Genomic DNA, 72,089 nt, shown 5'->3' on the forward strand with positions numbered 1-72,089 from the left:
ATCTTAATACTTTTGTTCTGTTCTAGTATGATACTGACCCTTGTATGAATAGATGTATATATATATATACTTAGTTAAATATCTTCTTATTTAAAAGTATATATTCTTGGTCAGAGTGTTTTAATCCCGATGTGTTTATAGTTCGTATATCTTTTATGGGTTGATATACTTGATTCACTATAAACAGTGCTCTGATACCAATCTGTCACACCCCAAAACCGAGAAAGGCGGAAACGTTCTGGGGCGGAGGACGTCATGTACAGTATCATAACAATGCATAATAGTAAAGACAAGCAACAACATCCATTGCATTAATATAATAATTGTAATACAAGCGTGTTCTGTACAGTTTGTAAGACACCAAATGTATAATCAAAATAAAAGATGAGTCTTGTATGTGCTCCATCTTCTCAAAAGCTTCATCTGTACCTGTCTACTGATGACCTGAGAATACAAGTTATTTTGAAAGCGAGTATCAGCATAAAGCTGGTGAGTTCATAAGTATTTAGTGTCATTGCTTGTATAAAAATGTTAGTAACAATGTAGTGTAGTAATTTGTTTCAAACGTTTTTGGAAATAGTATACTTCCTAGAAAACCCTATGTTTTCCAGTAAAAAGGTAGTCCTCTACGAAGACCCGATTGTTTGTATAATTGTTCTTTTGTAAATGAAAGGGTTTTTCCCCAGTGAAAACTAATAGTATAAAAATATAGTTTACTGAAACGATTATGTGACAAAGTCACAAAGAAATTAAAATACAGACTCCAGATGGTACTGAATGAACAGTACGCCTCGAAAAGTCTAAAGTAGAAATATGTAGACTCCAGGCGATACGCCTCGAAAAGTCCAAAGTAGAAAATATGTAGACTCCAGGCGATACACCTCGAAAAGTCCGAAGTAGAAAATATGTAGACCCCAGGCGATACGCCTTGCAAAGTCCATTTTTGCCTTAAATCCTTATTTAGTTAATTTAAGGTTTGAATGTGAACTCATATGTAACCATGCTGATCGACGGCTGAATAACTGATGACCCTCCAGGTCACACGTAGTATGGTGACATTTTGTCACCCCTGGGCCTATCGGCTCGGACTGTAGCTAGCAGTCGGGATGTGGGAGTGTCTGTCCCGTATAGATCTATACACATAATGCCCGCTCTCCCTCCAGGAGACTCTGGTTACACGGTGATAGCACAATGAAGTGTCATATCGAGAAGTAGTATGTCACATTCTGTTTTAGTAGTCTAATGTTTATGTAGTATATAGTATGTTCTCTTGTATAGTGTATAGTATGTTCTCTTGTATAGTGTATAGTATGTATTGACTCACAAATGCACTGGCTCTTGTATAGGTCGTTGTAATAGTAGTAATGAGTAGTAATCCCTTAACTATACCTATAAAATAGTTAAATAGTAAGGTTGTTTGGATGCCTTTGTTACTCAAAGGTACTGAACTGAAGTGAAAGCCTTTATATCTAACACATATATATGATATATAACTAAGAATTCAACGACATTCGGACAGATAACAGGATACCCTAAGTCCACAACCAAACAAGGAACAGGAAGTAAGGTGAGCTATCAGTCCTAAGTCCTTCAAGTCTTACTTATATAAATATACTGGTGTAGATATTGATTTGAAAGTATTACAAATATAAATGAGTTTGAAAGCAGTTTTAGCATCAAAAGAGTTTAGTAAAAAGGTTTGAAAGCTTGAAAATCCATAAATTTGATAGCAATTTGAAAGTAGTAGTAAATCTTTCTGTTTGTTCTAGTTATTAATCACATGCGATTAAAACTATAACTAGAAATGTTCAACTTGTATCCCCCCCCCCCATAAAAGCATTTAAAAAAACATTTAAAAGGTTAATTAAGGGGTATGAACTCACCTGCAGTGAGTGGATTGGATGGAAGTGCCGGGTAGGATGCTAGGTGTCAAGTGAGGACTTGAACACACACACGGATCCTATGTAACATGTAGTGATACATAAATGTATCTAATTAGTCATTTAACAACTAATTAATCAAGTAAAGACCTCCTAATACATGGAAACACTTTGTTTTAAGTGCTAGGAGTGCTAAAGGGTTGCATCTAAGGAGAGTATGGCCTCACATTGGAGTTTACTCCTCATTTGGTAACCCTAGATGTGTTTACGGTTTTTGGACCATTTCCCCCATGAGTTTATGGCCGTAAAACTCATGGTACTTAGTGCATTTGTGTGTTTTAAGGTCTTATACTTCACAAGGAAGTGTACTAAGTTTGAATCAAAGGCTTAGGAAGTGGTTAGGGCTCGAAATGGACCTTATTTGGAGTTTACTGTCCTTGGACCACCATTGAGAGTTTACGGTCGTAAACCCTTGAGTTTACGGCCGTAAACTCATGATTCCTCAACCATTTCGTGTTTTGGTGTTTCTAGTTCATGCATGCAAGGTTCTAGTCTTTTATCCAAGCTATAGAAGGTGTTAGGGGCACATAAACACCACTTGGTGGTGTTTACGGTTCAAGGATTTCCCTTGACAGTAAACACATATGTTCTTGGGGATTTTGATGTCCTTCCAATGGATTAACAAGTATACTAAGCAAATAACTAGCTAGGAGAAGTATACTTACTTATATAAAGCTTGTAAGAGTGTTTAGGACCCAAAAACACTAGTGTGTGTTCTTGGTGTTCTTGGTGTTTTGAAGAACACTTGAAGATCTAAGTAAAAATGAAGAATCCATGGATGAAATGATGTATAAACACTAGATTAAGTGTTGTATAAACGAATCTAGGAAGGAAATACTTACATTTTGGCGGATTTGAAGAAAGTGTGTGATGATACTTGAGAGAAAAGTGGTGGGTGTTCTTGAGGTGGAAAGTGTAAAGTGAGGGAATAGTGGGTAAACTCATGCTATATGCATGAGTTCTTGGAAAAATGGTGTTTACGGCCCAAACTCCTCTTGTTTGGCCGTAAACACCTAGCTAAGGTGTTGTTTGTTTTGTTTGCTACACATCACTCATAACGACACTTCCTTTTATTTATTCGTTTGATGAATTTAAAATAAAAACACCCAACGGACTTAAATCTGGCCAAAAATGTACTGAAATGTATTTGACTATTATTTGAAGTGTTTGACTGTAGAGATTATACAAATGAAAATTTCGGGTTGTCACATAGATGGACCGAGTATGAATCCTATCATGAACAGTAGGGCAAAGTGCCAAGTCTACGAGTGATTCTGCTAATCAGATGAGCACAACCCCAGTAGTACTGCAAAGAAAGCTAATTTCGGGACGAAATTCCATCTAACGGGGGGATGATGTGACAACCCGAAATTTTTTGCCTTGTAAGTTAAGCCAGTACAATCAACCTCAAGTCAGACTCGCTCCTGCTATCTTTTAGCATTGTTTAGAGTCTGTTTGAGTGTTCTAAGCCCAATACATTCAAGGAATGAGTGTTAGGAAGTATCTGCTAGAGCCACTATACAAAGATCAAGCCATAAACTCTTCATTCCTTTCCTTTCTTTGGCCGAAATCTCCTCAAACTTCTCAAGTATCATCGAGTTCTTCATCCTAGATCTTCAAAACGTAAGTGATTCCTCACATCTTTGTGTTAATACTTCTCTTATCCATGAATCACCATTGATTTCATCCATGGAGTTCATCTTTGAGTCTATATCTTCAAAGATTCTCAAGAACATAAAGAACACTTAGGTATTTTGGGCCGAAAACACCCACCTTTGCCTTAATATCGTAAGTATTACTTCCCTATACTTGATATCTAGTAGAAACTCATGCTTAGCACCTTGAAATCAAGCTTCTCCCAAGAACATGAGGTGTTTACGGCCAAGAGCATCTCCCTTGGCCGTAAACCCTAGTTTGTAGTGCATTTGGACCTTAAACACTTCCTAAGGCATGGGCAAGAACCTAGAACCCTTCCTCAATGCTTGAAAGCCCTTGAAAACACCCATATGCACAAAGTAGCATGAGTTTACGGCCGTAAACTCAAGGTGGCCGTAAACTCATTGGTCGAAATCACATACGGCCGTGAACACCCTTGGTCATGCCATTTTGGCCGTAAACTCCTCTTTGTGGCCGTACACTCCCCTTTGATGAATCACATGTGATTCTAACACTTGGTCCAAGTGTTTCCTAGTCCCTAAAGGTGTTTCCTTTCATATAGTTGCTTATAAAAACTATATACATGCCATATATGTCATTTAGGACTCGTTTGTGTCTCAGGACTTCATTCGTGGAACTTCTCATCCTTACACGCATATTCGTTTGAATCACCCACATAAGGTGAGTTCATACCCCATAATCAATCTTTTAAACTGTTTTAAATGCTTTTAAGAGGGGGGGGGGAATACAAGTTGAACACAATGATAATTGTGTAATTGTTTGTTATAAACATTTTCAAAAGATTACTTATGTCATTTATAAGTAGTCAAATCATTTCAAAAACTCTTTTAAAGTTATGTTACTTTATAGTTTAACAAAACTCCATTTTTAAAGTACAAGCATAACTTAGTAGTAAAATAAGTCTTTTCAATAACAGTTCAAGTAAAATACTAGTAAACTATAAGGGGTATAGTTTAGAGGTTCAGTTCATACTAGATGCTAGAACATACTATAAAGAGAAACAGGGAGGTAGATACAATACACGATAACATAAAGAGAAACAAGGAGGTAGATACAATACTTCAAAGAGAACATACTAAGATACTATAACAGAATGAACATACTAAGATGCTATAGCATGAGAACAACTACAAGATCTAATTATACCAATGAATCACTAACTCATTGTTCTTAACAAAAGGTGATAGTTAAATTGGGTATACATGATCATATAACTTTAATGTGAATTACACGGCTAGCAATTGTTTGTTGCACTCGCGTTTGGTTCCCAAAATCCCTTGACAGGGAGAGCGTATAGTATGGGTACTAGCCTTCACATTATGACCTTACTAAAACAAACATGTTTTAAGGTAATTAGTACTACAGGATGTCAATTCAAATGACAACTGTGTACTTATAAATTCCCATTACTTTCAGTAAGTGACAGTTCCACTTGAAAGCTAATACAAACTATTTTCGAGTCAAGATAGTTATAAACTAGGGAAAACTTACATTTTACAAACGACACACAGAACAGTCAAGTCTAGTATATTCAGTAGAAAGGGATCTATAATGCTAACTTTATGATTCCTTAGTGTATGCATTCAGGGATATATATTAATCGGGTCCGACAGGTAGTAGGATGTGTGCTTTCCGCTTCATTTCCTGTTCCTTGTTTGGTTGTGGGCTTAGAGAAGATACACCCAGCCTACTATCTATCAGAGCTTAGCTATACATATGTTCCGTATACACCAATTAATCATAAGGGGTACCATGTATGGGGCAGGTCATAGGACACTAATTCAATGCACCGTTTGCTATTACAAAACATACTTTTCAAATGAAGAACTTTTGGAATACAAAACTAGAAACTTAACCAGTAAAGGGTTTAATCCATTTTATTAAACCAGTAAAACTTAGAGGACCTTAGGTGGTTAATTCCATAATACCTTAGTTTATACACCAGGGTTATATATAATTAATATCCGATAGGTAGTTGGATGTGTGCCTTCCGCCTCATTCCCTGTTCCTTGTTTGGTTGTGGGTTTAGGGCAGATTCACACAATTAACTTTCTGTTCGATATTAGATTATATATAACTAGTATAAACTAAGTGATTATAGAAGGAACTACTGTGGCTATCATTTTATTATAAGAAATAAGGGTTTTCTTAAAGGATATTTCCATCAAATATAAAGGAACTATTACAGTTAACTCCGTGAGTACCGAGTGAATACGCAGGGTTTATATACAACGATGATCTAACAAACAATGGGATGTGTGTCTTCCGCCTCATTTCCTGTTCCTTGTTTGTTTGTGGGTTTAGGGCAGATACACACAACCGATTGTTTGTTTACTCTGGGTTTTATATAACTTGTATTCATTTAATACTCATAGAAAGGACTGTAGAGTCATTTTTACTTATCTTTCATCAAAGAAGGAAATATAGGATTTTCTGGAGGAACATGCAAACTTTTCTAATCAAGAACTTACTACAACTTACTACAACTTTCTACAAACTTTCTTACTAGTTACTACATCACTAAAATCTTATGAACTCACTAGCTTAAATGCTGATCTACGCTTTCAAAATAACTTGTATTCTCAGGAGACCAGTAGACAGGTTCGCGCACTGGGATTCAGAAGATGGAGCAGTATAGCTTCATGTCTTTTTGTTATTTGCTATGTATTCTATATTATGTGAATCACATACCTTGGAAACACTTTCTTTCTAATTAAATGGTTGTTTATTACTTTGCTTACTATGATGCATGTCTTGTGATACTAAACATGACGTCCTCCGCCCCAGAACGTTTCCGCCGTTCCGGTTTTGGGGTGTGACATGAACTCTCTTGGACATAAGGGGGATGAAATTAGGAGTGTAAGCCCACTCTAATTCCGTCCAAGGAGGCCTTATTCCAGAAGGTTCTCAAGCTGCTTAGGGCCTAAGTCATCCAGTTAGGGTTTTGACTGAAACCCTAGCAGCTCAGCTATTTAAGGGACCCTAGGGCTTCAGTTTCGGCTATACTAAGAAACCCTAAGGTTACTATAGATGAAATTCAACCCCTCTCCTTCTCTCTTCTAGATCATCCTCTTGCTTGTCGTGTTTGTGAGTCATTAGAGATGTTACACTTGTGACACTAAGCTTCTTGAAGATTGAAGATTCTTGCAACTATTGAAAGGTATCATCTAAACTTATTTTGTTATAGATCTCGATTTCAATGTATGCTAGATTAGGGTATTCAAGTCTTGGATGAATTGCATGTACACTAGAGAAACCTAGATCCAAGATTTAGGGTTTTGCATGAGCACATAGGATTGTTCTTTTGTATAAAACCCATCAACATTATCCTTCTATAATGTTATACTAGGTAGACCACGGATCCACGATATGAAGGTTGTTCCCTCAACATACCATCAATGTGTTAAGATGCCCACTCCATGGGGGACAGTAAAAATCACAGGCGATCAGCAAGAATCCAAGGAGTGCTAAAAGACCTCCCACGAAAAGAATAGCAATTAAAGAAGATGAGACAGTGTGTGCTAGCAACTAGAGAGCAAGATGTGAAAGAAGTGTCCCTGAACCTCGAGGATCCTGAAGCAAAAGTCCTCATAGGATCCTCAATACCATAACATATCGAGCAAGAACTAAGAAAGTTATAAAAAAATAGAAGCAAAATGTTTGCGTGGAGGCATGAGGACATGACATGTATAGACAAAAATATTATAACTAATAAACTTAACATTGATCATTCTTTCAGAATAATACACCAAAAAGAAGGAAGTTTGCACCCGAAAGAAATCAGATCATCACAGAAGAAGTAGAAAAACTTCTTAAAATAGGGATGATCAAGGAATTTAAGTTCCCTAGGTAGCTAGCCAACGTGGTTGTCGTACAGAAGAAGAATGGAATATGAAGAGTATGTGTGGATTATACAGATCTTAACAAGGCTTGCCCTAAGGATCCTTTCCCCCTGCTACACATCGATTCCATGATAGATGCTACGGCTAGCCATGAACTGCTAACGTTCATGGATGCATCAACAGGATTCAAGCAAATTCAAATGGAACGATCTAACCAGGAGGATAACACATTCATAACCGCAATATATATATATATATATATATATATATATATATATATATATATATATATATATATATATATATATATTGCTATACTACTAAGCCTTTTGGTGTCAAAAACGCAGGTGCAACGTACCAAAGACTAGTTAACCGGATGTTCAAGGACAAACTTAGGGGATGCCATTGGAGTCTACATAGATGAAATGTGGTAAAATAAATGAAAGTTGAAGGTCACCTCAAGGATCTTAAAGACGCCTTCAACATACTAGACGAATACAACATGAAGTTGAATCCTTCCAAATGCCATTTTGGAATGAGATCAAGCAAGTTCCTTGGATACATGATAACCAAAAGAGGAATAGAAGGAAGTCTAAAGAAAATAAAGGTCATCATCGATTTAAGATCCCCATCTACGAAAAAGGATATTTAGAGACTAATAGGAAGAGTAGCAACACTAAACAAGTTCATTTCAAGATACTCGGAAAGGTGCAAACCTTTCTATGAAATCTTGAATAAGAACAAAAAGTTTGAGTAGACCTAAGAGCATGAAGACGCTTTTAAGGAACTTAAAAATTATCTAAGTTCATCACTCTTGTTGGTGAAACCACTAGATGGGGAACCACTCCTCGTATACCTCTCGGTATCCTCTAAAGTTGTAAGTTTTGTTTTTGCCAAGGATCTTAACGGAGACCACCATACTATCTACTATGTAAGTAAAAGTCTCTTGGATCCTGAGACTAGGTATTCCCATCTTCAAAAACTAATACATTCATTAGTGACTGCTTCCACATGTAAAAACTATTTACCCCATTAAGAATGTTATGTGAAAACTAGAAATGTCAGGTAGGATGGGAAAATGGTCCGTGAAGCTAAGCACATATGACATCAAATATGAACCGAGATCAACAATAAAATAACAAGCACTAGCATACTTTATGGCTGATTTTAATGAAGATCTACAACACGAAGCAGAGATGGAAAGCAAGGAACTCCAAAAAGAAGAAAGCATGGGAAGAAGGTCACTCTTCACTGATGGATCGTGAAACATTAGGGGAACATGCCTTAGGATCATGTTAGAATAATAAATAGTAGATCGATAGAATCTAAACAGGTAAATAAATCAAAGAAAAGAACACAATGATCGAAAATGTGCTGAATGATTAAAAACCACTGCCTTAGAAGAGATCGATAAAGAACTTCTACTGTAAAGGCAGTTTAGGGTAAGTACAATCGATACTAATCACGGTGCATGCATGCACTATAAATAGTCTAAACCTAGCACATTAAAAATGGGTGGATAGACCCAACCCGTTACAAAAGATGGACTATAAGAATACAATACAATATGACACAACACAAATATCCCAACCATCTCCCCCTTTGTGTCAATAAGGAAGGTAGATCTTCATTGCAGTTGACGCTTCTGAACTGTAAAATGTTTTGGCATTATGCACATCAAGGTCTTGCGAAGTTGGATGTACCAGTTAAGGATATCAGAGAAACATTTATTGTCCCATGTACTGTTCGCTTTGTTCTGACCCATGAACTCCATAATGTATTGCATGAAAGGGGTGGAATAGAGATGTTTGTCAGAAAGGTAGAAGCGGACTCTTTGAATATTAGCATATGCCCTTTCTTTTATTTGGAAAGCCATACACCAGCCATCTTTTCGTATTCTCCCCAGATTCATCTTTTCATAATCTTCCGGAGCTTCCTTGGGCAACACTATTGGCTTCTTTCGGAAGAACTGCTGCAATCTTCATATCCATCTTACCATCTTCCTGGATGTACGAGAGCAACATCCTTTTGAGATGCACCACGATTGGTTGAAAATTCTTTTCATCCTTTAGCAGGAGATGAAGCAGAGAAATCCAATCATACGAGTTAAGCATGGCAAATCAGCAAGAGTAAACTCAAACACTTGACTTTTAGATCTACGTGCCACCTTGAAGCCAGCTATCACAAAGCTTTCGGTTTTAATGGGGCCAAAAACCTTCACATTTGATATTTTTTTTGAGCTGTAGGACTCGTATTGTGGTTTCATGTGCTTTAGATAAAACGAGAAGAGCATCTGATCAACACCATTATCAGAAAGAGGAATGTTTACAACTTTATCAAAACACCAAAACTGAAAAGCCTTCGACGTAATCGGTAGATCAAGCTGCAATTTCGGACTGCTCTCTAATCCGAAAGACACAACCGGTTCTAGCCACTACTTTCTCGGATTATCAATTGCTTCATTCATTATACTCTCCAACGTACACAAAGGAAATAAAAGCTTCTGATTTTCCAAAGTGGCTTGAGATTCTCGAGCAGCCTTCTCTCGTTCTTCAGCTTCCGAAGCGATTCGCAAATTATTATCGAGTTTAGCATCACGATTCTTGCACTTAAGTTTCACATTTTCATCTTCTCCCTCATCATCATCTTCATCTATCACCTTTTCTTTTCCACTTGAACCCGAAGCTACATTATCCTTCGGTTCATTTGACATTGGCTTTGCTTCATGTTCATCACCACCACCAGTTGTTTTCACAACACCAGAACTTCTTGCGGGTTCTTCTCCTTGTTTTGGAATAGAAGATTCTGAAACACCTTCAATCCTATCTAGCATGGAGAAGATTGGCTTCATTTTATCAGCCAGATGCTGACGAATAGACACGGTGAGAAGGGAATCGCATGTCTCGATAAGACTATACAATTGAAAGTTCACATCAGCCACACAACACTTAATCACTGCTTTCTCAGACTTGAGCTTAGTGTTTGGTTGATTCGCATGAGACAATTTCACAGACAAAACCTTCATCTTTTTTTCTTTGAGGGCAAGTTGATCCATGAGTTTGTTCTTTTTTTCCAGATCCACTTGAAGTTTTTCAATTTGGGAGGAGATGGAGGTTTGAAACTCGGTACTATCAGCTTGGATTTTTGTACGAACTTTTATAAGTGATGCTTTCTCTGTTTGAAGAGTATTCCCTAGGCTGGAGATCACTTGTTTGGCATTGGCAGTGTTGGATTCAAAGGAGGCTTTAAATTCACCAATGGAGGCTTGCACATTAGACATTAGTTTTTCGACTTTTTCGGTCGTATTCTTGCAAGTGTTCGCTAAATCCTCAACAGCTTTATTAGATTTTTCAAGGTTCGCCGCATACTCTATCGTCAATGTTTCCATGAAAGCCTTATTAATTGCAAAAGAATACTCAGAGCTGGAAGAGGACTTGGATGACTCAATCAAAGTGTCCAAATTTTCTCGAAGAAGCTTGAACTGACGATGAGTCATTGGAGCTTCATCATCACTAGATTGATGTACATGGAAGGAATTATAGTGAAAGTCTGCAAAATCGTCCTGATCATCACCAAAAACTTTATCCGGATCATTTTGATGAGGTGGTGAGATAGGAAAAGAATCAGCACCAGAAGTGAAACCAGAAGCCCCTGCCCCCGTATCAGATATGTTGACAGTGATCGGTGGAGTACTAGTGGTCGTTGTTGTTGGTGCAGTGGATTCCGTGAACACAGGAGTAGTTTGAGCAGTGGAGATCTGTGGCTGCGAAACTCCCACAGATACAGGTAGACATGGAGCGATTGTGATAGGAGTTGTAGTAGTAGGAGGAGAAGGTGGAGTAAAATCCTGGAAAAATTCATATGTTAATGGAACAGAAGTGAGCAGTGAAACCATAGGTTGTGAAGTCTCAGCTATGGCAACGGTTTCATGCTGGACTTGCTCATGTGTGTGAATGTTAGAGATGGTGTTTGATTATGAATCCTCCTCATCGTTTGGTGTAGGAGTCCTTGGCTTGCGAGCGGCTCGCTTAACTTTTTTCTTCTTTGGAGAATGTGTAGGTTCCGAGGGTCTAACCTTCGCTTTTCGCTTACCCTTTTCTTACGCTTGTCGGCCACTTCTAAAACAGTTTGCATCGCAGCTTTTAATGGGCGAGCACCCGAAGCCGGTTGTCTGCGATAGGCGATGATGATTTCACTTTCAGCTGGAACGTTGCGAAGCATCACCTCTGGAATGGATCCGATGAAAATAAACCGCAAACTATCAGACAAAATAACATTTGAAGTGTGGAAAATGGGAATGGAAAAAATAATCGAACCCTCTACTACAAGAATATTGAGGAGATCGATAACTCTCTAAACAATAATTGCCCAAAAACAAGCACAAGAAATCTCGTTGTGCCTTGTAACAGAAAGAGTGCTCTGAACAAGTTGAGCTGAAAGTACTAACCCGTAATCCAAATTTACCCCAGAATAGACACCGTACATAATCGTAAGAAAGAGCTTACTTGCACAATCATATCCATTCACCCTCTCTGAGAAGCTCTTGAAAATTAGAGTAAATAGCCCATTCCACATAGGAGGAAGGTTGGGCTTCTTGAACTGGGACACGACATCCAGATACTCACGATATCCCATCCGGTAGAACATCTCCAGAATAGCGGAATTAGGGACAGATTCTGGTTCATCCCTAGATAATTAAAATCCCTAGATAATTAAAATCCCAGTAAACGACTGAGTCGTGATTTGATGATAGAGGTTTGCTTATTACCAAGCTCATAATAGATGTCAGAATCATTCTCTTCATAACATGCAGTTGAGTAAGCCTTGGATAGAAGAGATAAAGGAACGTGCTCTGTTTTTGAAAGAGGAGTAGCCAATGGAGAATGTATGAGGCACTCGATCAGCGGTTGTAGAAATATATCATACTTGGACGGATCGAGGTCCAAGATGAGATTCTGGTTAGCCTTGATGCCTAGTAACGTTGAGTGAGATATTTTTTCATCAACTGAAGAAGAAGCAGCCATTGATGCAGTGGAGAAGATGATGAACAGTGCTTGAGAGAGAAAAGTGTTTTCTTGCGCCGGAAGGATAATTTTTTTGAAAGCAGTGAATAAAAGTGAAGCGTCGAATTTCCTTATATACGATACGACTGGTGAGAGAAAATTGGTGTTTGGGGCTTCATAATCCCGATAAAGTAGCCTTGAGAGGCGTGACAGGCTGGCGTGTGACAGGCGTGATGTCAGCAACAGTTTGAAATTTCCACGCGCCAAAAGGAGCAATCTTATCCCTTAAGTTTAGCCGTTTCAGTTGTTCACTTTCGCAATTGATCACTAGTTCCTGTACTCCGAATCTGAAAATAACCATTAGGACTACGAACCAGACTTTTTGAAAGTCACAAGGATCTTCGTGGAATAGTGTGCCAAAGATAAAGAAATAAATCAATATAATTATATGGGATTTTAGTGATGTCTCAATTGACATAAAGTAGATGAATCCCAGGAAACGATCTCTTCATTCAGAGTCAAGAGAGACTCTAAAGTGTCTGTGTGGTATCCCGTTGAATTACGATCGTTTATTTGTTGAGAAGCAATGAAAGGCTTCTTTTTAAGAAGGCGAAAGGGTGGCTTCATCTTCAACCAAACTCCAAAACTTAATATAAGTCTGAACGTTCGTAAGATGTACTTGTCTGACCAGTGTAGCCATAAGAACAAATATGCTTTGGAAAAATTTGAGTGGCTGGATAATATAGAAATCTCAAGAAAAATAAAAAACTTGATCTTATGGGAAGAAATGTCTTAGTTCTTGACCATTTCATTAAGATCTCACAAAAATAAAAGGAGATTTCAAGGTACTAACCACAAAAGTGGGCATTCGTTAATTCCATGGTGAAAAGCTAGAACATATTAATTGTTCACCGTCAATTCTGAGATGTGTGTTGGATTGTCGGTTTCAGTCAATTTGTGGTGATAACAAATTTAAGATCATAAACACAGAAATTTTGTAACCATAACCCTCAGTGGTAATATCTTAGAGTCTCAAGGGTTACGTTTGTGGAAACGAAAATGATGGAGAAGTAGTGAGAGGTGGTTCCGAAGAGAAATGTACCTCTGCTATACAAAGGTGACCAAGCAGTTAACTCTTAACTTAATATGAGAAGAGTAAGGTAGCTCAATGACTTATGTGAATATTAGCCTGATTGGGAAGAAACGATTGGTATTATCGATTCATTAAGGCTTCAAACATAGAGTCTCAGAGGCTTTAGACTACATGCAACAACATGCTTTTAGGGACACTAAACTAGTGCAAAGATTTGGAATTCAATACCTACCCCATCATTTGTAATTTGAGAGAATCATGATATGTTTTGTCAATCTTGCTCAATTATTTTTTGTTGAGAAGCAAAAATAGAAAATGTTTTTGGAATTTTTGATTTTTCTGAAAAGGAAATAAAAACAGAAAAAAATAAAATATTTTTGGATTTTTGTTTTTAATGAAAAAAAAAGAAAAACAGAAAAGTTAAATAAGTGGAAACAAACAAAATATACAAAAGTATACAAGAAGTTCCGAACCTCCGAATGAACAGTGGGTGCGAGTTGCTACGAGCGTTTGCGGATGAATAGTAGACTATGAATGATCAGTGGACTGCGAATAACTACAAGCGTTCGTGGATGAACAGTAGACTATGACTTACTACGAGGGTTCACACCCATTCACAATGTGAACAATACTTTCCTAGTGCAAAGGTGGTTTCGGAACCGATTCAGTTTCTATCATTCCTAAGCCTTGAAGAATGCGATTAAAGGTTTGTTCAGGTAAGGCTTTCGTAAGGATGTCGGCCAATTGATCAGCGGATTTAAGAAAGTGGATTTCAACATTTCCATCTTCCACGTGATCTTTTATGAAGTGATACCTATGTGCGATGTGTTTGGTCTTAAAGTGTTGCACTGGGTTGTGACAGATGCGAATGGCGTTTTAGGAGTCGCAATATAAAGGATTCGTTTCATATTAATCCGATAGTGACGAATCTGACTTTGTATCCAGATTACTTGCAAGGTACAAGAGGCTGCTGTAATGTACTCAACTTCAGCGGTAGAGAGGGAGACGCAAGTTTGCTTTTTCGATTGCCAACTTACGAGTTTGCCATAAAAAATTGACATCCTCCCGTTATACTTTTTCGATCTAGACCACAACCTCTGAGATCAGCGTCAGGGAACACTTTCACAAAGAATCTTGAGCTTGAAGGGTACCAAATTTTGAGCTAGGTTGTTCGTTTAAGGTGTCTAAAGATGTTCTTCACAGCGGTCATGTGGGGTTCGTGAGGATTTGCTTGAAACCTAACACAATAGCAAACAAAAAACATGATGTCTGGACGACTAGCAGTGAAATACATCAATGAACCTATCATTTGACGATAGAGTGTCATATCAGCAGCTGGTTTGTCCAATGACGGTGTTAGTTTTGTTCTGAATGCCATTGGAACCTTCACGTTCGAACCACCCACCATTCCAAACTTCGCAAGTAAGGTCTTCGTATAAGCCTCCCGGTTGATAAGATTCCCTCCTGACTCTGTCTTATATTCAAACCAAGGAAAACGTTAATCGAACCCATTGAGCTCATCTCAAACTTAGTTTCCATCAATTTTTGGAACTCAACAGTTAATCTAGAATTAGTAGATCCGAAAATGTTATCATCAACATAAATTTGGACGATCATCAAATGGTCACCATCTTTCTTACGAAAGAAGGTTGGGTCAACCGAGCCTTGTTTAAACTTAGATTGTTTTAAGAATCTAGTAAGAGTTTCATACCATGCTCGTGGAGCTTGCTTCAAACCATGGACTGCTTTATCCATAATATTAAAGTGATTGGGATACTTTTCGTTTATGAATCCTGGTGGTTGTTCCACATCCACTGTTTCTTCTAGTTCCCCGTTCAGAAAAGCACATTTGACATCCATTTGATATACTTCAAAGTTCTTGTGAGCTGCATATGCCAGGAAGATGCGAACAGGCTCCAATCTTGCAACTGGTGCGAAAGTTTCCTCCTAGTCAATACCTTCCTCTTGGCAATACCCTTTAACTACTAACTGGCCCTTGTTTCGTATCACATTCCCCTCTTTGTCAAGCTTATTATGAAACACCCATTTTAAACCTACAACAGATACATCCTTCGGAGTTGGAATTAGCCTCCTAACCTTGTTATGTTCAAACTCATTGAGCTCCTCCTGCATAGCTTGCACCCAATCAGAATGATCAAGAGTAATTTTGACATTTTTGGGCTCAATTTTGGAGATAAACGAATTGAACATGCAAAATTACACTTTGGAAAATAATGCAGTCTGTTTTGCTTTTTGCTGAGCTCTCGTAAGAACTCTAGTAGATGTTTCTACGATTACTTGTGATTTGGGATGATCTCTGGTCCATTTGGTCAAAGGAGGATAATTTGGATCATAAGTTGGATACAGTTCAACATTCACGTCTTCAAATTCCGATTGAGCATCCAAATCATCATTTGCATTCTCATTCTCCCCCTCGATTGATATATTGGGCTCTTCGTTTGGAATTGGATTCTCCCCCTGGATTGGACGTTCGTGGTTTACTGGATGAGTTGGATTCTCCCCTGAGGTGTAGCATTCATAGCTTGTGGTTGAGATGGAATATCAGTGTCTTTTGGACTTGGGGGCTCTTTTTCAAGATCCTTCACAACATCATCAATGATCTTTTTGAGCTCGTCTTCCTTGTTATCTGCTGCTTTGGATTCAAAAGAAATCGCATTGTGTGGTTCGTCAAAGAGGTTCATGAACTCCTCATAAAGGTTTGAGAGAGGAATAGTCATTGGATTTGTTGCTAGAAAAATCTCCTCAGATTGACGATCTGATTGCTGATACTTCTTTACATATGAATCATCGAACGTGACATATTACGTTTCTTCAATCCTCTTAGATTTCTTGTTTAGAATCCTATATGCTTTTGAGGTGAGAGAGTACCCTAAGAAGATTCCTTCGTCAGCTTTCACATCAAACTTGTTCCTTTGCTCCTTTGAATTGAAAATGAAACACCTGGAACCAAAGACATGAAAGAACTTTACATTAGGTTTTTGTTTATTAAGAACTTCATAAGGGGTAATGGAGAATATTTTATTAAGGAGAGATCGATTCTGAGTAAAACAGGTTGTGCCAATAGCTTCTGCCCAGAAATAAAGTGGCAAGTTCGCAAACAAAAGCATAGTTCTCGCAGCTTCGCATAGGGAGCGGTTTTGTCTTTCAACAACTCTGTTATGCTGAGGAGTGTAAGGTGCTGAGAAGTTGTGAGCCACTCCCTTTTCAGTTAGAAATTCTTCAAACACATGGTTTTTGAACTCCGAACCATTGGCACTGCGAATGTTACGAACCAGCTTTCGGATTTGAATCTCGATATGCTTGATAAAGTCCTTAAGCTTAGGAGTGGCTTCTGATTTCTGTTTAAGAAAATATACCCATGTAAATATGGAAAACTAATCAACAATTACAAGAATATATTTGTTACCACCAATGCTTTCGATAGCCGAAGGACCACAAAGATCTATATACAATAGCTAAAGTGGCACAGTCAGTTTGGTATTCACTATTGTTGGATGACTCCTCCTACTTTGCTTTCCTAATTCGCAGGCGGCACATAGATGTTCCTTCTCAAACTTCAGGAGTGGAAGTCCTCGCACATGATCACCAAGTACGAGTTTATTGATGTCTTTGAAGTTGAGATGCGAGAGCCTTCGGTGCCAGAGCCAACTATAATCTGAAGATGCTTTCGTAAGAAGGCAAATAGCAGGTTTCCTTTGAGTGGATTCATATTCAATGAATATATCTCGCCTTTTCTATTGTACTTTAGCAACAAGGTTGTGGTCTTCTTCTTGATGATCTCAGATCCCTCATCATCGAATGACACTTTTAAGCCAGTACCTACAAACAATTGTGAAACACTGATTAGGTTGTGTTGCAGACCTTCTACATAGGATACATTTAGAATGGAAAATTCCCCATTCGTGATCATTACATAACCCTTGATTTCTCTAAGTGAGTTATTTCCAAACCATACTCTTGCTCCATCCTTCAATGATCTGTACTCCCTTAATTCTTCTTTTCTTCATGTCATGTGATGCGAGCAGCCACTGTCAATGTACCATTCAGAGTCAAACTGCTCTTCATGAATCACCTAAAAAAATCAAAGAGATTTAGGAACCCAAAGTTGTTTGGGTCCACGTGAGATTTTCATAGTGACAAGAAAAGTAATAGCTTCATCAACATAGTAAGATCGCTTAACCAAAGTGGAGTTATCTCGTTTAGTTTTTTTAAAAACAATGATCGTGTCATCTTTAGGATTACTTTGAACAAAGGTTTTTCTTTGCTTATCTTTCATTTGTTGCTTGGCAAACTTTTTCATAACCTTCTTTTCTTCCTTTTCCAAGTTTAATTCGGAATTTTTGAAAGGAACTTTTGACTCCGAAACAACCTTTTCTTTGCCCTTTACATATTTCGATATTTTGGCAGATTGTGAAACATTAGTTTTAGGAGAGAAATGACGTTTTGTTTTCTCCAAAGGTTTCACTTCTTTTGAAAAAGAAGTTTTTGAAAAGATTTTGATTTTGAAACTTGTGGAGACGAAGACTGGGGTTTTGGGTTTGAAGAGACTTTCATATTTGGTTTAGTACATCTTCCTTGATTAACAAAGTTGGAATTTTTGGATCTCCAGAAATGCTTTCTTTCTATTAGATTTTTGTGATATCTAGCATTTCGTTGACGTTTTTTATCAACAAATTCCTTAGCATACTTATGAATACTAGCCCTAGGTTTCTTTTTTCTAATTGGGGTTTCACTCTGTTCAGATGACATCTCTGTTGGAATATTTTTGGTTCCACTTGGACTTCCTTTGTCGTAGGTGGAATTAACCTTGTTCAGTGGTTCTGCCACATATCTTCCCTTTTTTCCAAGAGGTCAACTCTGAAAGACCTTTTGTTTCATCAGCATTGTCAATGGGAGCGGACCAAAAGAATTCATCGCACCCATCAACATTGTCTTCTTCTACAAGGGACGATAATTCCAAGGTCTGGTTTTGTTCATTCTAGAGGTTGCGAAAAACCGATTTGGAACAGTTTGAACTTTCGGAAAAATTGTTGCCTTTTCTTTTAAAATCGTTGAACCTTCATTTTTACAAACACGAACATACTCGACTGAATTTTCTGAAATCATATTTTTCTTCGGTTTAGATTCAATTTTTAGAAACTCAGAGCAATCAACCTCATCATCCACAGAAATCTCACTCATGTCACTATCATCATCAAATTCATATACATTTTCAACATTAAGAATGTTTTCTGAACTTAACTTAGTGCATAATGAGTCAAATTTCTGTACAGTATCGGATTTAATTTGCTCTTTATCTTTTTCGCTCAAAATATTTTTCAACATTTCTTTCTGTTCTTTGGACTGTACATAGGCTTCAATTTTGTCCAGTCCAACTTTGTAAGAATCATAGACATCTTCTGGTGAGACAATGGATTCACATTTGTAACAGTCTGCATCGATGTCGTCCTCTTTCAACTCGAGAAAGGGCAAAATCATTTTATGGATATTCTTGCCTATTTTACAATCCATATGCAGTTGAGTGAAAATAAAGTAAAGACGTTTAGCAATCAAAAAAAAATATTTCGTTGTTTCAAAAGACCTAAATTGTCTCGTTGCAAATAAATCAAATCATCCCTAGACCTAGATAAATTTGACTCTAACTTCTCAATCCACATCCGCCTCTCTTCACTTTTTCATGTGACCCTGCTGATTTGATCAGTTAAGTTAGTATTAATTAAACGGGTTCTCTTTAAACTTCACTTAAACTAGAGACTGTAAATTTTAAATCATCTAATTCAATTTCATACCGTGAGATAGGAATATTTAGAGATTCGAGAATAAAATGTACCTTGCTGATCATTTTCTCACATTCGCTGATCAGCTCTGTGACTGGTTTTGCAGCGAAGCAGTTGTCCGACGTCTTGCTGCCATCAGTAGTATATCCTCTTTGATCCGAAATGACACTACAAACCATCATACACTTTCCCTCGTACTTAGGGACATTCGCCTTCACAACGAAGCACTCGCCATGTGTTGGTCTACGAACCTCTTCATCCTCTGAAACGGTCGACCATACTTTGACTCTACCAAACTCGTCATCATCTTCCTACACAATTAAAGCAGGCTTAGCATTATCTTCAATTTTCTTTTTCTTCAGCTCTTCTATCTTCCGAACATAGTAAGCTTCATCTTTCTCTCCTTCGTCCTTGTTCTCATTTAGCCTTTTCAACATACAATCTTTTGCCAAATGATTATTTCCATGATAGTAATTACAGTCATATCCAGAATCTCCTACCAGCTTGTTTTCTTTCTTCACTTCATCCCTCGGTGAGTTGTTAAAGCTTTCTTCCTTTGCCTTGTCAGAACTATAAGTCCCTTGCCAGTTCCTATTTTTGGAGCGTCCAAAGTTCTTCTTTGCAAATATTCTGGGGTTTGACACCATTAGTGCATAATCCTCCTTTGTTAGTTCGCAATCGAGAGATCAGACTCCGAACCTTCTTCTTCTACAGCTTTCTTGTCCTTTGCATCTAGGGCCAATGATCCCATCACATACACTATCTTTGCTTCCTTTGCCACTTCATCCTCGTGGGACCTAAGAATCCCCACAAGTTTTGCTAAGGAGTAGATTTTAAACTGTTCGTGTGATTTAACAGTTGACACCACTGCTTTCCATTCCGACTTCAAGCCGTTCATGAACGTGATCTTTTGTTCTATCAGTTCACGTCCTATCTTATGTTTTACCATTCTGCTCAAGAGATGGTTGTATGAGTTGAACGTGTGATCCAGTTTTTCCTCAGGCTACTAGACAAAGGCTCTAAATTCTGAAAGAAGTAGCATCTGAATAGAATGCTCAAGATCAACATCACTCGAGTAGAATTCTTTCAACCTGTCCCATATCTCTTTCGCTGTATCACAGGAACTCACCAGACAAAACGTGTCTGGAGGCAACGCAAACGTAATTATCCTAATTGCTTTGGCATTACTGATTAACTTTTCTTTTTCGTCTTGTGGTACGTCTTTTACTTGGAGAAGAAGATTGTCGTAATCGGCGTGAGTTTTAATAACCCTTCTTGTACCAGTATGCATAAACGTCTTCATAGGCATGGCTTACCATATCAAGGAACCATTATCTTCAAGACCTTGAACATAATCCTCAAAATGCAAATCCCATACTTCGTAGTCTTGAGGTAAGAGAATAGGGACCCGGGTAGTGGATCCAATGCTGCTTGAAAGATTAAAAGAAAGAGTGTGTGGATCTTCAGGCTGCATGTTGTCGATTCACTTAAAACCTGTAAAGAATTAGATGTGTAAACTAGAAACGAGTTTAGGGTGTAATACAGATCAAGATCAAATGTCAACAATCGATCAAAACGATGAAGACGGCTGGAACAGATCCAATAAAAGCGGAATAACCCTAATAACACTTCGATAGAAGAGTTGCATATGATTTACACAATCTCCTGCTCTGATACCAATTTTTAGAATAATAAATAGTAGATCGATAGAATCTAAACAGGTAAATGAATCAAAGCAAAGAACACAATGAACGAAAATGTGTTGAATGATTAAAAACCATTGCCTTAGAAGAGCTCGATAAAGAACTTCTACTCTAAAGGAAGTTTAAGGTAAGTACAATCGATACTAATCACGGTGCCTGCATGCACTATAAATAGTGTAACCCTTGCACATAAAAAACTAGGTGGATAGGCCCAACCCATTACAAAAGATGGACTGTAATAATACAATACAATATTGACACAACACAAAATATCCCAACTGACCATACTAAAATCACCACAGGGGGAAGATCATACTGTAACACCCAAAATCAGGTATTACCTTTGGAACACTTGAAATTATAATTATTGCATAATGGTCCCTTCAGTACGTTGGGCGTACTTCAGGGTACGCTTAGCGTACTATGCATAGATGATCGCGGAGGGCCAGCACGTACGCTGGGCGTACCAAAGGGTATGCGGGGCGTACATGACGAATGTTCAAACCCTAATTTCCAGATTTAAGACCTATATAAGCATCCTTATCTCATTTGAGCCTTACCCTAACTTGCCTCCTTCACCCTCAAACGTCCCTGAAAACCCTAAAGTCATTAGAGTGTGTGCTCTTGAGCTTGTGAGTGTTTAAACACCATCGTTTTGGTGTTCTAGCTAGAAGGAAGAAAAGGAAACAACCTTCAACGAAGAAGAGCTTATGGATCTTACATTTTGAACAGCCTAGGAAGCTTAAGGAGGTAAAAAGCTTTCACCTTGGTCATTATTTTCATTTCTTGAGCTAGGGTTTTCTCTTTAGTTCCTTTTTGTGTTCTTGGACCACCTCTTGAGAGTTGGGCAACTCCAGAGCTTAGAGAGGATAGATCTAAAGTCCTTTGGTCCATTCTGTTGGATTAGGTGTCTAAGCCCATAACTATAATTGGTATGTACTTGACCCGAGAGTAGCATGGTCCATTTCGGGTTGCATATCACCTGAACAATTTGATAGGATGGATACTTGAGAAAGAGGTTACTTATGATTTATTAATATATTAGAAGTTCTAATATATTAATATGAAATCATATTATTTAATTAGTATTGATCAAAAATTAATTTGGAATTAATTATGTGGTCAAAAGAGACTAATTAAATATATGGGGATTGATTTGGTAAATCAATGATTCTTATAGTGTGGGCCAATTGTTATTTAGGATAGGCTAAACCAATATGGTAGTCCATGGATAGTCCGTGGAGGTTTAACCCGTGGAGCCTAAGTAATATGAAAGGTCATGGGCATTATGGTTTGCATGGATGTAACCCTCGACTTTGCCACACTATAAAAGGACTCCTTTAGCACCCAAAATCATGACTAGAGTTCTTGGAGTTCATTTGAGCCGATTTTGGAGCTAGCAACATCTCTCTCAATTTCTACTTTGTCCTAGGTGTGTTGTGAACCGTTTGAGGCATCACACTTGGGGTGCTAAGTTCTTAAAGGTCAAATACAACAAGTTCTACAAGCTACATATAGAGGTAAACTCCTAACTAGTATTTTATGTTGTTTATGTCAATTGTATGCTAGTTGTAGGCTTAATTCTTTGGAAACAATATTGCATGTATAATTAGAGAAAACATAGATCCAAAGAATTTAGGGTTGTATGTGCAGCATAGGATGTTGTAGTATACAAAAAAGCCCAACAGTGGTATTAGAGCCATGGGTTGTTTTCTGTTATATTGATACAAATGTTTGATTTTTCAAAGTTGAAGGGAAAAAAACATGAAGTTTATCTAATTTTAAGATAACTACTTGATTTTATGAAAAACTAATTATTTGTAAAATTTCAGTCATTTTACTACAAGAGTTGAATTAGGTCAATTTATTAAAAGATATAATGATATGATTATTTTATTTGTTTTAAAAGTTTGATCAAAATGTTTTTAAGGAGCTACAAATTTTGTCATAAAATTTTGGAACTCAAAAGATTTTTTTTAAAAGTTATGATCTTAAGAAACTTCCATAAGTTATGGATGTGAAAATTATCATTCATTAACTCTTTAAGTTATGAATTTCAAGAGTCTTCAAAGGTTACAAAATTTGTTATAAATGCCTTTGAAGAGTTTCATAACTTGCCCTCAAGTTATGGAACTTGGAAAGTCTCTTTTATGGAATTCTAAAAGTTTTCAAGAGTTACAAAACTTGCCCTCAAGTTTTGGAATTTGAAAAGTTTTTTTATGAGACATTGAATTCTAAAACTAAAGTTATTTGAAAAGTTTTCAAAAGTGTAACTCATGGGTTCATAACTTAATAATAAATTAAATAGTTTTAATTTTGTTTTAGCATCTTGATGTTTTGAATAATTCATATTACATCTTTATGGACTTTATTAATAGTTAATTAAAGTGTTTAATTAAAAGAGCATTAATAATTCCATAATGACATGGTTTAAGTTTAATTAAATTAAGAGTATAGTTTAATTAATAGATTAAACCACTTAGTATTTTAAAAGTTTAAAATACACCCTTATACTATTATAATATTAAAAGTTTAGTATATTATATGTATAAGTAAAAAGTCGGTCTTTCCGTTAGTAGGCCTCATTCACGAAGCCGTTCTATAAGGGGGTATAAGGTTACTGCCTATAAAATGGCGGTTTAATGGGTGTCCACTCTCACCCACCGCTTCCTTGACTGGTGGAGGGTCGTTAGCCGAAAGGGTAGGATACAACATTAATTCTCATTAAAAGTATAATGAAAATACCAAGTAACTAAACACTTATAAATTCCCAATCTTAGTTACTTAAGAAAAATGTGAATTTGGTGCTAACCCATGAAATTTCACTTTGCACCTTGTTAAGTCGTTAGTGGAGCGCGTGTGGTTAAATGGCACACTAATCTGGGACTGACAGTGTGTGGAAAAGGGTAGCTTGATGTTAATCATAGATCAATGGAGCGTGTGTGGTTAACCGGCACATTGATTAGGTGATATGTAACATTAAGTGTACCGTGCTAATTTGCATGGTTATTCACACCTTGTTTGTGATCCTCGGCATCCCAGTCACAAACTTGAAGGGCACAATCGAGATTTAAACATACCATTGAAAAGTTCAGTGAATCTCAAAAGATCTAGGAGTTTCAATTCATTTAAACCTTAATAATAAATTTTGTTTTTCATGGTGGAAATTGGTAAATCGTCATTTACCTACCTTCAAATATTTTGCAATTGGATTACAGCATCCCTCTTCCGAATTGTAAAATATTGTGTCAGGTCCTAGCCTTAATATTTCATTTTGGGTGCTATATTAAGGATTAAATCAACTCACTTGAATTTCTCCCATATAGATGTCTAGTTCAGACAACTATGGTCTTCCCGAATCTTATGGAAAAAGCCTTTCCTTATAAAGAGGATATTCCACAAGACGATCAAGGTGAAAGTTTAATCCATTCTTTGTGCTGTAGTGGAACTTCTCTTCCTCCACCTCCTCCAATTATTCTCCCTAACCCACAAGTTCAAAGACTTGAAAAGTTCAAGGTCACTCAAGCCCTATATATGCTCACATCTTGGAGATGAAGTTGCATATTGACAGGCTGGGATTGTTGGGTGTCGAATTCTCGAGGAAGTTTGCTGTTGACTTGGTTCTTCAGTCACTCCCTGAGTCATATGGCGGGTTTATTAAGGACTACTATATGACATTCCACGACATGACCCTTATTGATCTTACCTATTTGCTTATTGCTGCTGAATCAGAAATGATTTGGCACACTGGTAAACCAAAGTTGATTGGAAGATCTACTTCCCAAATTTCCATCGACAACCGTGATAATCCAGAAATGATTTCTTCTCCTAGGAGACAGAAATTGGCTAAAGTCAAAAAGTTTGAACTTAAGAGAATGACCGTTTTTGGAATTGTGTCATGTGCCGATACGATACAAACCATTTGTTTCTACTGCCATTTAGAGGGACATTGGTTGTGAAGCTGTCGTGTCTACCTGAAGGACCATAAGGATGGTAAAGTCAAAATGTTTGACTCTGCTTCAGGTAAGTCCACCATCTAACTCTATTTAAGTTCCTATTTTGAGATTCTTAATACATGATGTAATGTAATTACATTTTGATGTTTTGAAGGATCGAAGAAAAGAAAGGAAGATTAAAGGAAGAGTAAGTTGATTCTGATGGCGAAGAGATGGATTTCGATCGCATGGCTCGATGATCAGAAAATTGAGCTGTTGCTTAAGAGTTATGATAGATTGGTTAGGAACACATAACAACATAGTTTTCATTAGTATTTGTATTGTAAGGAAAAGTTTTCCTCACTTTTATGAATAAAGAGAAAAAAAAAATATTTTTATTTTTAAGTCTCCTTACAATGGCATTTGTGAAAAAAGTTGTTTATATGTTTCCATTGATATCAATATTGGAAAATGGATTTGATTCTTTCGTTTGTGGTAGAGTCAATATTTACCAAATAAGGAAAGATTCTCATCACCCAAGTGTTAATTGGATAGAAACTCGTAATCATGCAACTTGTATTGTGTGATGAATGAGAACCTTCATCTTTTGGAAATTAAGACTAATTCCTTGTTCACATGTATATGTGACTCAAGTTAAGGACTAGGTGATCAGGTACACTTGGTTGTGCGCTGTTCAGGTCCACCACAAAGAGCGATAAGACTATTCGTTATGATTTACTAAAGTTTAGTAAATATGGTTATGCTTACAAGATTATGTGTAATTCTGAATCATTGAAAAAAGTTTCAATGTATGGCAGAACGAATAAGAAGAATCAAATTAGGCAGAAAGAAAAAGGTTTCTCCAATCTGATAAGAAGGGAGAGTACTTGAGTATCGTGTTTTATGATTATCTTAGTGATTATGAAACCATATCACAACTGATCCTCTAAGGACATCTTAGTGCATTTGTGTGGATAAGAAGAAGAATCGTGAATTGTTAAAATCGTTGAGTCAAAAAGTGAATCATACTTCCAAAATCAAATCTTAGAATCACACTCCAAGATTGGGCCTTGAGTGACTTTATCTTAAAAAAGGTTTATAACACTTATCAAATGTAGAGTAAAATGTTTTCTACTCTTGTACATTTGAAATTGGTAAGTGTAAGGGTCGAATTGTTGTAATTAGTCGAAATGTATTTTGAACTCTTCGAATATTTTGTAATATATTTTACTAGGGCGCTTTCATTCTAATCTTAAGTGTCTAGGCCTTAGTATATTTTTTGTACGCTTTCTGTTCCCTATAAATAGGGATATTTTACTAGAGTTAGATAAGAGTTTTTACAGACCTGTCTATTATCTCTGTAAACATTCGAAAGCGTAAATCAAGCTGAAACAAGATCATATTTACATCCGGTGTTCAATCTCGCATTCTTACTTGAATTCATACTCTGATTAATTCAATACTCGATTCATTGGTTCATCAATTGGTATCAGAGCAGGAATCATATCTCTGATCTGATTTTCACGCTGTTCAAAAGGTTTTTGAATCAACTTTTTGATTCAAAAGTTTCCGCACTTTTTGAAAGTGAAAAATTGTCTAGATCTTAGTCTGTGATTCGATTCTGCATTTGAATTGTTGAATCGAGTGTTATTCTCATCAATTCGATTTGATTCCTCTAGTTTGTTTTCAAATTCTCAAATCTTTTCAAACTTCTCAAAATCATCTTCCGTACAACAATGGCGAGTTTCAATCTCAATTCGATCACCTCGTTTTCTCATCTGTTAGGTTCATCAACCAAAATTCCAATGCTAATCCCTGAATACTATGATCAGTGGGCTGATCGTATGCAGGATTATCTGAATGGTCTTGATGAAGAATTATGGACATGTATCACTAGAAATGTCAATGTTCCAGTGAATGTTCAACCAATCGGATCTTCTATAACAAATTTTGGTGTTGATAATCAATCTGATCTTCTCAAGAAACTGGAGAAAAGGTGTTTGAGGGTTGTTTTCTGTTATATTGATGCAAATGTTTGATTTTTCAAAGTTGAAGGGAAAAAAACATGAAGTTTATCTAATTTTAAGATAACTACTTGATTTTATGAAAAACTAATTATTTGTAAAATTTCAGTCATTTTACTACAAGAGTTGAATTAGGTCAATTTATTAAAAGATATAATGATATGATTATTTTATTTGTTTTAAAAGTTTGATCAAAATGTTTTTAAGGAGTTACAAATTTTGTCATAAAATTTTGGAACTCAAAAGATTTTTTTTAAAAGTTATGATCTTAAGAAACTTCCATAAGTTATGGATGTGAAAATTATCATTCATTAACTCTTTAAATTATGAATTCCAAGAGTCTGCAAAGGTTACAAAATTTGTTATAAATGCCTTTGAAGAGTTTCATAACTTGCCCTCAAGTTATGGAACTTGGAAAGTCTCTTTTATGGAATTCTAAAAGTTTTCAAGAGTTATAAAACTTGCCCTCAAGTTTTGGAATTTGAAAAGTTTTTTTATGAGACATTGAATTCTAAAACTAAAGTTATTTGAAAAGTTTTCAAAAGTGTAACTCATGGGTTCATAACTTAATAATAAATTAAATAGTTTTAATTTTGTTTTAGCATCTTGATGTTTTGAATAATTCATATTACATCTTTATGGACTTTATTAATAGTTAATTAAAGTGTTTAATTAAAAGAGCATTAATAATTCCATAATGACATGGTTTAAGTTTAATTAAATTAAGAGTATAGTTTAATTAATAGATTAAACAACTTAGTATTTTAAAAGTTTAAAATACACCCTTATACTATTATAATATTAAAAGTTTAATATATTATATGTATAAGTAAAAAGTCGGTCTTTCCGTTAGTAGGCCTCATTCACGAAGCCGTTCTATAAGGGGGTATAAGGTTACTGCCTATAAAATGGCGGTTTAATGGGTGTCCACTCTCACCCACCGCTTCCTTGACTGGTGGAGGGTCGTTAGCTGAAATGGTAGGATACAACATTAACTCTCATTAAAAGTATAATGAAAATACCAAGTAACTAAACACTTATAAATTCCCAATCTTAGTTACTTAGGAAAAATGTGAATTTTGTGCTAACCCATGAAATTTCACTTTGCACCTTGTTAAGTCGTTAGTGGAGCGCGTGTGGTTAACTGGCACACTAATCTGGGACTGACAGTGCGTGGAAAAGGGTAGTTTGATGTTAATCATAGATTAATGGAGCGTGTGTGGTTAACCGGCACATTGATTAGGTGATATGTAACATTAAGTGTACCATGCTAATTTGCATGGTTATTCACACCTTGTTTGTGATCCTCGGCATCCCAGTCACAAACTTGAAGGGCACAATCGAGATTTAAACATACCATTGAAAAGTTCAGTGAATCTCAAAAGATCTAGGAGTTTCAATTCATTTAAACCTTAATAATAAATTTCGTTTTTCATGGTGGAAATTGGTAAATCGTCATTTACCTACCTTCAAATATTTTGCAATTGGATTACAGCATCCCTCTTCCGAATTGTAAAATATTGTGTCAGGTCCTAGCCTTAATATTTCATTTTGGGTGCTATATTAAGGATTAAATCAACTCACTTGAATTTCTCCCATATAGATGTCTAGTTCAGACAACTATGGTCTTCCCGAATCTTATGGAAAAAGCCTTTCCTTATAAAGATGATATTCCACAAGACGATCAAGGTGAAAGTTTAATCCATTCTTTGTGCTGTAGTGGAACTTCTCTTCCTCCACCTCCTCCAATTATTCTCCCTAACCCACAAGTTCAAACACTTGAAAAGTTCAAGGTCACTCAAGCCCTATATGTGCTCACATCTTAGAGATGAAGTTGCATATTGATAGGCTGGGATTGTTGGGTGTCGAATTCTCGAGGAAGTTTGCTGTTGACTTGGTTCTTCAGTCACTCCCTGAGTCATATGGCGGGTTCATTAAGGACTACTATATGACATTCCACGACATGACCCTTATTGATCTTACCTATTTGCTTATTGCTGCTGAATTAGAAATGATTTGGCACACTGGTAAACCAAAGTTGATTGGAAGATCTACTTCCCAAATTTCCATCGACAACCGTGATAATCCAGAAATGATTTCTTCTCCTAGGAGAGAGAAATTGGCTAAAATCAAAAAGTTTGAACTTAAGAGAATGACCGTTTTTGGAATTGTGTCATGTGCCGATACGATACAAACCATTTGTTTCTACTGCCATTTAGAGGGACATTGGTTGTGAAGTTGTCGTGTTTACCTGACGGACCATAAGGATGGTAAAGTCAAAATGTTTGACTCTGCTTCAGGTAAGTCCACCATCTAACTCTATTTAAGTTCCTATTTTGAGATTCTTAATACATGATGTAATGTAATTACATTTTGATGTTTTGAAGGATCGAAGAAAAGAAAGGAAGATTAAAGGAAGAGTAAGTTGATTCTGATGGCGAAGAGATGGGTTTCGATCGCATGGCTCGATGATCAGAATTTTGAGCTGTTGCTTAAGAGTTATGATAGATTGGTTAGGAACACATAACAACATAGTTTTCATTAGTATTTGTATTGTAAGGAAAAGTTTTCCGCACTTTTATGAATAAAGAGAAAACAAAATTATTTTTATTTTTAAGTCTCCTTACAATGGCATTTGTGAAAAAAGTTGTTTATATGTTTCCATTGATATCAATATTGGAAAATGGATTTGATTCTTTCGTTTGTGGTAGAGTCAATATTTACCAAATAAGGAAAGATTCTCATCACCCAAGTTTTAATTGGATAGAAACTCGGAATCATGCAACTTGTATTGTGTGATGAATGAGAACCTTCATCTTTTGGAAATTAAGACTAATTCCTTGTTCACATGTATATGTGACTCAAGTTAAGGACTAGGTGATCAGGTACACTTGGTTGTGCGCTGTTCAGGTCCACCACAAAGAGCGATAAGACTATTCGTTATGATTTACTAAAGTTTAGTAAATATGGTTATGCTTACAAGATTATGTGTAATTCTGAATCATTGAAAAAAGTTTCAATGTATGGCAGAACGAATAAGAAGAATCAAATTAGGCAGAAAGAAAAAGGTTTCTCCAATCTGATAAGAAGGGAGAGTACTTGAGTATCGTGTTTTATGATTATCTTAGTGATTATGAAACCATATCACAACTGATCCTCTAAGGACATCTTAGTGCATTTGTGTGGATAAGAAGAAGAATCGTGAATTGTTAAAATCGTTGAGTCAAAAAGTGAATCATACTTCCAAAATCAAATCTTAGAATCACACTCCAAGATTGGGCCTTGAGTGACATAATCTTAAAAAAGGTTTATAACACTTATCAAATGTAGAGTAAAATGTTTTCTACTCTTGTACATTTGAAATTGGTAAGTGTAAGGGTCGAATTGTTGTAATTAGTCGAAATGTATTTTGAACTCTTCGAATATTTTGTAATATATTTTACTAGGGCGCTTTCATTCTAATCTTAAGTGTCTAGGCCTTAGTATATTTTTTGTACGCTTTCTGTTCCCTATAAATAGGGATATTTTACTAGAGTTAGATAAGAGTTTTTACAGACCTGTCTATTATCTCTGTAAACATTCGAAAGCGTAAATCAAGCTGAAACAAGATCATATTTACATCCGGTGTTCAATCTCGCATTCTTACTTGAATTCATACTCTGATTAATTCAATACTCGATTCATTGGTTCATCAATTGGTATCAGAGCAGGAATCATATCTCTGATCTGATTTTCACGCTGTTCAAAAGGTTTTTGAATCAACTTTTTGATTCAAAAGTTTCCGCACTTTTTGAAAGAGAAAAATTGTCTAGATCTTAGTCTGTGATTCGATTCTGCATTTGAATTGTTGAATCGAGTGTTATTCTCATCAATTCAATTTGATTCCTCTAGTTTGTTTTCAAATTCTCAAATCTTTTCAAACTTCTCAAAATCATCTTCCGTACAACAATGGCGAGTTTCAATCTCAATTCGATGACCTCGTTTTCTCATCTGTTAGGTTCATCAACCAAAATTCCAATGCTAATCCCTGAATACTATGATCAGTGGGCTGATCGTATGCAGGATTATCTGAATGGTCTTGATGAAGAATTATGGACATGTATCACTAGAAATGTCAATGTTCCAGTGAATGTTCAACCAATCGGATCTTCTATAACAAATTTTGGTGTTGATAATCAATCTGATCGTCTCAAGAAACTGGAGAAAAGGTGTTTGAGGGTTATTTTCTGTTATATTGATGCAAATGTTTGATTTTTCAAAGTTGAAGGGAAAAAAACATGAAGTTTATCTAATTTTAAGATAACTACTTGATTTTATGAAAAACTAATTATTTGTAAAATTTCAGTCATTTTACTACAAGAGTTGAATTAGGTCAATTTATTAAAAGATATAATGATATGATTATTTTATTTGTTTTAAAAGTTTGATCAAAATGTTTTTAAGGAGTTAGAAATTTTGTCATAAAATTTTGGAAATCAAAAGATTTTTTTTAAAAGTTATGATCTTAAGAAACTTCCATAAGTTATGGATGTGAAAATTATCATTCATTAACTCTTTAAGTTATGAATTCCAAGAGTCTGCAAAGGTTACAAAATTTGTTATAAATGCCTTTGAAGAGTTTCATAACTTGCCCTCAAGTTATGGAACTTGGAAAGTCTCTTTTATGGAATTCTAAAAGTTTTCAAGAGTTATAAAACTTGCCCTCAAGTTTTGGAATTTGAAAAGTTTTTTTATGAGACATTGAATTCTAAAACTAAAGTTATTTGAAAAGTTTTCAAAAGTGTAACTCATGGGTTCATAACTTAATAATAAATTAAATAGTTTTAATTTTGTTTTAGCATCTTGATGTTTTGAATAATTCATATTACATCTTTATGGACTTTATTAATAGTTAATTAAAGTGTTTAATTAAAAGAGCATTAATAATTCCATAATGACATGGTTTAAGTTTAATTAAATTAAGAGTATAGTTTAATTAATAGATTAAACCACTTAGTATTTTAAAAGTTTAAAATACACCCTTATACTATTATAATATTAAAAGTTTAATATATTATATGTATAAGTAAAAAGTCGGTCTTTCCGTTAGTAGGCCTCATTCACGAAGCCGTTCTATAAGGGGGTATAAGGTTACTGCCTATAAAATGGCGGTTTAATGGGTGTCCACTCTCACCCACCGCTTCCTTGACTGGTGGAGGGTCGTTAGCTGAAATGGTAGGATACAACATTAATTCTCATTAAAAGTATAATGAAAATACCAAGTAACTAAACACTTATAAATTCCCAATCTTAGTTACTTAGGAAAAATGTGAATTTTGTGCTAACCCATGAAATTTCACTTTGCACCTTGTTAAGTCGTTAGTGGAGCGCGTGTGGTTAACTGGCACACTAATCTGGGACTGACAGTGTGTGGAAAAGGGTAGTTTGATGTTAATCATAGATTAATGGAGCGTGTGTGGTTAACCGGCACATTGATTAGGTGATATGTAACATTAAGTGTATCATGCTAATTTGCATGGTTATTCACACCTTGTTTGTGATCCTCGGCATCCCAGTCACAAACTTGAAGGGCACAATCGAGATTTAAACATACCATTGAAAAGTTCAGTGAATCTCAAAAGATCTAGGAGTTTCAATTCATTTAAACCTTAATAATAAATTTTGTTTTTCATGGTGGAAATTGGTAAATCGTCATTTACCTACCTTCAAATATTTTGCAATTGGATTACAGCATCCCTCTTCCGAATTGTAAAATATTGTGTCAGGTCCTAGCCTTAATATTTCATTTTGGGTGCTATATTAAGGATTAAATCAACTCACTTGAATTTCTCCCATATAGATGTCTAGTTCAGACAACTATGGTCTTCCCAAATCTTATGGAAAAAGCCTTTCCTTATAAAGATGATATTCCACAAGACGATCAAGGTGAAAGTTTAATCCATTCTTTGTGCTGTAGTGGAACTTCTCTGTGACAACCGTCAAATTTCGGTCAATTCAAAGTCAACAAGTCAAACCGCTCAACTCCAATAACCCTTGTATGCTAGGGTTTACGTTATGTAATCACTATACAATTCGCTATTTTAATGAGAAATCATCATTTGGAAAGTTCAGGTGTTTGATTTTCCTTAGCCTTAACAAGTGCTAAACAACGAACCAAAGCGATAAAACACTATTACACAATCATCGGGATTGTGTAAGACACTAAAATACGGTTTAATGGGGTTTACGAACCTTGCGTTGTGAAGCCGGACACTCAAATTAATCACAAACGAAACCTCTCTAAATCGTTTTCACTCTATCTCTTTCTATTTGAAATCTCTCCCAAATCTCTCCCAAATCTCTCTCAAAAGTTACTTTAACTTTTTGTAATCATTTGGGTCATCTCGACCCTTGACCGGGTCAAAAATCGCTTGAAACGGGGTAAAAACGAGTAAAATAGCTTTAAGGATCCGAAACCGAAGCTTCTGGACCGAAGCCTCGCATCCGAAGCCTCGCATCCGAGGCCTCTGATCCGAAGCGAGGGTCCGAAGGTCCGAAGCGAGGGTCCGAAGGTCCGAAGGTCCGAAGCGAGGGTCCGAAGGTCCGAAGGTCCGAAGCGAAGGTCCGAGGGTCCGAAGTCCGAAGCGATTTACCGGTTTTTCGACTATGACTTCGTTTTAACTCCGTTTTTCATTATTTTAACGTGGGATTTTCACCCAAAACTTTATTTTATAAACTAAGGCCCCAAAATATATAAATCTCCAGGGTTTTTATAAAATATATTAAAAGAATTGGTGATTGAACTAATTATTGAGGGAATATTTGCTTTTCCTTAATTTATGGCAAAAGCAAACCACTACCACCTCACTCTATGATTAGCCACTCTTTCCCACTACCCCTTGTCTCCTTAGTGGACCTTTACAGCCAATCTCCAGCTCTTCCCACGTTCTAAGAGCTGGAGGATTGATCCTCTCTCCTCATTCTCCATAAAACTCTTTCATTCTACACTTAGCAACCAAGAACACTCTCCAAAATTCTCTCATCTTTTCTCTTAACTTCAAGAACTTCAAGGCTTTCTCCAGGGATTTCTTTCTTCAATTAGTAAGTATCTTCATCATTCACATAATTATTAAACTCCATTCTACTCAAATCATTGATATCTTACACAAGTTCCATCTTATTCGGTGTTAGATTCTCGAATCATCAAGACATCTTCTTAGTGTTCTTGAGTTGAACACTTCCTCTCTCTCACTTTCATCTACTGAAACCACATAAGGTGAGTTCATACACGTACACTTACATGTTTTTCTTAAGTTTTAAGGGGGGAATACAAGTAAAATCATCAAGAACACAATTAAACTTTTTCTAACAGATTACATCAGAAAAGATGGACGTTAATCACGGACTGTTTTGGTCAACTTAAATATTTTAGTTTTCAAAACTGTTTTAGGTGCAAGTAGTTCAAACTCTTAGCTTTAAAATGGCTACTTGCACATCTCCATATGATGTTTTTACAATTTATGGTGATTTTTACAAAACTGCCTGTCATTTCAGAGGCAAACCCGGACCAGTCTGTGATTATGAACATTTTCACCTCTGTTAGAGATCACTAAAAATCATGATAAAATTTACGAACAAACTAGAATCATATTCAAAACTCTCAAAATTTGCGGATTTGGATTTAGAGCTTTGATGATTTTTCTATAAATTTTCTAAGAACGGTAACAGAAACTGTTTTTAACGAAAAGTTGCTGTTAATTTCATATCACCTTGTAACATGTTGAGCAAGGTGTATATCTTTATGTGATTATATGTTACTGCAATATATGACATTTTGTCTTAATATTTAGACACACATCATTTTACAAATGGATTTGGTCATATAAAATACAAAGAATAACAAGTGATTATAATCAAAGTACAATAGATACATTCAAACATTAAATAAACTATTTTGAATATAGTTTGCATACATTACCACGTACTACCCTTGGTTGATAAACTATAATAGGTATAGTTTATGATACATTACATAACACATACATTTAAAAAGGGTACATTTATACAAAGGATATTTTCATTAAGCAAGGTACGGCCATACGGTACCAAATTTTCATAACACGTAATTCCGTTAATGACTTTGTGAGACATTTACTTCAAATTACCATTAAGTCCTGTATTGTAACCAGAGTCTCCTTGAGGGAGAGCGTGATACTTGTGTATAGATCTATATTGGGTTTGATAAACCCACACCTAAACTGCATGCAACAGTTAGACCGATAGGTCTGGGGTGACAAATGTCATAACATTTCCGACGCCTGAAGAACGTCGTTTTAGGCAACCTTGGTCATAGTATGGTTATAATAAACTCACATAAAGTATTAACAAACATTGGAATTTACGGGAACTTCATTAAAATTTAACGAGTTTATGTCGATTTAAACTTGCATTGTTTTACTATAAATATGACAAATTACTTGTACATTTCGGTCTTTGGGTTTTAAGACTACATTTACACATTAAGGAAAATATTGGATTTTTCTAACACAAATACTACTTTTACAAACGAAAGGCTTTTAATAATACCAAACAAAAGCTTATGAACTCACCAACCTTTGTGTTGACACTTTTTCAAACAACTTGTATTCTCAGGAAATCATTAAACAGGTAATCAAGTGCTTTTGAGGATGGGACGTTAAGGCGTCTACTATTTCATATTTTATCAACATATTGTAATTGATTCGTAAACATGTAATTCATACAATGATGTAAATTTTTTTAATTATATATATGTTGGTTGTGTTTGCTTGAATTACTATTACAATTGCTGTTATGATACTATACATGAAGTCCTCCACCCCCGGACGTTTCCGCCATCCTTGGTTTGGGGGAGTGACAGATTGGTATCAGAGCGCAGTTTATAGTGAATTAAGTATATCAAACCACATAAGATATACAAACTATAAACACAATTGGGACTAATAGTCTCTGATTTGTGCATTTTTCAAATAAATATACTTTTAGAAAATAAATGATTTTTTTTTATTAAAAGTATAAATACATGCATACATGCTCACATAGTGTCATAACTAGAAAAACATAAAATAAAAGAAGAGGAGTTGTACATTATGGGTATGCCTTGGTATATGTAAATCAAGTCTGGGAAGGATATAGCCTGATCAACTATATCTGTCCGGGAATTGACTTGCATATACCGGGGGATGGTCAGGATGGACAACAAATCTAACAAACCTAATAACATACTACAAAGGATACTTTAAGAACTCAAAACTAAACATTTACAAATACTATAGGAGTATTTTGTGTTACTATAATAAAAATATTTTATACTTTCATTTTACCTCATAACCCAATGTATTGGGTCAATAAAAAGTATAAAATCGTATGTATCGTAAACATACCGGAAAACAACGTAATAATATACTTTATGTATAAAAGATTTGTCTCCCTATAAATACACTTTTACTAAAAGTACATTGGTTTACGACTTATGCCAGAATCATGCCGCCAAGGAGAAGACCAAGACCTTCCAGCAACACAGCAACACCTCCTCCGCCGCCGCCTCCACAGTTTGATCCCGCGATGTTCCAGGCTGCAGTAACAGCAGTCGTAGCGGCCGCAATGTCGCAGATAGGGACCAACGGAGCTGGTGGTTCGGGATCGGGAGCTACACACTCTAACCACGGAGACAGTACGTGGCGTGCAAAAGAGTGTTCATACAAAGACTTCACAAATGGCAAACCCGACAACTTCAATGGAAGCGGGGGAGTCATCGCTTTGATGCAATGGTTTGAAAAGACCGTAGTAGTCTTTCAGGTGTGCTCTTGCCCCGAAGCGAGCAAAGTTAAGTTCGCAGCCTTCACCTTCACCGGTCGGGCCCTTACTTGGTGGAACTGCCGGATTAAGTCACTTACTCTCGAAGTGGCTAGCTCCATAACCTGGGCAGAACTAAAAGCGTTGATGATGAAGGAGTACTGCCCGAGAGGTGAAATTCAAAAGCTGGAACAAGAACTTTGGAACCTCAGGATGACGGGCTCTGACCTTGAAACCTACACCACCCGATTCAATGAATTGGCTCTCCTCTGCCCAACAATGGTTACTCCGGAGGAGAAAAAGGTGGAGCGATACCTTTGGGGACTGTCTCTCCACGTGCAAAGTAGTGTCCTGGCTTCAAGGCCAACTACTTTTGACAGTGCCAGGGAGCTGGCACAACAACTTGTTGACCACCGAGCCGGTCATAATACTACAACCACCACCACTGATAAATCAAAAGGAGGAAACAACAAAAGGAAGTTCTGGAACGAAAAGAAGAGCCAACCAGCACAGGACCCCGCTAAGAAGCAACAAATTGTTGCTGTCCATGCTGCCACTAATACTGTCACTACTGCTACCACTCCAGCACCACCGAAGCCATATGCGGGAAAACTACCTAAGTGCAACAAGTGCAACTTTCACCACAATGGTGCTTGTAGGGAGATGCACTGTAACAACTGCGACAGGAAGGGGCACACTGCTCGTTTCTGTAAAGCGCCGGCTCAACCAATCAACCAAGTCGCCAGTACGGGGGCAACCCGGACCTGCTACAACTGTGGAGACGCAGGTCACTTCAAAAGAGACTGCCCCAAAGCACAAGCCCCTAATGTTGGTGGAGTAGGAAGAGTCCTGGCAATAGGACATGGGGAAGCAGTCGAGGATCCCACGGTGGTTACCGGTACGTTTCTCCTCAATAACTCTTATGCATGCATACTATTCGATAGTGGAGCGGAGAGGAGTTTCGTGAGCCACCAATATAAACATTTACTTGAACAAAATCCCCAATCACTAAAGGATACTTATGTAGTAGAAATGGCAAATGGGAAAGTAGAACGCACTAGCGATATATACTCAGAATGTACTCTCACTATAGACAACCATACATTTAAAATTGACCTGATGCCAGTCACCATAAAAAGCTTCGACGTAATCATCGGGATGGATTGGTTAGTTCCTCACCGTGCCGACATTCTATGTTACGAAAGGGCCGTTCGCCTCAATCTACCAAATGACGAAACCCTTCTCATCTATGGTGACAAACCTAGTGCGAATTTACAAATCATCTCATGCATCAAAGCCCAAAAGTATCTCCGGAAGGAGTACCACGCCTTCTTAGCCCATGTAGTAGACAAGAAACAAGACGTGAAAGACATCAAAGACATCCCCGAAGTGTGTAACTTCCCGGATGTGTTCCCAGAGGATCTTCCTGGTGTACCACTCACACGACAAGTCGATTTCAGAATTGACTTAATACCCGGAGCTACCCCCGTAGCCAGAGCTCCATACCGCCTCGCACCATCAGAAATGCAGGAGTTGTCCAGTCAGTTGACCGAGCTTTTGAGCAAAGGGTTCATCAGACCAAGCTTCTCACCTTGGGGAGCACCAGTCCTTTTTGTAAAGAAGAAGGACGGATCCTTTCGCATGTGCATCGACTATCGGGAACTAAACAAACTCACCATCAAAAACCGATATCCTCTACCCCGAATCGACGACCTTTTCGACCAACTCCAAGGAGCAAATTTCTTCTCAAAAATCGACCTAAGGTCAGGCTACCATCAGCTACGAGTTCAAGAAGAAGATATTCCCAAAACTGCATTCAGAACTCGCTATGGGCACTACGAGTTTGTGGTGATGTCCTTCGGTTTAACAAACGCACCTGCGGTATTCATGGACCTAATGAATAGAGTGTGTCGACCCTACCTAGACAAGTTTGTAATCGTATTCATCGACGATATCTTGATCTACTCGCGAAGCGAAGAAGAGCATCGCCTACATCTACGCCAAGTGCTAGAGACACTAAGAGCGGAGAAGCTTTATGCTAAGTTCTCTAAGTGTGAATTCTGGATTAGAGAAGTGGATTTTCTTGGACATGTGGTAAGTGAGAAAGGCATACATGTGGATCCCTCCAAGATCAAGGCAATCGAGAATTGGTCAGCACCCAAGACGCCAACCGAAATTCGACAATTCCTTGGGCTTGCTGGCTACTACCGAAGATTTATACAAAACTTCTCCAAGATTGCGAAACCACTCACCACCTTGACGCAGAAAGGTGTGATATTCAAGTGGGAAAATAAACAAGAAACTGCTTTCCAAACGTTAAAACAAGCCCTATGCAGCGCACCGATCTTGTCTCTCCCAGAGGGAACCGAGGACTTCGTAGTGTACTGTGATGCTTCGAATCAAGGCCTCGGATGTGTGCTCATGCAGAGAGGGAAGGTTATCGCGTATGCATCAAGACAGCTTAAGACGCACGAGGTTAATTATACTACGCACGACCTGGAATTAGGAGCAGTGGTATTCGCTTTGAAGATCTGGAGATACTACCTCTACGGCACGAAATGCACTATCTTCACTGATCACAAAAGTCTTCAGCATATCCTCAATCAGAAAGAGCTCAACATGCGACAGAGGAGATGGGTAGAGTTGCTGAATGACTACGAGTGCGAAATTCGTTATCATCCGGGCAAGGCCAATGTAGTGGCCGATGCTCTAAGCAGGAAGGAGTACTCGGGCCGCCGAGTAAAATCCTTAACAATGACAATCCATTCCCACCTGACCATACAAATCAAGGAAGCTCAACTGGAAGCTTTGAAACCAGAAAAGGTGGCAGGAGAGACATTAAGGGGAATGGATAAAAACTTAGAAGTCAAGGATGATGGAGCACGTTATATCATGAACCGGATTTGGACACCGAAGTTCGGTGGACTCCGAGATGTCGTCATGAATGAAGCCCACAAGACTCGATACTCCATCCATCCCGGGTCGGATAAGATGTATCTGGACCTCAAGAGATTATACTGGTGGCCGAACATGAAAGCTGAGATTGCTACCTATGTGAGCAAGTGCCTGACTTGCGCTAAGGTCAAAATCGAATACCAGAAACCATCCGGGCTATTACAACAGCCGGATATACCTGAGTGGAAGTGGGAACGAATAACCATGGACTTCATAACCAAGCTGCCTAAGACATCGGGCGGGCTTGACACAATATGGGTAATTGTAGACAGATTGACCAAATCAGCACACTTCCTACCAATGAAAGAAACGGACAAGATGGAGAAGCTGACTAGAACGTACATCAGAGAGATTGTACGACTCCATGGTGTGCCGATATCCATTATCTCCGATAGAGATAGTAGATTTACCTCACGGTTTTGGCAGTCCCTACAAAATCATTGGGAACTAGGCTTGACATGAGTACGGCCTACCACCCACAAACCGACGGACAGAGCGAACGAACCATTCAAACGTTGGAAGACATGTTAAGAGCTTGTGTGATAGACTTCGGTAAAGCATGGGATACTCATCTACCGCTTATCGAATTCTCCTACAATAACAGCTATCATACTAGCATCAAAGTCGCTCCATTCGAAGCTCTTTACGGTCGCAAATGCAGATCACCCCTGTGTTGGGCTGAGGTGGGGGATACACAGCTAGCTAGAGGGCAAGTCTCTAATAGCACCCTCACTGGCCCTGAAATCATAAGGGAAACTACAGAAAAGATCGTTCAAATTCGAGAGAGACTGAAAGCGTCTCGCGATCGGCAAAAGAGTTACGCAGACAAACGACGCAAACCCTTGGAATTCCAGGTGGGTGATAGAGTACAACTAAAAGTTTCCCCTTGGAAAGGAATGATACGATTCGGCAAACGCGGGAAACTAAATCCAAGGTACATCGGGCCATTCGAAATCCTTGCTAGGATTGGGCCAGTAGCATACAAACTTCGATTACCTCAGGAACTCGACAAAGTACATCCCACATTTCACGTGTCGAACCTAAAGAAGTGTTTGTCTGATGAGACACTCGTAATACCACTCGACGAAATCAAAGTTAACGAAAATCTCCACTTCGTGGAGGAACCAGTCGAAATCATGGATCGGGAAATCAAACGAACGAAACAAAGTCGTATTCCCATCGTGAAGGTACGTTGGAACGCTAAACGAGGACCCGAATTCACCTGGGAACGCGAGGATCAGATGAAACAAAAGTATCCACATCTCTTCCCAAACTCTTGAAATCCCAGTCAAAATGAAAATTTCGGGACGAAATTCCTTCTAACGGGGGGATGATGTGACAACCGTCAAATTTCGGTCAATTCAAAGTCAACAAGTCAAACCGCTCAACTCCAATAACCCTTGTATGCTAGGATTTACGTTATGTAATCACTATACAATTCGCTATTTTAATGAGAAATCATCATTTGGAAAGTTCATGTGTTTGATTTTCCTTAGCCTTAACAAGTGCTAAACAACGAACCAAAGCGATAAAACACTATTACACAATCATCGGGATTGTGTAAGACACTAAAACACGGTTTAATGGGGTTTACGAACCTTGCGTTGTGAAGCCGGACACTCAAATTAATCACAAACGAAACCTCTCTAAATCGTTTTCACTCTATCTCTTTCTATTTGAAATCTCTCCCAAATCTCTCCCAAATCTCTCTCAAAAGTTACTTTAACTTTTTGTAATCATTTGGGTCATCTCGACCCTTGACCGGGTCAAAAATCGCTTGAAACGGGGTAAAAACGAGTAAAATAGCTTTAAGGATCCGAAACCGAAGCTTCTGAACCGAAGCCTCGCATCCGAGGCCTCTGATCCGAAGCGAGGGTCCGAAGGTCCAAAGCGAGGGTCCGAAGGTCCGAAGGTCCGAAGCGAGGGTCCGAAGGTCCGAAGGTCCGAAGCGAAGGTCCGAGGGTCCGAAGTCCGAAGCGATTTACCGGTTTTTCGACTATGACTTCGTTTTAACTCCGTTTTTCATTATTTTAACGTGGGATTTCACCCAAAACTTTATTTTATAAACTAAGGCCCCAAAATATATAAATCTCCAGGGTTTTTATAAAATATATTAAAAGAATTGGTGATTGAACTAATTATTGAGGGAATATTTGCTTTTCCTTAATTTATGGCAAAAGCAAACCACTACCACCTCACTCTATGATTAGCCACTCTTTCCCACTACCCCTTGTCTCCTTAGTGGACCTTTACAGCCAATCTCCAGCTCTTCCCACGTTCTAAGAGCTGGAGGATTGATCCTCTCTCCTCATTCTCCATAAAACTCTTTCATTCTACACTTAGCAACCAAGAACACTCTCCAAAATTCTCTCATCTTTTCTCTTAACTTCAAGAACTTCAAGGCTTTCTCCAGGGATTTCTTTCTTCAATTAGTAAGTATCTTCATCATTCACATAATTATTAAACTCCATTCTACTCAAATCATTGATATCTTACACAAGTTCCATCTTATTCGGTGTTAGATTCTCGAATCATCAAGACATCTTCTTAGTGTTCTTGAGTTGAACACTTCCTCTCTCTCACTTTCATCTACTGAAACCACATAAGGTGAGTTCATACCCGTACACTTACATGTTTTTCTTAAGTTTTAAGGGGGGAATACAAGTAAAATCATCAAGAACACAATTAAACTTTTTCTAACAGATTACATCAGAAAAGATGGACGTTAATCACGGACTGTTTTGGTCAACTTAAATATTTTAGTTTTCAAAACTGTTTCAGGTGCAAGTAGTTCAAACTCTTAGCTTTAAAATGGCTACTTGCACATCTCCATATGATTTTTGTACAATTTATGGTGATTTTTACAAAACTGCCTGTCATTTCAGAGGCAAACCCGGACCAGTCTGTGATTATGAACATTTTCACCTCTGTTAGAGATCACTAAAAATCATGATAAAATTTACGAACAAACTAGACTCATATTCCAAACTCTCAAAATTTTCGGATTTGGATTTAGAGCTTTGATGATTTTTCTATAAATTTTCTAAGAACGGTAACAGAAACTGTTTTTAACGAAAAGTTGCTGTTAATTTCATATCACCTTGTAACATGTTGAGCAAGGTGTATATCTTTATGTGATTATATGTTACTGCAATATATGACATTTTGTCTTAATATTTAGACACACATCATTTTACAAATGGATTTGGTCATATAAAATACAAAGAATAACAAGTGATTATAATCAAAGTACAATAGATACATTCAAACATTAAATAAACTATTTTGAATATAGTTTGCATACATTACCACGTACTACCCTTGGTTGATAAACTATAATAGGTATAGTTTATGATACATTACATAACACATACATTTAAAAAGGGTACATTTATACAAAGGATATTTTCATTAAGCAAGGTACGGCCATACGGTACCAAATTTTCATAACACGTAATTCCGTTAATGACTTTGTGAGACATTTACTTCAAATTACCATTAAGTCCTGTATTGTAACCAGAGTCTCCTTGAGGGAGAGCGTGATACTTGTGTATAGATCTATATTGGGTTTGACAAACCCACACCTAAATTGCATGCAACAGTTAGACCGATAGGTCTGGGGTGACAAATGTCATAACATTTCCGACGCCTGAAGAACGTCGTTTTAGGCAACCTTGGTCATAGTATGGTTATAATAAACTCACATAAAGTATTAACAAACATTGGAATTTACGGGAACTTCATTAAAATTTAACGAGTTTATGTCGATTTAAACTTGCATTGTTTTACTATAAATATGACAAATTACTTGTACATTTCGGTCTTTGGGTTTTAAGACTACATTTACACATTAAGGAAAATATTGGATTTTTCTAACACAAATACTACTTTTACAAACGAAAGGCTTTTAATAATACCAAACAAAAGCTTATGAACTCACCAACCTTTGTGTTGACACTTTTTCAAACAACTTGTATTCTCAGGAAATCATTAAACAGGTAATCAAGTGCTTTTGAGGATGGGACGCTAAGGCGTCTACTATTTCATATTTTATCAACATATTGTAATTGATTCGTAAACATGTAATTCATACAATGATGTAAATTTTTTTAATTATATATATGTTGGTTGTGTTTGCTTGAATTACTATTACAATTGCTGTTATGATACTATACATGAAGTCCTCCACCCCCGGACGTTTCCGCCATCCTTGGTTTGGGGGAGTGACATTCTCTTCCTCCACCTCCTCCAATTATTCTCCCTAACCCACAAGTTCAAAGACTTGAAAAGTTCAAGGTCACTCAAGCCCTATATGTGCTCACATCTTGGAGATGAAGTTGCATATTGACAGGCTGGGATTGTTGGGTGTCGAATTCTCGAGGAAGTTTGCTGTTGACTTGGTTCTTCAGTCACTCCCTGAGTCATATGGCGGGTTCATTAAGGACTACTATATGACATTCCACGACATGACCCTTATTGATCTTACCTATTTGCTTATTGCTGCTGAATTAGAAATGATTTGGCACACTGGTAAACCAAAGTTGATTGGAAGATCTACTTCCCAAATTTCCATCGACAACCGTGATAATCCAGAAATGATTTCTTCTCCTAGGAGAGAGAAATTGGCTAAAATCAAAAAGTTTGAACTTAAGAGAATGACCGTTTTTGGAATTGTGTCATGTGCCGATACGATACAAACCATTTGTTTCTACTGCCATTTAGAGGGACATTGGTTGTGAAGTTGTCGTGTTTACCTGAAGGACCATAAGGATGGTAAAGTCAAAATGTTTGACTCTGCTTCAGGTAAGTCCACCATCTAACTCTATTTAAGTTCCTATTTTGAGATTCTTAATACATGATGTAATGTAATTACATTTTGATGTTTTGAAGGATCGAAGAAAAGAAAGGAAGATTAAAGGAAGAGTAAGTTGATTCTGATGGCGAAGAGATGGGTTTCAATCGCATGGCTCGATGATCAGAATAAAGAGAAAACAAAATTATTTTTATTTTTAAGTCTCCTTACAATGGCATTTGTGAAAAAAGTTGTTTATATGTTTCCATTGATATCAATATTGGAAAATGGATTTGATTCTTTCGTTTGTGGTAGAGTCAATATTTACCAAATAAGGAAAGATTCTCATCACCCAAGTTTTAATTGGATAGAAACTCGGAATCATGCAACTTGTATTGTGTGATGAATGAGAACCTTCATCTTTTGGAAATTAAGACTAATTCCTTGTTCACATGTATATGTGACTCAAGTTAAGGACTAAGTGATCACGTACACTTGGTTGTGCGCTGTTCAGGTCCACCACAAAGAGCGATAAGACTATTCGTTATGATTTACTAAAGTTTAGTAAATATGGTTATGCTTACAAGATTATGTGTAATTCTGAATCATTGAAAAAAGTTTCAATGTATGGCAGAACGAATAAGAAGAATCAAATTAGGCAGAAAGAAAAAGGTTTCTCCAATCTGATAAGAAGGGAGAGTACTTGAGTATCGTGTTTTATGATTATCTTAGTGATTATGAAACCATATCACAACTGATCCTCTAAGGACATCTTAGTGCATTTGTGTGGATAAGAAGAAGAATCGTGAATTGTTAAAATCGTTGAGTCAAAAAGTGAATCATACTTCCAAAATCAAATCTTAGAATCACACTCCAAGATTGGGCCTTGAGTGACATAATCTTAAAAAAGGTTTATAACACTTATCAAATGTAGAGTAAAATGTTTTCTACTCTTGTACATTTGAAATTGGTAAGTGTAAGGGTCGAATTGTTGTAATTAGTCGAAATGTATTTTGAACTCTTCGAATATTTTGTAATATATTTTACTAGGGCGCTTTCATTCTAATCTTAAGTGTCTAGGCCTTAGTATATTTTTTGTACGCTTTCTGTTCCCTATAAATAGGGATATTTTACTAGAGTTAGATAAGAGTTTTTACAGACCTGTCTATTATCTCTGTAAACATTCGAAAGCGTAAATCAAGCTGAAACAAGATCATATTTACATCCGGTGTTCAATCTCGCATTCTTACTTGAATTCATACTCTGATTAATTCAATACTCGATTCATTGGTTCATCAATTGGTATCAGAGCAGGAATCATATCTCTGATCTGATTTTCACGCTGTTCAAAAGGTTTTTGAATCAACTTTTTGATTCAAAAGTTTCCGCACTTTTTGAAAGTGAAAAATTGTCTAGATCTTAGTCTGTGATTCGATTCTGCATTTGAATTGTTGAATCGAGTGTTATTCTCATCAATTCGATTTGATTCCTCTAGTTTGTTTTCAAATTCTCAAATCTTTTCAAACTTCTCAAAATCATCTTCCGTACAACAATGGCGAGTTTCAATCTCAATTCGATGACCTCATTTTCTCATCTGTTAGGTTCATCAACCAAAATTCCAATGCTAATCCCTGAATACTATGATCAGTGGGCTGATCGTATGCAAGATTATCTTAATGGTCTTGATGAAGAATTATGGACATGTATCACTAGAAATGTCAATGTTCCAGTGAATGTTCAACCAATCGGATCTTCTATAACAAATTCTGGTGTTGATAATCAATCTGATCGTCTGAAGAAACTGGAGAAAAGGTGTTTGAGGGAACTGCGAGGTGCTTTACCTCCAGTTGTGTACAATTACATTAGGAGTTGTACAACTGAAAAGGAGGTCTGGAACAATCTGAAAGATAAGTTTCAAGAAAGTGAGAGGACGAAAATCAATTCAGTCAAACAGTGTTTAGTTGAGCTGAAAGATTTCAGACAAAAAGAAGGTAAAACAATCGAAGTCTACTATGATCGACTGAACGAGTTAATCTATCGTTGTAATCGCTATGGAATTACCAAGACTTCAATGGAATTCAATCTCATATTTGTGATGGGTCTTCGAAAAGAATGGAGAAGCGTAAGTATGATGGTGAAGAATCAGCAAAGTTTTGATACATCAACTCTCAATGATTTGTACAATCAGTTGAAAACACACGAAACTGAGGTAAATGAAATTGCTGAAGAAACGAAGTTGAATTTGGGAGGTCCAATGGCACTGGTATCAAAGATATCTGAGAAAGAAGCTGAAAATGGTGATTCTGAGGAAGAAGAAGGATTCATCATGAATTCGGATGATGAGGCAATAGCTTTTTACTCGAATAATCGTGTTAAGAAGTTTTTCAAAAAGCCGTTCAATCTGAAAACTAAGCTTGCTGAGGGAAAAGGAAGTGTTGTGAGTAAAACTGCTGATGAGGAGAAAAAGAAAGTTGAGAAGAAAGTTGAAAGGTGATGCTGGAATAGATTGTCATTATTGCAACGGTGCGAATCATCTTGCAAATGACTATATGCTTCGGAAGAAGGATGAGAGGAAGAATAAAGTCAAGGATGAGGCGTATTATGCAGAGAAGCTGGAAGAGGTTCGTGCGAAAGCTAAGAGTTTGTCATTAGTTGCAAAGGGTGAACATGAGGATGAAGATGGAACTTATCAAATCTGGTCATCTGGATCAGACGATGAAGAAATGCGAAATCCGACACATGGAGCGTTGTATGCGAAAATGGAGGAGGACTCAGATGATGAGGAATTCGAAGTGAAAGGACGATGCTTCGTGTCCAAAGCGGCAGACAAATCTCCAATGACAACAAAGGTACGTAAAATTCTCGAATCTTTTAATATTCCTACTCATGCTTATGATTCTGAGCTAATATCTTTTGATGAGACGGTTACTTATTTTGATTCAATTGTTGTGTCTGCTAGTAATGAGGCCAACAAATTGTCCATGGAGTTGTTAGAGACCAAAAAGAGATTAGACTTGAAAATAAGCAAAATTGAATGTTTGGAATTACAAATTACAAACATTATGTGTGATAGAGATACTTTAACGAGTGAAGTCAAACTTTTGCTAGCACAAAGAAACATTTACTGTAATTCTGCGAAAAGACTTTACGGCAAATTAACTGATTTACATCATTCAAGTGACATAAGTAAAGAGCAACATAGAAAATTACTACCTTTTCTAGCATTCGAAAGAGCTAAGGTAGATAATATTTCGTATGATTGTGAGCAAATAATAGTTGATTTTGACAAAGTTCCTGATGATAGATATAAATATGGAATTGTCAAAATTGATGAATGTCTTGATGCAAAAGGATTAGTTAACATCGTGAATGATACTTTGACTAAATCTGAACAAATTCAAATTTTGAAAAAGACTGAGAATTCAACATCTGATTTTCAATCTAATTTTGCTGATATTGAAGATAATTCTGACAATATTAGTGAAATTAGTGAACTTGAAGATGTTGATTGTTCTCAGTTGTCTGTTATTAATGTTGCATCAACATCTAAAAGGAAAGAAAAAGTTAAGGATTTGATGGTTGAAAATGAAACCGATATACCCTCAACTTCGCAAGTTAGTGATATGAACTTCGTGGATCTCAAAGACAGTCAAACTGATGATAGTGATGATGAAGATGAAGAGAAAATTTCGAAAGAAAAGAAATCTTCAAAGGAAGAAGAAAATCCACGAATAGTGGTTGATCAGGTGTATAGTGATACACAAAAGTTCGAAAAAGTGATGAATGAAAAAGGTGAACACTATCTTGAAACGAATACAGTGGTTTATCCAAATTTCAAGTGTACAGATGATGTCATTTTTCCAAATCAAGTTTTCGTAACTACTGGAAATGTTGAGAAAATTAAACCAGAATTAAAGAAGTTAGTTGAAGAGGATAATTCAAAAACAACTGATGAAGGTTTTTTTGCAAATCAAAGCACAGTTGAAAACAACTTAACAAAGAATTTGTATGTTTTCCAACGTCAAAAACCACAAAGAAAATGGGTTGAAAAATCAAAATTTGAAAAAGAGAATTCAAAACAAGTTGAAAAGGAATGTGAAAAAGTTGTCAAATTAAACTCCAAGGAATTCAAAGACCAAATTGACAAATTTTCGAAGGAAAACAACATTTCAAAAAGACAAGCAAGAAAGAAAATATTTTGGCAAAATGTTGAGTCTCAAAAGGTGTCTGAATCACAATCACCCAAAAATGTTTTCAAAGCTAAAAATTCATCTTTTTCAACAAAACCTCAACATTCATCTCTATCAAATCATTCAAAGTCCAAAGTGATTAAACAACCAAGGTTTTCGAAAGTTTCAAAAACTGATATTCCAAGAAAATTTTCAAATAACTCAAATCCAAATCAAAAATTCTTTCAACGTCAACATTTTAAATCAACAGTTGATACATCATATGCTAAATCTTTTATAACAAATCCAAAAGTTGATTTTGTTCCTAAAAAGCCAAATTTTCCAAATCAAACGAAGAAAGAAACTATGAAAATTTCACGAGAAAAAGGAATGACTTCAAGGAAGAACATTGATCATTGGCTTGAAGGCAAAGGAAAGATGTATCAATCGAATACATTTTCAAAGGAGCAAATTCACGAAGCATATGAGAAGTATGTGAATACTTCATCAAATGGCAGTTCATCTTCTAAGGATTCGAACATTTCAGTCAAAGCTTGGAAACCAGTAATAAAAGCAAAGAATGTTCATTCACAAACTCAGAATTCGAAGGGTAATGTTAGTGAACATTCGAAACCATCAAAAACTTATGTTTCGGTTCCTTTAAATGAAGATGTAAACTTAATTGATAGTCTCAAAACAAAAGTTTGTGATTGGGTAAAAAGTTCTTCATTGCATTCGAAATTGAAATCTAATTTCCAAGGACCCAAAAAGCCTTGGGTACCTAAAATTTTCCATTGAATGTAGGTACTATGTGACGAGCAATATGATAACAAGTGGTACATCGATAGTGGTTGCTCTCGTCACATGACTGGGAAGAAGGAGAATTTACGTGATTTTCGAAGTCTCAAAAATGCTGGAGTAGTGAAGTTTGGGAACAATCAAAAATGTGAAGTCAAAGGATATGGGAAGATCACGAATGGACAATTCACAGTGAATCGTGTGGCGTATGTTGAAGGTCTTCAACATAACTTGATAAGTGTTTCTCAACTTGTTGTGGGCACTGGCAATCAAGTTCTTTTTAACGAAGAAGGAAGCATTATTTCGAATGTCAACACAAAAGAGGTGTTACTGAAATCCAAAAGGAAAGCTGACATGTTCACTTTGGACATCAATCTGATAGTAAGGAAACCTGCTATATGTCTTCTTTCGAAAGCAACATCAGACTTAAGTTGGCTTTGGCATCGAAGACTTTCTCATCTCAATTTTCGAAACATCAATAAACTTGTGGTACAATATCTGGTAAGAGGTTTACCTATACTTAAATTTGACAATGATTCTTTATGTGCAGCTTGTGAAGTTGGCAAGCAACATAAACAAGGTCATCCAATTACGATTGATTCGAAAATAGTTGCACCTTTGGAACTCTTACATATTGATTTGTGTGGTCCTTCAACTGTTTCAACTCTCAACAAGAAAAGGTACATTTTAGTGATTGTTGATGATTTTTCCAGATTTACGTGGGTTTATTTTCTCAGGCTTAAATCTGAAGTTGCACAAATCATGATTGACTTTATCAAAAAGATGGAAACAACATTGAAGAAAACTGTTCGAAAAATTAAGAGTGATCATGGAACTGAATTTAAGAACAATGTTCTTGATTCATTTTTGGTGAACAAAGGAATTTCGCATAACTTTTCATCTCCATACACACCACAACAAAATGGTGTTGTTGAACGAAGAAATAGGTATCTATGCGAAGCGGCAAGGACTATGTTGGCATATGCGAATCTTCCACAATACCTTTGGGCTGAAGCAGTATCCACCGCATGTTTCACTCAAAACAGATCTTTCATTCATCGTCGTTTTAACATAACTCCATATGAAATTCTCAACAATCGAAAACCTAACGTCAAATTTTTTCATGTTTTCGGATGCAGATGCTTCATTATGAATCTCAAGGATAATCTTACGAAATTTCAAGCTAAAGCAGATGAAGGGATTTTCTTGGGATATTCGCATAATTCAGTTGCATATCGTGTGTTGAACAAACGAACACGAAAAGTTGAAGAAACTTTTAATCTTACATTTGATGATTACTACATTAAACAAACTTCCTCACAGTTTGAAAATCATCCTATTTTGAAAGACATACAAGATGAATCTGAATCCTCATAAACATTAGATATTGATTATGATTTAATTTTTGGAATTTCAGATCATGCTGTTGATGCTGAAATAAAAGCAAATGATAATCATCTCTCTGAACTAATAAAGCTTAATGATTATTCGACATCAACTTCTCCAGAGAAAGGCGAAAGTATGCAAAATAATCCAGTGGAGGGGGAGCAATTGGATTCGAATACTATAGTTGAGGGAGAGCATTGTTTCAAGGGGGAGAATGAAAGAATGAATGCTGATGTTGAGGGGGAGTATAATATTGAAGGAGAGCATTTAGAAAACATTGAGAATAATAATGATTTTGATGATGTTTGTTCGATTGCAGGTTCAGAGAATGAAGATATATACGAAGATGCACCTTTGGAATTTGATCCAGCATATCCGCCAATGGAAAAGTGGACAAGAGATCATCCGAAGGATCAAGTAATTGGGAATCCACAAGAGGGAGTTTTAACAAGAGCTCAAATTCGTGCAAAGAATGAGGTATTGAATACTCATCAAGAATTTTGCATGTTCAATGTTTTCATCTCTAAAATTGAACCAAAAACAGTTAAGATTGCAATGGAACACTCAGATTGGGTTGTTGCAATGCAATCTGAATTGTCTGAATTTGAACGAAACAAGGTTTGGAGATTAATTCCTAAACCTGAAAATGTTTCGCTTGTCGGGTTAAAATGGATTTTCAAAAATAAAACCGAAAAAGATGGAAATATTGTTCGAAACAAAGCCAGACTTGTTGTTAAAGGATATTCACAACAAGAAGGAATCGACTATGAAGAAACTTTTGCCCCTGTCGCAAGACTCGAGGCGGTTCGTATATTTCTGGCTTATGCAGCTCACAAAGATTTTGATGTTTATCAAATGGACGTGAAGTGTGCATTTCTAAATGGAGAGCTTGAAGAAACTGTTTACGTGGAACAGCCCCCAGGTTTTATTAACGAAGAATTTCCAAATCATGTTTATATTTTAGATAAGGCAGTTTATGGTTTGAAACAAGCACCACGAGCATGGTATGCAACTCTTACTTCATTTTTGAAACAATCTAAATTGAAACAAGGATCTGTTGATCCCACATTATTTCGAAAGAAAGTTGGGAATCATCTAATGCTTGTTCAAATTTATGTTGATGATATTATTTTTGGCTCAACTGACCCTGCTTTATCTAGAGAATTCGAAGATTTGATGAAAAGTAAGTTCGAAATGAGCATGATGGGAAAAATCAATAATTTTCTTGGTTTGAATATTCGTCAAAACAGAGAAGGAATTTTTATTAATCAAGAAAAATATACGAAGAATCTGTTGGAAAAGTTTGGATTGACGGATAGCACGAAGTTACGAGTTCCAACGGCAACTGGCATAAAGTTGACACCTTCGTTAGATAAACCTGCAGTTGACCTAACTCTTTACAGGAGCATGATTGGTTCATTACTTTATCTTACAGCAAGTAGACCTGATATCATGTTTTCTGTGTGTAATTGTGCTAGGTATCAGTCAAATCCACGAGAACCACATCTCACTGCTGTGAAGAATATATTTTGTTATCTTAAAGGAACAATTTCGTTAGGATTGTGGTATCCTTCGAACACTAGGTTCTTTGTACAAGCATATTCGGATGCAGACCTGGGTTGTTGTAATCTTGATCGAAAAAGCACAAGTGGTGGATGTCAATTTATCGATGGCAAATTGGTGAGCTGGCAGTCGAAAAAGCAAACATGTGTCTCAATATCAACAGCTGAAGCAGAATATGTGGCTGTTGCTGCTTGCACTTCACAAATTATATGGATTCAAAGTCAATTGCGTGATTATACAATTAATATGAAAAAGATTCCATTATATTGTGATTCTCAAAGTGCAATAAGAATTTGCCATAATCCTGTGCAGCATTCGAAGACTAAACATATAGCACTTCGTTATCATTTCATCAAGGATCACGTGGAGGATGGGAATATTGAAGTACATTTCGTGAAAACAACTGATCAGTTAGCTGATATTTTCACGAAACCTTTAGATGAAAAATCCCTTGTGAGAATTATAGAGGGACTTTGAATGATCGATGGAAATTCTGTTCCATGCGAAAAAGAAGAATGATGCATGATAAGGACTGATTCAGAGGTGCTGAATGAAAGACAAAGCAATATCCATCAGCATTAAGAGGTTACTGTTCATAGTCAACGCTTCGACCCCTTCGAATTCGTAAATTTGTCACTTATTTTAAGGGTTGATTCAGAGGTTACTGTTCATAGTCAACGCTTCGACCCCTTCGAAAATTCAAAAATCCAAAAAGATTTTCGTTTGTTTTGTCATTTAACTTTCGAAAATTCAAAAATCCAAAAAGATTTTCGTTTGTTTTGTCATTTAATTTTCGAAAATTCAAAAATCCAAAAAGATTTTCGTTTGTTTTGTCTTTATTTTCGAAAATTCATAACAACAAAAATATTTTGATTCTTATTTCTTTTTAATATTTTGTTACAAACAATCTTGAAGACATAAAATGGATTATGCTTGCAGTTCTAGGGTCAGGTACATTTTTTCGTATGAATCGATAAATTTTTCATCATTTGAACTAGTTAAGTTGTCCCTAGAAGCATGCTGCTGCATGTTGTCCAAAAGCCTCAATTGACTCAATGTGTGTGTACGAAAGGCTTAATGAAATTTGTCATACGAAAATTTCTTCCCAATCAGGCTTAAGAGTTAACTGTTTGGTCCAAACATAACAGAGGTACTTTTCGTGTCCTACATCAATCTTTTTCATCCATAAAGTTCTTACACGATCACACACGAAGACATATGTCCGAGAGGTCTCTGATCAAACCCATCGAGACTTAGACATATCAAAAATCTGTGTTTATGATCTAACATCATGAGACCGTGATGAAAGTGAAACCCAATTTTCACTACACTTTTAAGGCATTGACGGGGAACAATGTTCCAGATTTTCACGAAACTTTTGTTTCAGTACCAAAATTCGAAACTCCAAATCATATTCATTTCGAATAAGTGGTCTTGATCAAACATTCGAAACCCATGATGTTTGTTACCCAACAAGATCCAGAACAATTTTTTTTCATGAATATGATTTCCGTGTGAGTTTCATTTGAAAATCCAAGTCACTTAAAAATTTTCAAAACATACTTGTCAATGACTACACTGGTTAAATAAGTAATTTATGTTACAATTTATCACCTTATGTTTAGGTCGATATGTAATGAAATTTTTTCCCTACCCACGAAGCATTATAAAAGAAGCCCTTTGATACTTATCAACAAGTATTCGATTGTAATTCACGGGAAATCACATAAGCTATTGATCATTTCTCTTAATGATTAATGAAGTAATCTTTGCCCGGGATTTCATCTGCTTTTGTGTCAATTGTTTGACATCACAATATCCTAAAATTTTCTAATCTTTGTTTCTCGTCTACATTCTTTGGAACACTGCACTCACGAAATCCTTAAGGTTCTGAGTAATACCAACTGAGGCTGATGATTTCGAATATCTGGCATATGACTTCGCTTTTCATCCCAAAAGTGAAAGAGCCTTGCTTCCATTCGAAGGGTTCTGACGGTTACAATATTCTTGGGGATTACAAGACATGCTGTTTATAAATGACGTATGGTATTCTGTCCGTTTTTCAAGGCGATGTGACAGCTACTTTTTGACGCATGGCTACTTTTACGCAGTAATGGTCCGATTTTCAAGGCGCCACGTCGGATATCATTAAATACCTATCCCGCTTCAAATTCAAACTTCAAGGTTACATATAAAAGGGGATTCAAGGGTTCATTATTCGTTTACGCGATCAAAAAGCAAAATTACCCAAAATTCTCTGATCATCAAAATCTTCAAACCCTAATAATGGCGACTTCTGCTCATGTTGATTCTCATAACACTGAAGATGCCTCTTCATTACCAATAATGAAGATTCAACCAACAAACTATCACTTGGAGGGTGATGTTTCTCAGTATCCGGAAGAACTGAAGATGCTTATCGTTGCTTTGAAGAACTCTGTATTGTCAAAGGTGATGTTCAGTTCATTTTCTGTTCCAGTGTCATGGCTGTCTCAAGCAGGATCTACCGCTACATATAACAAGGCTTCTGATACGATTACTTTTCATCTGGTGAACGACAAAAAGGTCAGGCTATCCAAGAAACTCTTCTGTCAAATTCTTGATATTCCGAATACACCTCGATATGTTTCTTTCACATTCCCCCAAATCGTTAACATGTTTAATGAGATGGGATATCAGCCTCTATTGTCCAAAATAAGTGATTTTAAGAAATCTGGTCTTCCACGACTATGGAATTTCTTATTTGGAATCTTTCTACGATGTTTAACTGGGAGAACAGTTGGTCTTGATAAAGGAAGAATGGAAGTTTATGCAATGGTTGCAGGAATCTACTATGATCTTCAAGTGGATTATTCTACACAATTATGGAAGGAATTCCAAAAGGGTGTAGAACATACGAATGCTATTCATGGTATTTCGTGTGCAAGGTACTGGAGCCTAATTTTGCAATACTTTTATGAAAAGGAAGGGATTTTGGTTCCCAATGATGAAGAAAGAGCCATTTTCCAATCGTACCACTATCCGAAGGATGTCACAGATAGTGCGGAAGTTTTTCCATCAGTTGCTCGTATTCCTGATGCAATGCTTAAAAGAGTTGATCCTTCGAATTCTGTTTTGGTGGCATATTTGAAGACTATTGATTCTACAACTGAAACTGACATATTATTGGGAAGAGATGATAAGAAATCCAAGAAGACGAAAAAGCCAGAGACAGAGATCAAATCTTCGAAATCTCCCAAGAAGAAGCCTGAAACAGTTGAGGTATCTGTTGATGAAACTCAAGTGATTGAGCCCATTACTGAAGAAACACAAGAGAATGTAGTCATTCCTTCGAAGACTGGCATGTTTCGAAGAATCAAAATGAAGTCAACCCATAAACGCAAGTCTCCTATCCATAAAGTGATTCGAAAACCTCAAATCACTCATCAAGGTGTTTTGATTAGAGAAGTGCCAGTACCTATTTCTCCGGTGTCTAAGAAACGAAGGGCTGAGGATATGGCAAAACAGTTATCAAAGAAGAAGAAGAAGAAGACTCGAAAACTTGTAATTTCTACTGAGTCAACAGAAGATGATGAGGAACGAATTCCAGAAACCCCAGAGATAACTCCTGAGCAGACAATCATCATACCACCCGAAGATTCGGTTGCCAAATCAGTTTCTGAGGAGGTACGAACTTCAGGCATCCCTGCACACGTATCTGATACGGATGCAAATGTCAATATGGGTGATGGAGCTGCGAAGAATGAAGATCAAGGTAAATCTACTTCTGCTCCATTTGAAAGCATTGTTTCTTTGTCACAATCCACAATTCCAACTACTTCAACCACTGATTCTCCTACATTCGAACACATTATCAATCAACCATTCACCTCAATTTTTTCTTCTTAATCCACTGATACACCCAAACCAACTTTGAATGTTCAATAACCCATTTTTATGGAGACAGAAATTGATACAGAGGGGTTTGGAGGTACCTTTGAAGAATTGGAATTTCATGAAGAAGAAGAACAGTTTCCAGATTATATGCTGCTGACCATGAAGCAGTTTCAAATTTTGAATCAGAAGTTGAATTCGATAATTGAATCTCAAGCTGATCTGGGGGGTGGTTCATCTGTTTCTAGTTTGGAGGTTGATTCACTATTGAAAATGCTCGAAGCCAGAGTTGTGAGCAAAGTGTCTGGCATGATTACTGATTCTGAATCTCGAATTTTGGAGAAGGTTGATGATAATGATCAAAATAATGAACTTCGGATCAAATCTCAAACTTCAATGTTTACCAGTGATGTGAAAAATTTGAAGAATGTCACAAAGGAAAGGCATGTTCTTTTTGTGCAAGAAGTGAAGAAGGTCAGGGAGGATGCAAATTTGCAGATTCACAAACTTCGTGAAGACATGCAAAAAGAAGTTGCTATTGTTCAACAAGATTATACATCCTTGAATCAAAAGGTTGATATAATTTGTGATGCAGTCACAAGATTTGTTAAATTGTATGAAAATTTGAGTCCGCAACTTACTCAACTTTCAACATCCGAAAAAACAATCTTTGAGGAAGTGATAACTTTGCTCAAGGAGTTAAAAGAAATTTCTGACAGGCCGGTTTCTTCTTCCTTGATCACTCCTGAATTTGTATCACAGAAGTTTATCCAATTCAACGCCATTCTCAACAAACAACTTGCTCCACTCTTTCGCATATCAAGTCTTCTTCCAACAACGAATGCCCCGCATGTTTTCACAGGGGTGCAAGGGGGAGAAAGAAAAACTAGTGAGTCGAAGACTAGTGGTGAAGATGCGAAATTTATAGGAAAAGTATTTTCTTCGAAGATCCCAACAACAAAGCCAGTTATTGTGTCTGTTGGGATGGTTACTTTAACAGTTGTTATAACGCTACCTATTACAAGACCTTTTTCGAAAGGAATTGTAATTGGTAAATCTACAGAGACTGGTGAAAGTGGTTCGAAACCAAAAGAGGCAATTGACAATCCAGCCATGAAAGATAAAGGGAAATCGATTGTAGTGGAAAAATCAAAAGAAGAAAAGAAGGCTGCAGCTGAAGCTGAAATTGAAAAACTCAGGATGATTCAAAGCATTATGGTTCAGCGTGCTGGTGATCCGAAGGAAATGGAAAAAGGTGATCCTGCCAAACACTACAATTATGAAACAATCAAGGCCAAGGTAGCGTATAATCACATGTATTCATTTGAGAAGAAGCCAAAACAGAATTATTTAGTTACGAATACTGATACAAGCCAGCTGGATTTTCCGATAAACGAAATGATGTTCATCATGCCTTAGTTCAAGGCTGAAGGAAATTTTAAAGAAAGAGATGAAGGTACACACATGAAAATTCGTTTTCATGATGTTCTTGCAAAAGCCCCTGAGGAAGTGTGGTCACTGGTTAAAATCAAGAAAGTGATCAGTATGAAAAAGGATGAGATATTCGAAAACACAGTCCAAAATTTCAAGTATGTGGTTGCCAGGGCAAATGGAAATATTTGCGAGTTCACTGTTGCAGATTTTCCATTAATGAACTTGTATGATCTTATACAAGTTGCATTACTTTTGAAAGACAAATCATTTTCATACCTTCAAAACACAGAACTCGATGAATTCAAGCTTGGAGTAGCTCACATCAAGATTTTTATCGAAAACTATTATGAGTGCTTGGCACTAACAGATGTTGAATTAGCTACTGCCAAAGGAATGGAAATTAAAGCTCCGACGGCTCCAACGAAGACTCAAGTAGAATTGAAAAAGTATGCTGATGGTGAAATCTGCTTGAAGCCTTTTGGAATGGTATTCGCAGGAAAAGACAAAGCTGGAAAAAGCTAAACGGTTCTTATTCCAAGCAAGCGAAGTGGAGAAATATTCAACATCTCAATATACGAACTTGATTGTTCGTATGAATCATTGCAAGAAAAACAATGAAGGAGATAAAAAAGAGCTGAAGAAGATTATCTCCTGGTACACGGAGATTCGAAGAGTGTTACTGTATTCTATCACGCTTCTTACGAATTGAAGACTTCGACTATGATTACAAAGGGGGAGATTGTAAGGGTCGAATTGTTGTAATTAGTCGAAATGTATTTTGAACTCTTCGAATATTTTGTAATATATTTTACTAGGGCGCTTTCATTCTAAGCTTAAGTGTCTAGGCCTTAGTATATTTTTTGTACGCTTTCTGTTCCCTATAAATAGGGATATTTTACTAGAGTTAGATAAGAGTTTTTACAGACCTGTCTATTTTCTCTGTAAACATTCGAAAGCGTAAATCAAGCTGAAACAAGATCATATTTACATCCGGTGTTCAATCTCGCATTCTTACTTGAATTCATACTCTGATTAATTCAATACTCGATTCATTGGTTCATCAGTAAGTTGTGAGGTTTTGGATAAGAAAAAGACCAACTAAGACCAATTGTGTAAAGTGTTTGTCTTGATAAGAAACCGCACTAACTCTTGAATATTTGTTAGTCAAGTAATGTTTCTTGACAAAGAGAATCTTATATGTCAAGAGGTCAGTGGGAGTCTTAAGGATCTTGAATATCTTCAAGAACCAATCAAGAGTAAACCTATTGTTAATCACTAGCACACGACTTGAGGTTGGTAGCCTATCGTGTTGACATATTCTTGTTTTTGTGCCCATTCCAGTTAAAGTTGACTATGCATGTGAGCTCTATGAGTTCTCAATTGTTTGTATAACAACTTGGAAGCAATGGTAGGCCCTTGTGCTGCCAGGTGGCAAGAAATTAAAATTGAACAAGTTCAGTCCATATGAGCTTGGATTTGTCACTAACCTTGTCTTGTGATTATGGTTATGAAAAATTCACATGGATAGGAACACATACACCATAAAATCTAAGTGTCATAAGGTTTCTCTCTAACTCATGAAAATGATTGTGAGGAAACACTTTCACTAAGTGTATTTTAAATAGTTAGCAATTGTCATATTTGCATTGTCAAATTCAATTATGATTACGACATCCCTCTTCATAGTTCGAATTGTGAGAAATGGCAAAAGGTTTAAACATTTGAGAATTATTGTTGTAAGTCCTAAAATTGTTTAGAGACACATGTGAGCTATCTAAGGAATGGTGTATGATTTGGAGAAGCCTAGATAAAGTCTTATTGAAGCATCTCGTATCAGAAATCTGAACTTTGGTAATGAAAGTCAATAAGTATTGATTTCTAGAAGTCCAACTGATTTCTGGGTACATGTCAAAGCTAGTGGGAGCATAAGTGTTATCCTAGTAAGATAATAATTATTGTGCTAGTGGGAACATAATTATTATGGTAAGTGTTGCAAGTTAGCAATGTTAATTATATAAAACAAAAAGTTTCAAATCGCAAAGTTGCAGGGTTTTAAAAGTTGTTTTGTTATAATTTAGGGAGAGGAACTCATACTTCATCTCAATTCTAAAAGCTTAGATTGAGATTATAATCAAGTTTAGTAAAAAATATATATGGATGTTATATTGAAAAGATTCGACATAAGGAAATTCTTTATATGGAAATATTATAGCAAGAGACTGGTAAAGTATCACATCTTTATGTGAGACATTACAGATCGTATCCCATATGCTTCGGGTATAGCGTCGATTGCATATGCAATAATATTTATGTGTTCTGAATTTTCCAAATGCCTAGAGCATTAAGAGGAAAAATGGACCAGAACTGGATATGACTAAAATGGTTAAGCAATTGTCGAGGACAATCTGAGGTTTACCAAAGATTAGTTGCTTATGGACACTTGGAAGTATAGTGTAAATTTTGGAAGGACCATGTTGGCATACTCTGAGAAGAGGTAACTCTTGTTCAAAAGTGATAATCAAAATGGGAATATGGAAATGTTTCCATAACTGGAAGTTATTCTTTAAATCTGTGTAAGATTAGAAAACTTAATGCAAGAAGGATGTTCAAAGGAATGTACTTTGAATGTGAGACTTCGTTTCCATCGAATTTCTCTCCATTGGAATACTTTGTAATGTATGTTGCCAAGTGTATGTGACTTTTGTGCATAGTCATTACAAGAGGATCATTGCATATAACTTTGGAATCTAACAGATTACAGTAAATGGCAAGAATTTCGTATTCTTACATTTACGATAAGGATTTGGAATTATGAAATGAGTTTCATTGAAGATGTGTTCAATTGATCTATTTCACAAAGAAAGGGCCATAAGCAAACATAGTATGCATGCTTGGAGCATGGGATAACTATTGTTTTAATTCAAGTATTAAGTTGATTAATGGAAACATTATACAATGAATAATGTGTAATCAATATGGTGATTAAATAAAAGGTGTTATATATATATTTAATAAGTTGTGAGACCATATTGGATTCAACTATTCTTGTGTTTCACTTTGCATGTTTTGACTTTCCGAATAACTAGGTTATTCAAACTATCCACAGTCGATCATCCTTTGGAAGTAGGTATTGAGGCAAGATTGTCATGAATCTGACTGTAGATTGTCTAGGTGTTTTAGACATAACACAAGTTTGCTGCAGTGTTCATGAGTATTCCTGGAATAAGATTCAAGTATTGGATTAAACCCACGCTCATCTAATCACTTCATGGATATTATCACGAGTGATTGTGAGATGATTATATCTTATATTCTTGAAACCAAGACATCTGAGTTGTAATTTACAAGTCGGTTGCACATTGACATATGTAAACGCACCAGTAACTTGGTGTTATAAAAAATATTGTTGTGTGTGATTGATGAGTAAGTACAAGAAAGCATTTGAGTCGAAGTTTATCCATTCCTTTTACCTAATGGGGGATAAAAGCGATATCTGTGGGGCCCTCGATGATTTAGTGATGACATCCCTAAGTGCTTGGCCAAGCCTGGACTGATTTGATTTGTTCAATTAGTCGGTCGTCATAAATCGGGAATCGGGAAACAATAGATGGACAGAGAGAATGATTATAATCCATGTCTCATGTCCATATGATATCTAGAATGAAGGAATATATGATCCCTTATCTAATGGAAGCATCATTGACTTGGTCTGAGTTCGTCAGCAGCTTTTAAGAGCTACGATCGCTAGTCGGTATTTCGGAGTCGTACTTGCAATAATAGTTATTAGACTTATCCAAGTGGGAGACTGTTGGATTAGGTGTCTAAGTCCATAACTATAATTGGTATGTACTTGACCCGAGAGTAGTATAGTCCATTTCGGGTTGCATATCACCAGGACAATTTGATAGGATGGATACTTGAGTTAGAGGTTACTTATGATTTATTAATATATTATAAGTTCTAATATATTAATTTGAAATCATATTATTTAATTAGTATTGATCAAGAATTAATTTGGAATTAATTATGTGATCAAAAGAGACTAATTAAATATATGGGGATTGATTTGGTAAATCAATGATTTTTATAGTGTGGGCGAATAGTTATTTAGGCTAGGCTAAACTAATATGGTAGTCCATGGATAGTCTATGGAGGTTTAAGCCATGGAGCCTATGTAATATGAAAGGTCATGGGCATTAGGGTTTGCATGGATGTAACCCTAGACTTTTCCACACTATAAAAGGACTCCCTTAGCAACCAAAATCGTGACTAGAGTTCTTGGAGCTCATTAGAGCCGATTTTGGAGCTAGCAACATCTCTCTCAAGTTCTCCTTTGTCCTAGGTGTGTTGTGAACCATTTGAGGCATCACACTTGGGGTGCTAATTTCTTAAAGATCAAATACAACAAGTTCTACAAGCTACATAAAGAGGTAAACTCCTAACTAGTATTTTATATTGTTTATGTAGATTGTATGCTAGTTGTAGGCTTAATGCTTTGGAAACAATATTGCATGTATAATTAGAGAAAACATATATCCAAAGCATTTAGGGTTGTATGTGCACCATAGGATGTTGTAGTATACCAAAAAGCCCAACACATTCCTAGCATAAAAATGGAGTCTTTATGAATGTATTGACCTCATGCATGAATTAAGACACTTGGAAAGGTCTTAATGGGTTGTTGGGAGCATATGGAAGATGCAAAGCCATAAAGTTGCCAACTTTATGCCTTAGGACGTCTTAATGAACTTAGATCTAAAGATTGGACGTTGGAACAACAAGTATTAAGGACTTAATGGAAAATGTGCTTAATCTCTTTGTATGTTGGGCGTAGCATAGTGTACGCAACTCGTACAACTCAGGGACTCAGTACGCTAAGCATACAGAAGCGGTACGTAGGGCGTACGCACTCAGATGGGCTTGGACTTGTTTTGGGCTTGAAAGCCCTTTGGGCCTTAATCAGTCATTGGCCATGGACATGTTTTGAGTTAGTGGGTTAATTTATCTGTTTTGGGTCATGGTTGCTACATTTGGCCCTTATTGGGCCATGAGGCTCATTAATGATTTTGGACATAGACTTTGGGCCGTTAGCAAAGGAAGACTTTTGGGACATTGTGAAAAGGACTTGGGGCTTGGGTTCTTTAATTGGATTATGTTCAAGGCTAACCTTGGGTTAATGGTATTATTGTTCAGCGCGGGTGTTCACGGACTATTAGGAGAGTAGCTTTTGGCTTCAGCAGTGTGAGGTGAGTCTCCTCACCATACCAATGGGTCTAAGTCACCAAGGGGCCCATTTTATGATATGTGGTACCCTAGCTGAAGTTGTATTATGTGGCATGTTAGTTGGTATATGCTAGGAAGTATGCTAGTGGTATATGTGGTATGCTTGTATGGAAGACCATGGGAGAGCCCATGGCACCTGGATGTAAGACCTTGTCGAGAGCCCATGGCTTTCCTATTAAAGACCATGGGAGAGACCATGACACCTGGACATAAGACCATGTTAAGAGCCCATGGATTTCCTATTAAAGACCATGGGAGAGCCCATGGCACTTAGGTGTAAGACCATGTGGGGAGCCCATGGAATCCTGGAGTAAGACCCTGGGGACGATCCCACGACATCCCTAAATGTTGTATGCATGGCTTATGTGGTTTATGTAGCTTGTATAGCTAATATGATTATGTGATTATGTGGATTGTCTGGGGTATGTTCTAGAGAACTCACTAAGCATTAGCTTACAGTTTATGGAAAAGGAGGAGAGTGGAATGTGCGTGATCGGCCGGGCCAAGTAAGTAGTTCCCCGATATGTTAGCCATGTTATACTGTATTTGAGTCCTGATAGTCGTATGGACCTTGCTATGTGTATGCTTTTAAAATTATATACGTGTTGAGTATTTAAGATATTGAAACTGATTTGGCATATTTGGTTATTTAGGGAAGCCTTTTTAGGGTTAATCATTTTATGATTCCCTACGATGCCTTTACAGTAGAAGTTCTAAATCGAGCTCTTCTAAGGCATTGATTTTATATTAGGCATAGATTTTATATTTATGGCATATATTTATTGTTCCCTATAAATAATCATTAGGTTTACTTTTGGTGTAAGCTTTTTACCAGATTAGGGTTTTTCTCTGTACGTTCATCTCATAATCAATACAAGAAAAACCTTTATCAGATTACTTGCATATGTTGGTGATTGATTCTTGATTATTCTTGATATTCCGCATTCGTCATCTCAGATTTATTCCTAACAATACGCTTAGGAGCTTATAGCCTTAGAATTATTGATTTGGCCTTATTTCCCGTTCCTTGTCTAGTTGTGGTCCTAGGGTAGAATCTATTATTCGAAAGTCTATTTGATCCTGTTCTGTGTATAATTTGCATGCATAAAGGCAACCTGTGATGATTAAGTTCTGATTTGATATGGGTGGAGCAAATCTTTTGGTAGCCTAGGATTTGAACTATGTGGTAGCCTGCGGGATATGTTTTGTTCTGGGACGAATTAGAGTCATCAGATAGAGCCTTGGGGAAGGTACAGGTAGGTGTGGAAGGTAGTAACGGGCCCGTACTACTCAAAGCATAGGACCTGTACCCGAACTAATGCTAGACTTGGAGGCTCTAAGGATGACCGGTGTGGGATGATCCCCTTTTTGGACATCCTGAATCATTACGTTTAATGATATTGCAGTTCAGTATGGTGGTGACATGATTTGGAGCAGGGAGATCAGGATCCGGATCTGGATCTAGGTCGGGTGACGGTACCGAGCCCATTGATGAGAGGCTGCGCGACTTCATTGCAGCCGAGGTTACGAGGGGAAACCTTGATGCCACCTCAATGATTTTTGGGATGGTCAAGGAAGGGATGATGGAGATTTTAGAGGAGAGGCTCAGGTCATTCACGACTGAGATTGTTGCGGGCCAGGTCGGTGCCCAAAATCCCTCATTCCGGGAGTTCAAGGCGTGCGGGGTGCCGGAGTTCTTTGGGTTCAGGGATCCCATAGTTAGTCGACGCTGGGTGGCGGACATAGAGAATGCCCTTCACACGAGTTATTGCCCTGATGCAGCAAAGGTGGGTTTTGCTTCATGTATACTGAGAGATCGAGCCCGAGATTGGTGGGGAGAGGTGACTAGCCAGGTGGGAGCAACCGGTGTGGCTGAGATGACATTGACCGAGTATGTCAGACAATTTGATCTAGAGTTTGTACCACTTATTGAGGTGTAACGATTAGTGAGGGAGTTTCAGGAGCTTCAGCAGACCACCGAGACTGTGGTGGAGATCACCGCCAAGTTTCGGGAACGAGCACTATTGATCCTAAAGTATACTGCAGATGACGAGGTATCATTACATGCTAAGGGATGATATATGTGAGTTTGTGAGCTTTACAGGGTGCAAGGCCCTTAACGAGATGGTGGAGAACGCCTGTGAGCGGGAAATGGAGTTAGAGTTCCACACCAAGCGGAAGCCTGAGCATGCACAGACAACAGTAGGTCAGGCTAAAAAGCCTAAGACCTCAGATTCTTCCAGCAGGGGCCAGCAGGGCTGTGGCCGGTGTGCCAAGTGTGGTAAACCGCACAGTGGGGCTTGTCGAGAACAGGCTCGGGATGCTACGCATGTGGCCAGTCGGGCCACTTGATCATGGATTTCCCCAAGAAGGGCTTGATTTGTTTCCACTGCAACCAAACCGGCCACAAACGGGCCGATTGTCAGAGGTAACAGGGATGAGAAGGAGCAGTGGCGGCGCCCGTGCCCGCCACAATCATGATTGATTGCGGGTGCCAGCTGATGAGGGTTCGAACCCGAAGTGGAGGAGAACTGGTTATTCATGGAGAAATGGCCTCGTAGGGGCCAACCCTCTGTTCAGTTGCGAGGGCTAGGAGACTTATTCAGAAGGGTTGTTCGGGATTTTTGGCATATATCTCGGATACGAGGGTTGAGACCTCGACAGATTTGGGTAGTGTACCGGTTGTGTAGGAGTATCAGGATGTCTTTCTCGAGGAGTTACCTGGAGTGCCTCCGGAGAGGCATGTGGAGTTTCATATTGATTTGGTGTCGGGTGCCGCTTCGATAGCCAAGGCACCGTACCGGCTAGCTCCGACCGAAATACAGGAGCTATCTACGCAGCTTCAGGAGCTGCTAGACCGAGTGTTTATCCATCTGACACTTCCCCATGGGGAGCACCGATCCTTTTCGTGAAAAAGAAGGACGGGTCACACAGGATGTGTATTGATTATCGAGAGCTGAACAAGCTAACGGTGAAAAGCTGTTATCAGCTTCCGAGGATCGATGATTGGTTCGATCAACTGCAGGGTGTGTCTTGGTTTTCCAAGATTGATCTTTGGCCAGGGTACCATCAGATGAGGATTCGTGATGAGGATATACCGAAGACAGCTTCCAGGACTCGGTATGGGCCCTATGAGTTTCCGGTGATGCCATTCGGGCTCACCAATGCCCCAGCAACATTCATGGATCTCATGAACAGGGTGTGTAAGCTGATGTTGGATCGGTCAGTGATCGTCTTTATCGATGATATTTTGATCTATTCAAAGACACAAGAGCAGCATGAGCAGCACCTGAGGGAGGTATTCGAGACACCAAGGACAGAAAGGCTATTGGATTATATGTCTAAGCCCATAACTATTATTGGTATGTACTCGACCCGAGAGTAGCATGGTCCACTTGGGTTGCATGACATCAGAACAATTAGATAGACAAATGAGAAAAGGTTATTTATGATTTATATTAATATATTATAAGTTCTAATATATTAATATGAAATCATACTATTTAATTAGTATTGATCAAGAATTAATTTGGAATTAATTTTGTGATCAAAAGAGACTAATTAAATATTGGGGGATTGATTATGTAAATTATTCATTCTTATATACGTGGGCTTCTGATCCATAGTCCTTCATGATGGGCTTAACCCATGTGGTAACCCATGGATACTCCATGGAGGTTAAAACCGTTGGATCATGAAGGAAATAGAAAGTCATGCACATTAGGGTTTACATGGTGTAACCCTAAATGTGCCACATTATATAAAGGACCCCATGGTTCATGAAATGGACTACTAGTAGAGACACAAAGAGGGAAAAGTCGATTTCATAAGAGTGAACCAAGTAACCTCTTCTCAAGTTATTCTAATTGTTGGTGGTGTTGTGTGATTCCATTTGAGGTGCAACACTTGGGGCACTAAGCTCTTAAAGGTTCAAGACTTCAAGCTCCATCAAAAGGTATGTCATCTAACTAGACTTTTGTAGTATAGATACTCCATTATATGCTAGTTAGGATGATGCTTTGGAATTTTGAATGTATGCATCTATAAAAGAGAAAACATAGATACAAAGCACATAGGGTTGCACGTACACCATAGGAGTGTTAGAAAGCTCAAAACCCAACAGTGGTATCACAGCCTAGGGTTGTTTTCAATTATACTTGATGCTACTTGCTTGGAAATGTCACACCCCGCTAAAGCGGAAACACAGGGTGTCGCAGTACAAAGGGTTTCATCACAAAAGTTAAAAGACAACACCAACCATAGTATTAAAAATCATTACAAATTCACAATGGGTTTGAACAACTTTTAAAAGAAATTGCAATGTAAATTGAAATACAACACATGCGAATGCTCCTAAAAGTGAAGTGTCCCTAAGTGCCACTTACTCGATGATTCCTGAAAAAGCATGTAAAACGAGCGTCAACTATAAAAATAGTTGGTGAGTACTCACAAGTTTAAAAATAATATTGGTTTCATGAATCGAAATCAAATTTTGATATAAGTTTCCATAGATAAAAATATATTGCTAGAATGAGTAAATAAGTTTGTGTAAATAAAGTTTGTTGTCATCATGAGAAATAAAGTATGTTGCCCAAAAGAGATGCAACGTTCATATCCTCATGGGAAATAAAGTTTGTTACTAAAATGAGTAATCAAGTTTCATTGCTACAAGGAGCAAACAAGTTTGTTACTATAAGAAGCAACCAATTTTGTTGCTAAAACAAGTAAATAAGTATTTAGTAACAAAAGTTCGTTGTTATAATGAGATACAAAGTTTATTGCTATAATAAGAAACAAAGTTGATTGCTATAATTGATAAACGAGTTTATTGCCATAATAAATAACAAGTTGATTGCTATAACGAGAAACGAGTTTGTATGTGTATGAGCAAACAATGAGTCTCAACCAAACCTGTGACTGGAGCCCTATCAAGATCTATGCTTATCGTTCCATAGATGAATATGGTATCATGCACTCCAGCAATAGGGCGAGTGAGGAGTTGTCAATTCCTAATAGCGCTATCCATACTGACCATTGGCTCAAAGAGTTAATGGTTAGAGATAAGGGAAAGGCCTTAGTACGATAAGTTCTCATGTTCCGTGTTGCATAGACATACATAGAGAGACATAGCAATAAAATAGCAATCATGTTTGATACAAATCAATTTAAATACAACATTCAAATAAAAGTTTTTCGGGACATGCTTTTCCACCCCAAAACATAAAAACTAAAAATAGGGGAGTGCGTGAATACTCACAATGCATTGAGATGATGCAAACGATGCCTTGATCTACGCTCCACTCGTACCACTATCGTTTTCCTACAACGATGTTACACACTAATGAGTCTCTAATTGAAATCTAATACTAGTATACTTACTACTACAATAGAATTATGCCAATAATATGTCAAAATTTAATATTGATAAGTTACAAACATTTTTCTGTGGAAATTAAGTTTCAAAGAGTCAATTGTTATATAACAATTTAAGTGGAAAATTTCCATTATTGAAATGTTAATATTTAACATTTTAGAGGTGTTCCAATGATTAAATATTCAAAACGAAATCAATTTAGTTCTAAACTTTCCCAAACTTTGTATTTCATTTTTAATTGAAGTCAAACACCTTAAGATAAATTTTCTTGAATTTTTGATTTGTCTAACTATTTTTCACCGTTTAATTCCATGAATAATCATAAAATCATGGAAAAATAGTAAATTATCATGAAAAATAGTAAATTATCATGAAAAATTCTTGTAATTTTTGTGTAACTATTTTACAGTGTACATAATCTAGGAAAAATATTAATATGTGTTTTCAAAAAGTTTAACACAATTTTTCTGATTTTTGTACATTTAAGTGTATTAAATCTTAGGAAAATAGAAGAAAAATAGCATACAGAAGATAAAAATCATCAAAATTTTTATGTATCATCCTAACATATTATAAGAGTTTCTGGTAAATTTTCATGAATTTTGGATGAGTAAAACTATTTTTCCTGTTTTTAGTCCATTATAAACACAAAAATTCAAGAAAAAGAGATATACATTTTCAAAAATTCCCAAAATATTTTTCGGAGTCTTAAATATAAGGTAAAAGCTGCGAAAAATAAGAAATAATATTTTCACATTCCCTAAAGTGGTTTTATGATTTATTAGAGCTAAATAAAAAGAAAATTAAAAACCATACTAAACAGTAACAAAAATCGATGAAACTTTATGAGAGATGTTTATTAACTTAAAGGGTCATCCACGAATATTTCCAGAATTTATTTACAAGTTTAAGTATTTTATATGCTTTAACACTCTATTTTATTATTATTTTCATGTAAAAATAAAGAAAATATATATTGAGCTGAAAATTTCCAGAATGCAACTTCAAACAATTTAATAACAATGAAAAATTGTTTTCTTATTTTTGATGTCGAAAAACATGCCTAAAGGCTCAAACAATTATAGAGAAAACTTGATTCTTGTGATTTTGGTAAAAATTATTGATGTTACTTTGAGAATTTTTGCAACATGTTCCAAAGGCTTTTGAATCAAGATATTTTTATACCTCTTAATACATGATGTTAAGTGCTCAAGTTAATTTTTCCTTGATTTTTAGTGATTAATAAGATCTTTGAACATGCAATACAAAACTAGTATTCACAAAAAGGTGCTGATTGAGCAACAGTTTTGTAAAAATTGATAAAAATCGAAATATTTGCATTTTCCAGTGAGGTCAGATGGGTTTGAAAGCTAACTCAAAATATTATATTTCAGAAAAAGAATCCCGAATTTTGGTTAAAAAATGAGTGAGATATGACAGTTTAAAGTCAGGTAAAGAAATCTGGCAGATTGCATGCATGGTGATTGGTTAGAAAAATGAGTTTTCATCATTTCTTTGAGTAAATCTTTTGAAATATTTTAAAAGATATCATGATAAACTTATATTCTAGTCATGTTTCCAGAGATCAAAAGATTAAAACTTATCAAAATGTATACATTCATTTATGAACAAAATTTTGTTTCTCAAAAACTCTTAACTTGAGTTTGATGTTTTAATCCTTAAAATCGATTTTTGCACTAAGATCATGAACATGCAACCTTGTTTATCATACATGCATGGTGTTAAAACACATCCATGATGTTCTAAAACCCATTTTAACAAAAAGAAAACAAGTTTGAAGAAGATGAAGAAGTAGAAGTCGGTTTTTGAAGTAAAAAGCACATGCATGGCTTAAATCATTGTTGTGGATCTTCAAGAGATGTATGTTCTTTACCTTAAATTTATTTGTGGCTTGAAAAACCCTTATGAATCTCCATAATTTCGTGGTTAAGAGGCTGTGGTTGTGGTGTTTGGAGAAAAAAAATTAGAGAGAAGGTAGAGAGAGTTTTCTAGAGAGAGAAAGAAGAGAGATGTGTGTGTGTTGGAGAATGAGAGTGTGAGAGAGAGATATGGGAAGAGAGGGGTCCGAAATTTTGAGTATAATAACCTTTTCTCATTCATTTTGTTTTATAAAATTTAAGTTATTTTATAAAATATCTAAATTTTATATAAAATGTGCACTAAAATCAAGTTTTTATTCATGAAACCTTGATTTTTGACTTATAAATTAAGGATGAATGTTAATGACTTAAATTTTTATTTTCCTTGATTATATTTCCCTGAATTTAATTGTTTTAAGATAATATTATAAGTTTCATAACTATTTTTATAAAATTCTTGATGTAAAACTTTATAAAATTTAAGTTTTAAGGTTTTTAGGGTTTTTGAGAGTTTGTAAAAATTTGGATATCAAAATAAATAAAATATTTGAGACTTTAAATTATCTTATGATATTATAACTCTTTTATAGTTATAAATAATGTTTGTAATTTATTTTTATCGGTTTATTGGCATTCTATGTAGTGATTCCGAGATTCAAGCGAAATTGAGGAATCAAGTATACTAGTCCTAGTCTTCAACTTTGACTTAAATTTCTATGAGACTTTGACCTAATTTCTACTTCTAGGTCAAGTGCATGATGTGTGTATATGATTCATGAAAAGGTGTTCGAGTCAAAGAGTGACCCGAATATGGATAGCCTCTACAGTTAAGTAGTTGTAGAATTCACATATCAATGTGAAATCTAAGTACATTATCCATTGTTTCTAGTTGCTTCCAAGTTTCTAGTAGGTTATAACTGAGCTTCTAGTCACTAAGTCCAGTATGTGTCGTGCGTATATGTGCAACTAAGTTTATTCAAATCTAGAACCGACTCGAATTTTGATGGTTGTCACATTCTCCCCCGGTTGAAATAATTTCGCCCCGAAATTCAATTCGTGACGTATTCTATTAGAACTCAGTCGAATACAATTATATAGTTGGAGAGGTGGTGACTTGCAATGTTCTTTGATTATTTCGGGTTTATTTCCTCAAGGGAAAAGCCCAATTCTTTAGCTATAGTCAAATTAATGTTTCCTTAATTCGAGTTCTACAATTTAGATTGCGAGAAATTAGGATCATGGAAATCATGATCCAAACATGGCGACCTAGTCGAAAAAGATCATCTAGTTAGATATTATCTGAATTAAGAGAGCTATAAGTTTTGTTGAAGCACTAACTGCACTGAGCGTTAAATCCGCATTGATCCTTAAGTCGCGTTCTAAATTAGCACTAACTGTAAATTCGCCGCCTAATAAAGAAGAGATTAGGAACAATTTGTTCACTTCCGGGTTGGCTACTACATCTGGAAAGGATATATTTTGAAATAAGAAGGGGTAGCACGAATGAAAGAGAAGCGATTGAGGGTAAGTTCCTAAAATACGTACTAAGGGTAGGCAACGAAGTTTTGGTACATCTCAAATGTAAAGGCTAATTAAGTGTCGTCGACAAAATAAATTACGAATGATTGAGCATCTCCGAGGCTATAATTACTACTACGGTTACTCTTACAATAATAAAACCCTATTCGAAGAATAAATATATTTAGAGAGTCATTGGTGCAAATGGAGGCGATGAAAATTTATGATAAATTAAA

Source organism: Lactuca virosa, chromosome 8 (assembly GCF_052849685.1).
Source record: "Lactuca virosa cultivar CGN04683 chromosome 8, Lactuca_virosa_CGN04683_v6, whole genome shotgun sequence".
Lineage (NCBI taxonomy): Eukaryota > Viridiplantae > Streptophyta > Magnoliopsida > Asterales > Asteraceae > Lactuca > Lactuca virosa.